General features: G+C 44.7%; 2 protein-coding genes across 2 annotated transcripts; one reads left to right on the top strand and one right to left on the bottom strand.

Moving 5' to 3' along the window:
- The first annotated feature begins 22,909 nt into the window (after positions 1-22,909).
- Positions 22,910-48,111, top strand: slc45a1 (solute carrier family 45 member 1). The gene is made up of 10 exons (XM_072244749.1): positions 22,910-23,011; positions 24,170-24,239; positions 25,879-26,310; positions 26,843-26,935; positions 32,050-32,274; positions 32,450-33,144; positions 36,852-37,005; positions 41,141-41,317; positions 43,431-43,636; positions 44,712-48,111. Exons 3-10 carry the CDS (start codon positions 25,917-25,919, stop codon positions 44,973-44,975), a joined length of 2,208 nt encoding a protein of 735 aa, XP_072100850.1. The 5' UTR covers positions 22,910-23,011; positions 24,170-24,239; positions 25,879-25,916; the 3' UTR covers positions 44,976-48,111.
- Positions 48,112-65,832: 17,721 nt separating this feature from the next.
- LOC140188610 (uncharacterized) lies at positions 65,833-69,719 on the bottom strand. Its single transcript, XM_072245043.1, has 5 exons — positions 69,531-69,719; positions 67,762-67,836; positions 67,296-67,374; positions 66,969-67,069; positions 65,833-66,648 (listed from the first exon to the last, which is right to left on the bottom strand). Exons 1-5 carry the CDS (start codon positions 69,573-69,575, stop codon positions 66,580-66,582), a joined length of 369 nt encoding a protein of 122 aa, XP_072101144.1. The 5' UTR covers positions 69,576-69,719; the 3' UTR covers positions 65,833-66,579.
- Positions 69,720-69,945: the final 226 nt, after the last annotated feature.

Here is a 69,945-nt window from a genome sequence, read left to right as displayed (position 1 = left end):
AGGGATAGTAACTGTTCCTGAACCTGGTGTGAGTCCCGAGGCTCCTGTACCTTCTCCCTGATGGCAGGAGTGAGGAGAGAGCATGTGCTGGGTGGTGTGGGTCCCTGATGGTGGATTCTGCTTTCCTGCAACAGCGTTTCATGTAGATGTGGTCAATGGTTGGGAGGGTTTTACCTGTGATGGACTGGGCCGCATCCACTACCTTTTATAGGATTTTCTGTTCAAGGGCGTTGGTGTTTCCATACCAGACTCTGATGCAGCCAGTCAATATCCTCTCCACCGCACATCTATAAAGGTTTGTCAAAGTTTTAGATGTCATGCTGAACCTCCTAAGGAAGTAGAGGTGCTGCCGTGCTTTCTTCATAATTGCACTTACATGTTGGGTCCAAGACAGGTCCTCTGAAATTATAACAACTAGGAATTTAAAGTTATTAACCCCCTCCACCTCTGATCCTCCAATGAGGACTGTCTCATGGACCTCTGGTTTCCTTCTCCTGAAGTCAATAATCAGCTCCTTGGTCTTGCTGACTTTGAGTAAGAGGTTCTTGTTATGAAGTAATTCAGCCAGATTTTCAATTTCCATCCTACATACTGATTTGTCACCACCTTTGATTTGGCCAACAACAGTGGTGTCATCAGCAAACTTGAATATGGCATTGCAGCTGTGCTTTAAGTGTAAAGCAAGTAGAGCAGGGGCTAAGCTCGCGGCCTTGTGGTGCAGCTGGGCTGTCGGAGATGGCGGAGGAGAGTTGTTGCCAATCTGATCTGGATACGCAAGTGAGGAAATCGAGGATCCGGTTGCACAAGGAGGTACTGAGGCCAAGGTCTTGGAGCTAGTAATCTAGCCAATATACGTCAGTGATGACTTGCACTTCATATCCTCCACATTGTCCCTTTTGTATAAGTTGTTCTCTACATTCCATGTGTTTGTATCAACAACACTTATTGGTTCACTCTTTTTCATTTCCTTTTTCTCACTTAATAATTTCATATCCTTTAGTTTTCCATCTATCTATAATCCCTAAAGCTGACTTTAAGAATTTTAGTCAACTCCTCTCCTTTAGAACAATGCTTAATCGTACCTTGGGTTTCTGCCATCTCCCCCTCCACTCAAGTTGTTATTTCAATATCCACCCTGAAGACTCTTTTGATTCCTTTCCCTCCAAAAGTTCGCCTCACTTTCCCTCTCCTCCTTCCATCCCTTTCCTTTCGACACTATACCATTCTCTGCCACCCTCACCATTCCCACTCCCCTCCCCCTTCCTTCACTCCTATCTGCTCCTCCCTTTGCTTCCTCTTGTCACGTTCCCCTCTTCTCTCCTCTCGCCTCCAACCGTTCTTCCTACATGCTTATCTGAGTATGGGATAGTTATGGACTTGGCACTCTGCAAAAATGAATCTACCCATTCAGTATCTCCAAGGGAAGAAAAAAATTAAGGACCCTACAACTGTTTCCATAGCTTTGAAGACCCGAAAGAGTTAATTCAGTTCTGCTGTACGCACTTGTCAGGCCCTTGAAGAAGGTGGCAAAAATTGGAAGCAGGAGAGGTGCCAGCAAAAGCATAAACCTTATCATGGAGTGGAGCAATAATTATTCTCCCTCAGGGCGGACTTTGAAATTTATGACCGAACTATCATGGTTAAAGAACTGCACAATGTCCTGATGACAGCTGGGAGGTCTGGTGTAGACACGTGCCAGGGTTACATTCCATTGACTGCACTCAGCCCTATAAGTGAGTCCAGAATATGTACTTCATTGAGGGATAGGTGCAGTTTAGCTCAAAGATGCAGGCAACAGATTAGGAAACACCACACCTAAAACTAAGAAATCGGAATATATTACATAATCAGCTTTGTAAACAGTAAAAACACAAGTATAATGATTAGAGTGAAAAGAGTAGTCATTTAGATTCAAAATAACCTGGGCTAGTAAGAAAGGAAACAAAACCACAGAGATTAGGAGTTGGTTCTCTGGGCATGAAATATCCCAGAATTTAGTGAAAAGACCTAGCAGTTTTGTAATCGATGCTGAGCAAGGTTCATGTGGGAGTCTTAAGTCTATGACGTGAATCATGAGACCACGAAAGCTATATCCATAGATCTCTTGATGCTTCGCGAAGCCTTTCTGGAAACCTGGTACATGTCTTGCCTCATTTCACTGTCTAATTACTTTTAACGAACTACCCAGCAGGCAGCTGTTGCAAAGGTCGATTAGTTAAGCGTATCAAAGCATTGAGCTTCACACAGGCGGAGGTCAAAGGTTATTTTTTAATAGCATGTCAGGTACAAGACACTAGTTGTCTCTTACACACCTATCTACAGGATATTATGAGGACATATGCCCGAATAACTCCTGCACGCAGTCGTAAAAATACCACTTAGCTCTCAGCAGATGCTCTGTGAATACTGACACAGCTGCAGACACCAGCACATCCCCTCACACAGTCCCAGGCATCCCCTATAATACTGGCATATTAACAGCCATCATCTGTAATGATTAACACACCCCTTATAAATAATGACAAAGCCCCCAGCCATTCCCTGCAAATACTGCCAGCATTCTGGTCACTTCCAGTTAACAGTGACACTCCTGTACCAGGGTGTTTAGCTAGGTGAGCTGAATCTTGAGAGGCCTGGCGACTTCGATGTTAAGGCTGGGTGAGAGGGAGGTTGGACAGCAGATGCAGTGTAATTGATATTGTTCTATAATTATTGAATGTCGAACTGGAACTAAAATGCAATGTAGGTGAGTGAGGGGCTCGCACAAATTTTGCAAGTTGAATTATTGGAAGGATGAGCTTCAGTCATCGATTCTTCCCCTTGTTTTTCTTTCCAAGTGTTTCTTTTTATCTGGAACTTTTGCCTGGGCCAATTATTGGATCATTCTTGACTGACAGTTGTGTCATGGTATCCACTTAGAGGTGACTACCGGATAACAGGATGTCTTTGATCTTAGATTATCAGTTACTGCTTTACAAACACTGCCCCTGCACATCTGTAATTGACATTTCCTGTCATGAACTTACCTGAAAGGCTCATTACGAAAGATTCATCGTACGGGTGAATGCTGCATGTTCTTTCATCTCGAACCTTCTTGAATGTTGGTTTTGCTTAGTCAGTGTAGTGTTTTCCTGTCACAAACAAGAGAAGATCTGCAGATGCCGGAAATCCAAGGCAACACACACAAAATGCTGGGGGAGCTCAGCAGGTCAGGCGGCTTCTGTGGAAAAGACTACAGTTGACGTTTCGAGCCGAGACCCTGCCTGGCCTGCTGGGTTCCTCTAGCCTTTAGCGTGTGTTTCTTGGTGTTTTCCTGATTGCTTCCCTGGTGCCCACTGCCTTACCAGGGCCTTGTCACTGGAATGTCATCAAACCTTTCCGCTGTAGAGAACATTGTATCTGCATCAGATCTTGTCCTCATGCACATTTTTCAGCGACAGTTCCCACACAGTAATCATCATGCTGAATACCCACCATCTTTTTGATGAGATACCAAACCAAATCTCCATTTGCTCCCTAAATACATGAGAATATATCACTTTCCTACATTGCAACAGTGACTGCATGCAGACCGTTAATTGTTTGATGCACTCTGAAGGTCTTGAAGTTATGAAGGCCTCCATAGAGACCCCAACCGTTTTCTTTCCCAGCGCACTGTATAAAATGAAGGTGACGTGGATAAACTCCTTTAAAGCAGCAGGCATTTAGGATGTAGAATACACTGCTGAAGATAGGCTGAAGTGCTCGTGGCAAATTATATTGTTGTGATCAAATGGGAGCTGTAAGAAAAATAGTTTTCAGAGCTACACTAAGAGGGTGATGGAACAGAATTAGCTGGGTAGGGTCCAGAAACTCAGACACATAAATAGCAACATTTCTGCACTGGGTGAGGAACAACAGTCAGGAGATGGCCAGCTTAAAGAACAAGATGGTGGAAACACTTTATTATGGAGGAATACCTTGGCGGAGCAACTCTGCCTTCACAAAATGAGATTTACCATCAAGAACGAGCTAACCCAGCACCCCGCTGATAGCTTCTGTGGAATGGAATTGGTGAACCCTTCAGCTTGGTTTGACACAGAACCATCATGCCATGGTCATCAGTATATATATATATATATATATATATATATATACAAAAAGCCCCAAAATTGAAATTTTGGATAAGGCCAAGGAGGACTTCTATTCCAGTCTTCAAAACATCCCAAAGGAAGACAACAGATCATCCTTGATGACTTCAGTGCCACCGTGGCCAAAGACCTAATCCTCTGGCATAGCATGGTTGGCAAGGAAGGAATAGGGATGTTCCTCTCCTCTCCCCACCTTCTTACTCTGACTTCTCATCTCCCTTTTCCAGTCCTGATGAAGGGTCCTGGCCCGAAATGTCGACTGTTCACTCTTCTCCATTAGTGCTGAGCTCCCGCAGCATTTTGTGTGTACTACATTATATGGAAGTCTAATCTCCGTAGGGCACCTCTCGTAGGAAAATGCTCGGAGTAAGCACGATGTTTCATCAGAGGATCAAACAGAAGATGTGATGGAAACATCCCTATTTCTAGTACAGTATTAGCATCTACTAGTTTACCTCACCGTTCAGGTGAGGATCAAGGTACTCACATCATGACAGGTATTAATGATTACTAGACTGACCACTGGAAGTTTAAGACACTTAAAAGACATTCAGGTGCATGAATGAAAAAGGTTTAGAGCAGGGGTTCGCAACCTGGGGTCCACAGAGACCCCTCGGCTACTGGTAGGCATCCATGGCATTAAAAGAGTTGGGGACCCCTGGCTCAGAGTGATATGGGCCAAACGCAGGCAACTGGTCAGTCAGGCAAATTGGTCTCCAAGGAGGAGATGCGCTGAAGGGGTTTTTTCCTTACTGATTAACTCTGTGACTCTATGAGCTCTATGACTCTTTAATGCACTATTATTTTACTGTAGTTGTCAAAATATCAACAATACAAACCTATGTAATGCGTAATACACTTTATAGAATTAACTGTATATAGAACAATTTATAATATTCACTATAAGGAATGAATAATCTACATAAAAATAAACATATTGCAATATATTGTATTATATAGAAAAACAATAATCACACTGCTTATATACATTTGTACATAAAAGCACTATGTATAGGAACAGTATATGTCATACATATACAGTATGTATATACAGCACAGTATGTGTGTGTGTGTATATATATATATGAAATCAGTAGGTGGATTTGTGTTTTGAAATCTGCACATCTCCCAGATTTTTATTAGATTATTTTATTTTTGGAGGTTCTGTGCTCCACATGGTTTTGATCTTGTTGGCTCCCAGTATTTTGGATCCCTGAATGTTTTTCTCCTTTACAGCATAACCAATGACCTTTAGTGTATTCAATATATCTGGAGGTGCTAAGAATGAGCTCAGTGTTAGTCACTGACTGAAAGGAAATGACTATTTCTCAAGTTCTCAACATGAAATGCATCACTTCCAGTTTTGTGAAGAGGGTAATGACTCGCAGTGTAAACTGCTACTATACTGGAGCCAGGGTGAGTCACTCAGTTACTGAGAGAGAAAAATACATTCCAATAGCTCCATCTAGTGCTTATATCCATGTAGACATTTCTATTCCAGACACAATGGGTCAAGAAATTCAGATACATAAAGCTGTTTTTAATAGTAACAAATGAACATTCAAAATTGTAGCAGGTGTAATCCACTCAACCCCTCAATCCTGCTCTGTGATTTAATAAAACCATGGTTAATCTGATAGTAAATACAGGGCTACAGTAGGAAACTTTGTCACATGGTGTGAGCAGAATTATCTGCAGCTTAATGTGAAAAAGACTAAGGAGCTGGTGGTAGACCTGAGGAGAGCTAAGGCACCGGTGACCCCTGTTTCCATCCAGGGGGTCAGTGTGGACATGGTGGAGGATTACAAGTACCTGGGGATACGAATTGACAATAAACTGGACTGGTCAAAGAACACTGAGGCTGTCTACAAGAAGGGTCAGAGCCGTCTCTATTTCCTGAGGAGACTGAGGTCCTTTAACATCTGCCGGATGATGCTGAGGATGTTCTACGAGTCTGTGGTGGCCAGTGCTATCACGTTTGCTGTTGTGTGCTGGGGCAGCAGGCTGAGGGTAGCAGACACCAACAGAATCATCATACTCATTTGTAAGGCCAGTGATGTTGTGGGGATGGAACTGGACTCTCTCACGGTGGTGTCTGAAAAGAGGATGCTGTCTAAGTTACATGCCATCTTGGTCAATGTCTCCCATCCACTACATAATGTACTGGGTGGGCACCAGAGTACATTCAGCCAGAGACTCATTCCACTGAGATGCAGCACAGAGCGTCATAGGAAGTCATTCCTGCCTGTGGCCATCAAACTTTACAACTCCTCCCTTGGTGGGTCAGACACCCTGAGCCAATAGGCTGGTCCTGGATTTATTTCATAATTTACTGGCATAATTTACATATTACTATTTAACTATTTATGGTTCTATGACTATTTATTATCTATGGTGCAACTGTAACGAAAACCAATTTCCCCGGGGATCAATAAAGTATGACTATGACTATGACTATTTCTACTTTCCTGCTTACTCCTGGTAACCTTTCATGTGCACTTTGTCAAATATCCATCTATCTCTTACTACCCAAGAATTTTACTAATTTGACTGAGTTTTTTGACAAGGTGATATATGAAGGTAGAGCTGTGTGGATGTTGTCTACATGGATTTTAATAAGATGTTTAACAAGGTCCCACGTGGGAGGCTTGGCCAGAAGATTAAGATGCATGGGATCCATGGTGAATTGGCCATTCGGATTCAGAACTGGCTCGTCCATAAAAGACAGAGTCATGGTCAAAGGGACTTATTCTAGCTGGAGGTCTATGATTAATGGTGTTCCACAGGGATCCGTACTGGGACTTTTGCCGTTTGTAATATAAATGACCTGGATGAAAATGTAGATGAGTGAGTTAGTAAGTATGCAGATCATACAAAGGTTGGTGGTATTGCCAACAGTACAGAAAGCTGGCAAAGAATACAGCGAGATGTAGATCAGTAGAAAAATGTGAAGTGCTGCACCTTGGTAGGGCAAATGTGAAGAGGGAATACACTGTTAAAGGCAAGACCCTTAATAGTGTGGATGAACAAAGGGATTTGGCGTCCACGTTCATAACTCCCTGAAAGTGGCTACTCAGGTTGATAGAATGGTTAAGAAGGCATATGGCATGAGTTCTCAGGAGTTCATCAGCTCTGGAGAACTCCCATCACTGCCACCAAAGACACCATTACTGACATCATCTCTTGGCACCATTTCTCTTCCCAGCTCTAATCTGGGCCATGTCTTCAACATTCCTTCTGGCCTTCCCCTCTCAGAGGCAGAACAAAGGGCCTTACCTTTGCTCTCCTTCCCGCACTTCATAGAGTTCCGTGCCCACTATGACTCCAAGCTCTTCTTCCGTTGTCTGTGTCTCCAAGCCAACTTCTCTGGCAAGAATTCCACACTCCGCACTGATGACCCCTTCTCCCGTCTCCAACCCTCCTCTTTTCTTGCACACCCCGCTCTGGTTCTCTGCCTACTCTGGATCTTTTCATCTCAAATTGTTAACGAGTCATCAACCATCTCGACTTCAGCATCCTCCTCTCTTTCTCGAACCTTACCTCTCTGAATACACTACCCTCCACTCTCTCCGCACCAATCCCAACTTTACTATCAAACCCGTAGACAAAGGGGGTGCTGTGGTAGTGTGGTGCACTGACCGCTACCTTACCGAGGCCAGGTGGCAACTGTCAGACACCTCCTCATACTTACCCCTTGAAGAGGGCACTAATCCGAACCATCAGAAAACTGTCTCTGACACCATGACTGACCTCATCAACTCTGGAGAACTCCTATCCACTGCCAACAAACTCATAGTTCCCTTGCCCTGCACTGCTCGCATCTACTCCTACCCAGGCTCCACAAACCTGACTGTCTGGGTATGTCCATTGTCTCTACTTGCTCCTGCCCCACTGAACTCATGTCCGCATATCTCAATTCCATTCTATCCCCTTGGTTCAGTCCCTTCCCACCTGCATCCACAACACTTCTCATGCTCTTGATCTCCTCAGTAACTTTCAATTCTCTGGCTCTGACCACAACAATTTTTCCTTTCTTAAGGGGTAGTCATGGGCCCCTGCCTCTTCACTGGCTACATAAAACAATTCATGCTCCAAGCCTTACCCAGTAAAGCTCCTCAACTTTTCCTCTACTACATCGACGACTGCATTGGTGCTGCTTCATGCTAAGCCAACAATTTCATCAACTTTGCCTTTAACTTCCACCTGGCCTTGAATTCACTTGGTCCATTTCTGACACCTCTCTCCCCTTTCTCGATCTCTCTGTCTCCATCTCTGGAGAAAGACTGTCAACCGACATCTTTTGTAAGCCTACCGATTCTCTTATTTATCTTGCCTATACCTCTTTCCACCCCATCTCCTGTAAAAATCTATTCTTTTTTCTCAATTCCTTCATCTCTGCTGCACCTGTTCCCAGGATGTGCCCTTCCTTTCCAGGACATCAGAGGAGGGGATGTCCTCTTTCTTCAAAGAACGGGGTTTCCCTTCCGCACTGCTGATCCTGCCTTCAGCCGCATCTCCTCCATTTCCCAAACATCCGCGCTCGCCCTATCTTCCCACCTCCTTAATAGTGTGTCCCATCTGGCTGATATACGCTGCTCTGCATTCACAGGGAACCCTGTAAACACCAGCTGACCTGAGTCCCAGATTATCTTTGACCCACGTAAGCTGTGATTTGAGCTTCCTTACAGGCCAGACGGTGCAAACCCACATCAAGGAGTGCAGGACGTGTATCTGTTTGGGTTCCCAGAGAAATTGGCAGTAGCAGAACATTGCATTCCCAATGGCCATGGGATTGACTTCAACAGCAAAAAGCTACTGTGCCAAGCCAATGGCTTTTGGGACCACCTGGTAAAGGAAGCCATTGAAATAAAACTAGAGGAAAAGAATTTTAACAAAGATGAAGAACTGGAATTTGATTATAAACAAGGTGGGAGAGCAGAAACCTGACTGGATGAGGACTAACCAATCAGGACGGACGGAGTGCAGGGGTCTAAATACCATCAGACTAGTCATTGCCAGGTATCATCCCTGATGAAGATGGCAGAGTTTGTCATCTAAACGTCATACATAATCGATACCCGTACCTGGCTGAAAGCTTGAGAAGAATATTTTCGTCATACATGCCGAGAAAGCACTAGATCAGATTTAATTTTAATTCTAATTCCCATTCCCATGCCAACATGTCAGTCCATGGCCTCCTCTTGAGCCAAGATGAGCCTACCCTCAGGGTGGAGGAACAACCTGGGTAGAATCCAACCAATGGCAAGAATATTGATTTCTCCTTCTGGTAAAAAAATTCTTTTCCTCCCCTCTCTTTTTTTACTCCCCATTCTGGCCTCTTGCGTCTTCTCACCTGCCTATCACCTCCCTGGATTCCCACTTCCTTCCCTTTATCTTATGGTCTCCTCTCCTCTCCTGTCAGATTCCTTCTTCTCCAGTCTTTTATCTTGCCAACCTACCTGGCTTCACCTTTCACCTTCTAGCTCTCCTCCCTCCCCTTCTCCTACCTTTTTATTCTCGCGTCTTCCCTCTTCCTTCTCAGTCTTGATGAAGGGTCTCAGCCTGAAACATCGGCTGTTTGTACAGCTCCATAGATGCTGCCTAACTTGCAGAGCTCCTCGAGCATTTTGTGTGTGTTGATGTGGCAATGCTTGCCTTTGTTAGTCAAGGCATTGAGATCAAACGTCAGGAAGGTACATTGCAGCTTTATAAAACTTTAGTTCGGCTGCATCTGGGCTATTGCGTACAGTTCTGGTCACTCCACTGTAGGAAAGATGTCGAAGCTCCAGAGAGGGTTCAGAAGAGGTTTACCAGCATGCTGCCTGGATTAGAGGGCATGTGCTACAATGAGAGGTTGGACAAACTTGAATTTCTTCTCTGGAGCGACAGGGGCTGAGGGGGGATCTGATGGAGGTTTATAAGTTTATGAGGGGCATAGATAGAGCAGACAGGGAGTATCTTTCTCCCAGGGTTGAAATGTCTAATACCAGAGGACATGCACTTAAGATGAGAAGGGGTTAATTTCGAAGGAGATGTAAGGGGCAAGTTTTTAAACCAGAGAGTGGTAGGTGCCTGGGGTGGTGGTAGAGGCAGATACATTAAGGGCTTTTAAAGGGTGTTTAGATAGGCACATGAATGTGAGGAAAATGGAAGGATACAGACATTTTGAAGGCCAAAGGGTTTAGTCTAGTTGGCCGTGTGATTACAAATTTGATGGGTTTGGCACAGCACTGTGGGACAAAGGGCCAGTTCCCTGTGCTGTACTGCTCTATGTTCAAGATCTGTCATAATCACACCTGAACCTTAGGAAGAGGGTAACAAGCCCATGTCTGCAGTTATGACCCTTTGAGTTAAATCACATCTACTGAGTTCACCAGGATTACTTAGAGGAGCTGCCAGACACAATTCCAGCCCACTGTTGGGTACCATTTCAATGTTGGCTCCATTCCTGTTCTGTACTTTAGCTGTGGTCCTTTACTCCGGCCTCCATCCCCAATATCCTGATGACCCCCCCCCCCACCCCAGTGAAAATGAGCACTGAACCTTCCCTGTTCCCAGCTGTCACCTTGTGATGCAGGCTTCAAATCCCAGACAAACACAAAATCTCTGGGAAGTACCCCACTCACCAGAGATCAATTGGTTCTCCAGCACATACCGCTCAGCCCCCAGTAGCCACGTCATGGACACAGGTCCAGCTTTGGCCTAGCTTTGGGCCTCTACTAATTCTGAATATTGAAACTGAAGGCATATAAACTAAACAGATTTATTCACGTTTATTAATCACATGTATATTGAAATATTAGATTATGAGGACACACAGTCCTTTTTTATTGTCATTTAGTAATGCATGCATTAAATGTTTTTCCAGAATGAAACACATGACAAACCGACTGAAAAACTGACAAAAATCACATAATTATAACATATAGCTACAACAGTGCAAAGCAATACTGTAATTTGATAAAGAACAGACCATGGGCACGGTAAAAAATCTCAAAGTCTCTCGAAAGTCCCATCATCTCACGCAGACGGTGAACCTCCAGCACCGCAAACTTGCCAATGCAGCATCCTGGAAGCATCCGACCACAGTCCGACTCCGAGTCCGTCCGAAAACTTCGAGCCTCCGACTAGCCCTCCAACACCGAGGACCGGGCACCATCTCTGCCGAACGCTTCGACCCCAACCCCGGCAACAGGCAATAGGCAAAGCCGAGGATTTGGGGCCTTCCCCTCCAGAGATTCTCGATTGCACAGTAGCAGCAGCAGCGAAGCGGGCATTTCAGAAGTTTCTCCAGGTGTTCCTTCATGCTTCTCACGGCTGTCTCCATCAAATCAGGATTGTGCATGACCCCCTAGTTAACACATACGATATCATTCGGAACGGCCGCATGCACTGCGTCGCGCCGGCATCTTCTTCTCCCTCCTGCACCATTCAAATATATAGTGAATGGGTCAGTTGCATTAACAACCAACACACCCAAGGATGTGTTGGGGGCAGCCTGCAAGTGTGCCCACACATTGCAGCGCCAACATACCATGCCCACTATGCTTGGCAGAAAAATACAGAAGAGAACAAAGCAGAATGTACCAAACAACCAAGCAACAAAAGAGGAATCAGCCCCTTTCCTCCCTTCCTTGTACACACCCATGCACATACTGTACACAATCCTCTAACCTCAGGACAGGCTAACTTCAGCTTCCACCCTCCGGAAGATTCGTGGACTCTTAGACACTGGGATCTGACTTCCTCAACAGACATTGCAGAGATTCATAGATTTGGCCATTGGGCCTCAACGTTTGGACCTGATCGACCTTTGGACTTTGATCAGGACCTCTGACCAAACTTCAACCTTCAGTACTGAGCCAGAACGTGCAGATGATGACGAATAAGGAACCCGGATGAAGTCCCAAACTCCAGGCCTCGAAGGCCGGACTTACCGAGGATGGGACCCTAAAAACTAGGCCTTGACCCCCAGTCCCGCCAATGATGGGACTCCGAACTCCCTTGCCGTTCTACTGGCTCAACATCTGACCGCACTCACACTACTGGATTTCGAACGCAAAGCAGAGGATTTGACTTAGACTTCGACCTAATTTGACCCTTAACTCCCCGCTCTGTTCCTGGGTACTGGTTTATCTTTCTTTGATTTTTCTGAGTAGTTTGATCAGGGCGATCAATGCAATCCAGGGTGCTTCAGCTTTGCGGCCAGCAGTGGGCCGACTGCGCGATGCAGAAATGAATTAAACTGAACACTGGACTCCTGGTATGATGTTTGCTATTCCACTGTATGCAGTGTCCGCTTGCTCTTTGCCATTTGCGCAATTTGTTCCTTCTTCCCGCATTGGGTGTTTGATGCTTCCTTAATCGGGTTCTTTGTTTCATGGCTGCTTGCCGGAGGACGAGTCTCAGAGTGGTATTGATAATAAACGTACTTTGAATCTTTATCCCCAAAACCATTCCCGTGAACCTAAAAAAAACCCCTAAAAACCAATCTGAGCCGCAACTTCAATGAAGACCACAGCTCGGCAACATCTTGATTGTTGGTGTTCCATGCAATAACTTTCTAAACACTATAGGCCAATTACAGGCAGACATAACACCTTTTTGGTGTTCTCCCTTAATACTTTTTTCTGTTTTCTTCCATTTTATCCTGAAGGTGCTAACTCACTAGTATTTGTATTTTCCCTACGGAAAAGTGGTTGGTCTGAAACCTGGTTATCAGATTGTGCTTATTCCATTGGGTATCATCAGGGAGGGTATGCCCTGCCAGAGATAGTGGCAGTGTGTGCAAAGAGCACTCAACTGAGACTCGAACTTCTTTCAATATTCAGCAGCGCCTCAGCTCCTTCTTTTTGGTTTGCGTACTCGGTTGAAGTTTACCTAACACTTGATCATTAAGGCTGATCAGATCCTTTGTGTACACGTGTTGACTTTGGAAATATTTAGCCTGATTCCTTTGTCCAGTTGCCATGAGCATTAGTGAGAAACTGCATGTTACTCTTACTGTGACATGGACATTTCTTCCAGTGTTTTCAAGGCCTGCAAATGGGGGTCAGACTCCCATTAGTAAGTAGCCTTAATCCTGAGATTTAAACCCTTCTTTGGTGTTAGCTGAAGACATTAACGTAGAACATAGAACATTGGACTGCACGACACAGGAGCAGGCTCAGCCCATAGGGTCTGTGCTGAAGCATGGTGCCAAATTAAACCAGAGCAAAAGCAAGAAGCACAAGAAACTCAGCCGGACAGGCAGCATCCATGGGGAATGTAAAGGGTGGAACAAGAGCTGGTGGGTGATAGGTGATTCCAGGTGAAGGGGCTGATGGAAAGGTAAGGGAGGGGAAGAATGAGAATGATTTAAGAAGCTGGGAGGTGATAGGTGGATGTGGCAAAGGGCTGACGAAGATGAGATCTCATTTGACACGATGCTGACCATGAAATAAAGGGAAGGAGGTGACGTGGGGAACTGGTGGGAGTAATGAATGGGTGATGGACAGATAGCAAGGGCAGGAGAAGGGAGAGTGGTGGGATGATGAAGCTGGTGAGATAAGGTTATAAAAATGGGGGCATGGGGATAGAGTCTAGAAGATAGCAAAGCTGATGTTCATACCATCAGGTTAGAGACTAGCAAGTGATGCCTCAACCTAGCAGCAGAGAAGGCCGTGGGCAGACATGTCAGTGTGGTTTTGGGGAGAGGAATTAAAATTGCTGGCTTCTTGGACATCCCGGTGGTACATCGGACAGTGTGAAGGCGCGCCGCGAAGTGATCCTCCAACCTACTTAAGTCCTTCTCTACATTAGTGAAAAGATTCCATTTTCTTCAGCTCCTTGTGACTGCCACCAATCACCTCTCAGCTTCTTACATCATTCCCAATTCCCTGGCCTTTCTATCAACCCCACCCCACCAAGATCCACCTATCACTTACCTGGAGGACAGCTCACTTAAACACCCATCCCCAAATTTTTCTGAGCAGTATTTTGCAGACAGGGCTCTTTTTGTTGTATCCGGTCTAACGCCTAATTTGATGCAGGATAATCTGTGATTGAGAATGAAATGACTGAGGCGGATTGGACATTAATTGGCCACACAGGATGTACCCTAACACAAACGAGAGAAAATCTGCAGATGCTGGAAATCCAAGTAACACACACACACACAAAGTGCTGGAGGAACTCAGCAGGCAATTTGTGGGAAAGAGCTGAGACTCTTCAGCAGGACTTTGTGTGCTACCAAGATGTACCTTGGTTTTATGGATTTTTCTCATGTTTCTTAGTTTGCTGCACACCATTGTATAAGCATAGTCAGTGATGTCAGGGGAAAGAGATTTACTTACATTTCATTGAGCAAAAGTAATCAGACTAAGAGGCAAACAACAGGAATTCTGCAGATGCTGGAAATTCAAGCAACACACATTAAAGTTGCTGGTGAACACAACAGGCCAGGCAGCATCTCTAGGAAGAGGTGCAGTCGACGTTTCAGGCCGAGACCCTTCATTAGGACTAAGAGGCATGTAGATTTGAGAGGATTGCAGGTGTCCATACATTTCAGGAAGTGACAGACTTCATTTACATGATGCTTTAGCCTTCTTTCAGAATGCAGAGCTCCACGTGAGTTGCAAGGATGATCACTCATTTAGCAAATAACTTCTGGTCAACTGTAAAAAGCAAGTGTCCAAAACCTAGACCTTCAGCAATGCCTGATAATATGGACAGCAAACTGTTGGGCATATAAAATGGTCTTTACAAATTTGGGAGAGCAATTACAAATAAAGACCCTTTATTACCTGGTAAAGGTCTGAAGTTAGAAAAAAACCCTTGAGGTTTCGAAGTTCAATACCATGTTAGCGTGGTTCTTTTCATCTTAGGCAATCTGGTTTGCCATTTTTTAGCTTCTTTTCTACACAGTCCTGCTTTGTGAAATTAAGGGATCTCCCTTATTCATAAATTCTGATTCCCCCCAGGACAGCTGGGTAGGAGATCAAACTCTGCACTAACCTCTGCCTCAAGTTACCAGTTGATCCCAATGGTTTGTCAGTAATGAAGGACACGGGAGAAATACAGGTTTCCCCTGCTATCCGAAAGTAGAGCCGTTCGTAAGCCGAAATGGCGTAAAGCGAAGAAGCAATTACCATTAATTTATATGGGAAAAATTTTTGAGCGTTCCCAGACCCAAAAAATAACCTACCAAATCATACCAAATAGCACATAAAACCTAAAATAACACTAACATATAGTAAAAGCAGGAATGGTATGATAAATACACAGCCTATATAAAGTAGAAATAACGTATGTACAGTGTAGTTGCACTTATCAGAATCAGGAAGATTTAGCCAAAACCGAATTGTAGAAAAAAATCGGCATGTACACACATGCTCACACACCTGCCCGCGCAAGGCTTCACGGTCAGGGTAGTCTTTCTCGGACTAAACACAAATTTAAAGCGGGCGCCTTTATTCGTAAAAGTGAAAATCCTCTTTGGATTTCTTTAGGTTAGCAAAAACATGTACTAATGTAGGTCTTTCATAAAAGTGAAGTGGCATAAAGCAAACTTTCAAAAAGCGGGGGACACCTGTAGCTTTACCATCTACAGATCTGTTCAAGGATTTCTCAGCGTAGAAAAAAATCACTCACACTAGTCTATTAGATTAATTAAAGACCCTTACCGAGAAGTTATATTATTAAAGTTTATACAATTGAGATGGAAATGACACACATACAGTTGTCAATGATAGAACAAGCTGAGCTTAAAAAACTTGAATGTGAGATTCTCGGTCATATAACTCAGACTCAGCTCTACTAGCACTGTCATGCGTAGGACAGGAGGTGGAATCTGAAGACACTGCTGTGGGTAGGATAGAAAGAATTTGACTGGAGCTGGAAGGTAGGTATATTTGCCAAAAAGTGAAAGGTTACCAGGGATAAATCCAAATATGGAGATGCAAGAGACTGCAGATGAGATCTGGAACAAAAAACAAACTGCTGGAGGTCAAGCAGCACCTGTGCAGGCAAAGGAATAGTCAGCATTTTGGATTGAGACCCTACTTCAGGATCGAAGGTCTGAAGGAAAGACAGCCAGTATAAAGGGGTGAGGCATGGTTTAATGAGCATTCGGAGCTGGGTGGAGGAGGGGCAGAGGCTGAGAGGTGATTGGTCAAGACAACAAAAGGCTGCAGAAAGCAAGATGATGTGTGGAACCAGATAAGGGAGGAATGCAGGGCAGCTGGAAACAGAGATTAAAGGAGAGGAGAGGTTGGAGACAAATTGGATTGAGTGTGAATGATAGACATATGGAACCAGGTAGGGCAGGAGAAAGAAACCAATTCACTTCCAATTCCCATTCCAACACATCAGACCATGGCCTCCTCTACTGCTGTGATGAGGCCACACTCAGGTTGGGGGAGCAACATCTTATATTCCGTCTGGGTAGCCTCCAATCTGATGGCATGAACATCGATTTCTCGAACTTCTGGTAATTGCACCCCCCACACCACCTTCACCATTCCCATTCCCGTTTCCCGCTCTCACTTTATTTCCTTATGTGCTCATCACCACCTTCTGGTGCTCCTCCCTCTTCCCTTTCTTCCATGGTCTTCTATCCTCTCCTATCAGATTCCCCCTTCTCCAGCCCTTTATCTCTTTCACCAAGCAACTTCCCAGCTCTTTACCTCATCCCTCCCTTCTCCTGGTTTCGCTTATCATCTACCACCTTGTACTTCTTCCCCTCCTCCCTCACCTTCTTGCTTTGACTTCTCTTCTTTTTTTCTAGTCCTGCTGAAGGATCTTGGCCCGAAACGTTGACTGTTTGCTCTTTTCCAGAGATGCTGCCTGACCTGCTGAGTTCCTCCAGCAATTTGTGTGTGTTGTGAAAAAACTGATCACTAGAGTGGGTGTGTGTGGTTGGAAATAAGGATATGAGTAAGAGGGCTTGCTAGAGAAAGGAACAGAGGTTACATGAAATGGAAAATTCAACGTACATGCTGTTGGGTTATAGATGACCTACACAGAATATGTTTATGTTTAGGTCTTGCCCTGGCAGTGAAAGAGTCTAAGGATGGACAAATTGGTGTAGGAGAGGAGTTGAAATGGCTTGCAACTGGGAGCTTAAGATGGCAAGAGTGGACAAGGCCCAGATGCCTGGCAAAGCAGTTTCCCAGATTGTACTTGGTCTTGCCAGTGCAGAGGAGGTCACGTCAAGAGCACCAAATGCAGTAAACAAGTGCGAATCTCTACCTCACCTCGGACAGTTTTTTGGATCCCTGGGTGATGGTGAAGGAGGAGGTGTGGGGCAAGTGTCCCACCTCCTACGGTTGCAAGCAAAAGTGCCTGGAAGTGATGGACAAGGGTGTGGATGAGCAAACTATGGAGTTATGGAGAGTATGAACCCTTGGGAAAGCAGGAGGTGGGTTGGGGGAAAGGAGATGAGACTGGTGGTGGGATTGCGATGCAGCTTATTGAAATAACAGAGCAGTGTGCTGGATTTGGGGGCTGGTAGGGTGAAAGGTACAGATCAAGGGAACTTTGGGTGAGAGCAGAAGTTCAAGGAATGGAGGAGATGTGAGTTAGGGCTCCATCAATGACTGTAGATTGAAAACCACATTTCCAGAAATGGGGGACACTTCACATATCATGGAATGGAACAATGGTGTCCTTACAGGAGACAGGGTGAGAGAAGGTGTAAGCTACGTAGCTCTGACCGTTGGTGGGTTTATTATGTGTCAGTGGACAGTTTGACTCCTGAGATGGAGGCAGAGAAAACCAGAAGGTGGAGAGAGGTGTCAGAAATGTACCAAGTGAATTTCAGGTCAGGATAGAAGTTGATAAAATTGACAACTTCTGCACATGCAAGAGGCAGCACCGACACAGTCATCAATTTAGCAGAGGATGGTAGATGGATATTGATGGAAGAAGAGTTAAGGAATAGTGCCAAAGTAGGTTTGGAACAAGGTCAGTCCCAGGTAGCCAATAAAAAGGCAGGCATATCCAGGGCACATGTGTGCTCATAGCTACATCTCTAATAGGTACAAAGTGAGGGGAATAAAAAAAAAGTTATTCAGGATGAGAACAAGTTCAGCAAGGTGGAGGAGAGTGTTAGTAGAGGAAAATAGGTTGGATGTGATCTAGAAAAGAACGGAGGGCCCTAAGTCCTTCCTAACAGAAAATAGGGGTACACAGGAACTGGACATCCAGGGTGAAGATGAGGTGGTGGGGCCAAGGAATTGGAAGTTGTTAAAATGGTGTAAAACATATGAAGTGTCCAGGATGTAGGTGGGATCAAAGTTGACAAGGGAGGACAAGTTAGAGTTGAGCTAAGAGGAGATGAATTCAGTGGGACAAGAGTAGACAGATGCAATGGGCCTACCAGAGCAGTCTTGTGTGTAGATCTTGAGAAGGAAGCACCACCATGTTGGAGGCTGTGAGGGAAGATGTGGTTAGATCTATGTTACAATGAGAGATAGTAGCCTGCAGTTCATTGGTGAAGCCATGATCCAAGTTTAAGTATGAAGAAGCGTCCAAGAGCATCTGCCTAGGCTCTGCAAGGTAGAGACGGGAATGTGATCCGATCTTTCCTGTTCTGAAGGAATAAAAGGCTTAAGGTGCTGAGTGGAATATTCCTATAAGGCCATAAGACATAGGAACTGAATTATGCTATTCAGCCTATCTAGTCTGCTCTGTCATTCAATATTAGCTGTCAACCCCGTTCTCCCACCTTCTCCTCATAACCTTTAATACCCTTACTAATCTAAAACTTCTGCTTTAGATATACCCAATGATTTGGCTTCCACGGCCATTTTTTGGCAGTGAGTTCCATAGATCACAATCCTCTGGCTAAGGAGATTCCTCTTCATCTCTGTTCTAAGGGGACATCTTTCTATTCTGAGGTCCAGGTATAATCTAAGAAGTCCAGAAAGCCATCTCACAGGTGAAGTGGCAATTCCAGTCCAAACCTGAATCAATGAAGGATGCTCGACAGTTGTGGCAGGGCTTCAATACGATCACCTCTTATAAAGTTAAATCAAGTGACATAGGCGACATGGGGTCTGCACTTCCATTTGAGCTCAGTGCCTTCTATGCTCACCTTGACCATCAAATCATGGAGGAACCATCGTGAACTCCCACATCCCCTGATGATCCTGTGTTTCAGTCCCTGAAGCCAATGTGCGAGCAGCCTTCAGAAGGTTGAACCCACTAAAACCGTCTGATCCAGATGGGGTATCTGGCTAAGTACCAAAGACTTGTGCTGATGAACTGACTGGTATGTTCACTGTGATCTTTAACCTCTCACTTTGGTGGATTGCTATTGTCAGTAGCAGTTACATCCACAGTGGTGAAGTACTTTGAGAAGTTGGTGATGAAACATTATCAACTCCTGCCTGAGAGGCGATTTAGATCCGCTCAGATTTGCCTACAGGAGCAACAGGTCCACAGCAGATGCCATCTTATTGACTGTTCACTCAACCTTGGAACATCAGGACAGCAAAGATACATACATCAGGATGCTCTTTATCAATTACATCTCAGTACTTCACACCATCATCCACTCAAAACTAATCAGTAAACTCAAAGATCTTGGCCTCGATACCTCCTTGTGCAATTGGATCCTAGATGTCATTACTTGCAGACCCCAGTCAGCTATGATTGACAACAACATCTCCTCTACGATCTCCATCAGCACAGGTGCACCACAAGGCTGTGAGCTTAGCCCCCTGCTCCACTCACTTTACACTTATAGCTGTGTGGCTAAGCATAGCTCCAATGCCATATTCAAGTTTGCTGATGATATCCCTGTCACAGGCTGATTCAAATTTGTGATGAATCAGTATAGAGGAGGGAGGTTGAAAATCTGGCTAAGTATTGTCATAACAACAATCTCTTACTGTCACGGTCCGGTCCGTTGACTCCTCATTTCAGTTAGTTTCCTTTTCCCCGTGTTCCATAGGCTCCTTGATTAGGGCACCCAATCCTCATTCAAACCAGCAGCATAAAGACTCCGGCTTACGTCTACTCGCTGCTGGTTCGTCACCTCAGCAGTGTGGGTATGCTCGTTTCGGGCCGCCAAGAACGAGTCAAGTTGAGAGCCTGTCATCCGCAGTTCCTGGGTCGAGTCAAGAGTCTGCCGTTCACTGTTCCTGGGTCAAATTGAGAGCCTTGTGTCTGGCTGAGTATTGCTGGCCGTTTGCCGCTGCTCCAAGCCGTGATACAAATTGTCTGTCGTTGTTTGTTTTTGTCATCTTGTGTCTGGCCGAGTATTGCTGGCCGTTTGCCGCTGCTCCAAGCCGCAATAGGTATTGTCTGTCATTGTTTGGCTTTGTTGCTCTGTGTCCAAGTTCGAGTCCAGGCTCGGTGTCCAAGTCAAGTCCAAGTCCTGGCTCCAAGTCCAAGTCAATGTTCAAGTCCAGGCTCCGAGTCCAAGTCAATGTTCAAGTCCAGGCTCCGAGTCCAAGTCAATGTTCAAGTCCGCGTAAGAATCCTAACCTGCTCTCCGTGCCTGTGTCCTGCACTTGGGTCCACTTCCCTACACTCCTTTGCAACACTTACTCAATGTCAGCAAGATCAAGGAGCTGATTACAGACTTCAGGAGAAGGAAACCAGAGGTCCATGAGCCAGTCCTCATTGGAGGATCAGAGGGGCAGAGGGTTAGCAACTTTACATTCTTATATGTTATTATTTCAGAAGACCTGCCCTGGGCCCAGCACATAAGTGCAATTATGGAGAAAGCACAACAGTACCTCTACTTCCTTGGGAGTTTGTGGAGATTTGGCATGACACCTAAAAGTTCAGCACACTTCTATAGATGTGTATTAGAGAGTATACTGACTGGCTGCATCACAGTTTGGTATGGAAACACCAATGCCTTTGAACGAAAATCCTATAAGAAGTAGTGGATATGACCCAGTCTATCATGGGTAAAGCCCTCCCAACCATTGAGTGTATCTACATGAAATGCTGCAGCATCCATCATCAGGGACACCACCACCCAGGACATGCTCTCTTCTCACTGCTGCCATCAGGAAGAAGGTACAGGAGTCTCAGGACTCACACCACCAGGTTCAGGAACAGTTACTATCCCTCAACCATCCTGCTCTTGAACCAAAGGGGATAACTTCACTCAATTTCATTTGCCCTATCATTGAAATATTCCCACTACCAATCGACTCACTTTCAAGGAGCCTTCAACTCATGTTTTCAATATTTATTGTGTATTTATTTATTTATCGTTATTATTTCTTCATTTTGTACTTGCACAGTTTGCACTCTGCACTCTGGTTGAATGTCCCAGCTGGGTGGTATTTTGTGGATTCTGTTATGATCATTATTCTGTTGATTTATGGAGTATGCCTACAAGAAAATAAATCTCAGGGTTGCATCTGGTGACATATACATATGTACTTTGATAATAAATTTACTTTCGACTTTGCCCTCTAATCCTAGACTCTCCCACTTTTGGAAACATCCTTCCTATATTCAGTGTGTTTTAATGAGATCTCCCCTAAACTCCCAACAAGTTCTGGTCCAGAGGCATCACTCTGGACTGTCTCCAATGTGTTAGATATGGGGCCCAAGACTGCTCACAACACGCCAGATGCGGTTTGACCAATGCCTGCTCCAGGTTCCTGATTTGCATGTTTTGCATACAGAGACAAAGAAAAAGAACCACACGGTCTCTCTATAAATGTTTTCATCTTGAAAATAATATAGTGAATTTAAAGGGTGTGAAGATTTGACAGAAGGGAAGGGAAAGATTTTCAGTGTTGGGTCATTCAGTTATACATCATGGAAACTGTTCTTTGACCCAACTCATTCATGTTGACCAAGATGGAGATGATGGGGTTAGTGAATGATGAGGAAGATGTTGATAAAGCTAGGGTTAAAAGGCTGGAAGGGGCTGTTAGAGGTGAAAGGTGTGGGAAACAAAGTGGTAATGGGAAAATGGTGCAAAAAGCAAAGGGAAATTAGGAAGTCGAGCTTATTGCCATGGCCTAATTCTGCTCCTATGTCTTATGGTCATATACACAAGTCTATGCATGCACAGACTCAACTGCGCATAGCATTAAAGATACAACATTTACAAAGACATATTATACAAATTTATGCCAAGAAAGAACACAATTAGAACCAAAAGAGTTCTATCCTAATGCAAAGTGGTCATAGAGTTGTTACGGTGGTAGTGATTAGGGTTGCGCCCGATGATTCAAGAACTGAATGGTTTAAAGGCGATAGGTGTAGTATAATACTTAAAACTTCTGTATCTCCCGCCCTATGATAGCTGTAAGAAGACGGCATGGTCCGGGAAAGGGAGATCTTTGATGACAAATGTTGCCTTTTTAAGGGAGTGTCTGAATTGAATACTTTCGACGGTGGGGAGGCAGATGCTGAGGGGGAAGATGACAGAGGTGGAGTGTGTGGTACAAAGAAGAGTTTTAAATAGGAAGCGGTGATATGCTCCTTAAATTCCTTTCTTTTTCCCCTTTCCTGTACCGCGTCTTCCCACGTTAACCTCGCCCACCGCACTGTGCTTTCTCGCCCTGGTCTGTTTTTTTCACCTGTTTCAATTCTGGGAGCTTTGAACGCGGCCGTTCCCTCTGCATCCTGTGATTGGTAACTATGGGATTTATTATCCACCCACAAACTTTGTAACATGGGAGCCATGGGGTCTGAGTCCTGCTTCCCCATTGGTTAGTGGTGCTGCACCTGCCGCTGTGTTGGATCTGCTCGCGTGTCCGAGACGGGTCTGCCTGCAGGAATACTCGCTGCACTGCCGTGGCATGATGCGTGAGGAAAGGGGACGGCGTGATTAAAGAAAGGAGGCACGGAGAATGAAGAGGGGTCAGGCCAAAGCTCCCCGCCCCGGGGACAGGATACTAGTAACGGCCTAGTCGGAGGTAATTACAATCTTTATCACGCTGAGCTTTTGTACGCAGGCTGCTGGAAAAGATGAACAGCCGGAGCCAGCGAGAGGATGGGCTGATGGAGGTGGTGGTACGGTACAGCGAGTCTCCCTGTCATATAGGAAAGCGATGAGGGAGCTTCACAGATGGGCTGGGCTTTTCGTTAATTTTTTTAGCAGCTTGCGGCCACTTTTGATTAAGAACAAGTAAAAAGCTTGAAATAAAGAGAGAGAGTGGGGGAAGCAGACGGGAGTAGTCAGAGATGGACAAATTCTAGGGGTAGTAGGAAAGACGGGAAGTAATTAGATCAGGATGTGAAATGCCGCTAAGGACACACGGTAAGAAATGGTATCAATTATCACAGGAAAGATTATTTCGCGCTGAAAGGGTCTCGGTGGCCGATTATGTTGTGAATTCTCAGCGGCGGTTGTATATTTCAAAGGCACTGTGTATTGTATGCAGCAGTGTCGCCGGGAAGATGAACTGGGATAGGATGCTACATCATAGGCCTGGTCGCTTCACTTGGCCGCTTCCAGTATCCTTCACATACACAATGTGTCAGCTCTTCCCAGGGCAGTCGGCTGTGGAAAGCTGTTAGCATTTCGGACCTGAACTGAAACAGCATGTTATTGGAACCCTGTATATAGCATTATAGGGGCATGTGCATTATAGACCGTACATGCAGTTAAAGATAGAAAATGTTGGAAACATTCAGCGGGCCATACAGCATCAGTCGAAAGAGAACCACACAGCTAAACCTTTAGGTCAAAGAACCTTAGTCGTTTAAAGTCTACTAACACATTGTCCTGAATATGATGTATTCAAATTCTTGCATGTGTGACTTTGTGTGAGTGTATACAAGTGTGAGGAAATTATTGTGAATTTCTGGATGGGTAATGTTGCAGGTATGAGGAAAATGAGTGCACGACTGGCTATGTGTGAATCTGTGAGGTGTGTGAGTGAGAAAATCGCCCAGAAATTGGACAATGGTATTTCGGTTGCGCTCAACGGGCGCTGCTTACGGCGTTATAACAAATCTGAAGCCACGGAAACGCGAAATTGGAAGATGTGATTATTGTGATTTACTCTCTGTTCCTCTGATTTTAAACTCCGGCCTATGCGTGCCACAGACGGCTCTTATTTTCCCAACAGCAGCAACCCGCGGCCTTCGTATTCTGGCCCAAGGGGAGAGGGCGAGCGCTTTTTACAGGATCTCTGGACGGTAAGGTGAAAAACGCGAGGAAGAGGGAGTTAACTGCGACTGGATCTCCAGGGAAGTCCCCTTTCCCCCCCCCAACAATAATTGCCCTTTCACCCCGAGTTCACTGAAGTCTGGGTTTTACGCAGGGCTGAACGCACCAATTCTTTATGTCTAAAAATAATTATGAAAGGAATTTTGAGGGAGCCATACATATTTTATTTTAAGTTATACATGAATATTGCAAGTCATAATTTGGTCATTAAACATTTAAAAAGAACTGTGCATGTTCATGATATTGATTACATGTAGGAAATGGGCTAGCTAAAATAAACGTGTTAGCCTGAATGATACTAGATTTTCTTTTCACATGGTAGGGGTGTGGATGGTATTCGGGGTGTCCCTGGCAAACATGTATTTCCCTAGGCATAACAGCCCTTGTAAAGATGGGGAGCCTCCCTGTAGTGAAGGTGAAATTCTAAGATTTCCATCCAGTGACTGGAAGGAACAGCAAACCATCTTGGAGGAGAACATACAAATGGTGATGTGCCAGTAGACCTGGTGATAGAGCCCATGAACTTCAGAGGCATTGTAGGAGTAACCTGGACAAATAACTGCAGTGCGCTTTTGTAGAAGGAGCAGGGTGGTCACTGTGCAAGTGGTAGGAGGACTGAATGTTTAAGAGGTGAATATGATGCCATATAAGCTGCTGCTTTGTTCTGGATGGTCTCAAACCTCTCTAGTGAGCTGCAGCCAAAATGGATAATATCCCATCCCGCTGCTGACATGTGTCTATGTAGGTGATGGGAAGTCCTCAAGCTTGCCACAGGGTAGTTAGCCTTTCACCTGACTTTTAAGCCTGAATTCATGTGGCTGTTGCAGTTAAGTTTCTGGTCAATAGTGATGTTGTTTCTAGGGGAACTTTGTGATGGTTATACCAATGAATATGAAAGGTGATTGGTTTTACTCTCACTTGTTGGAGACAAAATTGTCTGGCATTATAAACTGCGAATGTCGGCAACTGATGCTATCCAGGCCTTAGTTGGCTGAGGAGTTGTGAATAGAATTGAAGGTTCTGCTTCTCATCCGGCGAGCATCCCGACTTCTGACCTTGTGAATGAAGAAAGATCTTTGTGAAGCAGCTGGAGCTAGGATGTCTAATTGATTCTTGCAGAGGTATCCTGGTGCTCACCAACAACTCCAACTACATTCTGCTGTGCACAAGAAGGCTCCAAACATTGATACCCAGAGATTTCACTCAACTAGACCTAACCAGCTTTTCACTGAATCCATCCGCAACCTTTAGTTGTCAAAAGTTTTACACTTTAAAGACTTCTCTATCTGAAATATGACCAACCTACACCCTGGGCTGAGCTCTGCCTTTTGGAAACATCATCTCTATGTCTGTGTTAGGAAATCCTTCTTCATTTTAAAGATTTCTGTCAGGTCATTCATCTTTTCCTTCTCTAGAGGTTTGAGGCTCTATTGTTAAGTTCGTGGGGAGGAGGAGGAGGAGGAAGGAAAATTCTCTGTGAACACCCTAAATTGGCAGGATTTTTGAGAGAATGTGGAATCTGTGATGATGGTGAGGACTGGATTAGTAGCAGTTGTTTGTGATTGGATGGCCCTGTTGATAATTCAGTCTTTGGTCTTTCCTCCGCAGGAAGAAATCAATCAGAAGAAATCAACTGAGGTGATACCATGAGTTCCCCGAATCCGACTACGCCCAGCGATGCCCTCTTCCCAAATCCAACTACTCAGGAAAACTGGTGTCCCTCAACCTGCACCTTCCCCCATTCCACTGCCCAACATATCAGTCACCGAGCCAATAATTACAAGCGACATCCCAAGAGAAGGAAGTTGATCCGGCCTTCCCCTCCACCCCCTCCCAATACTCCAATTCCCATTGAGCTTCTTGACTTCAGTGATATCCCACTGCGACACTCCTTCTGGAAGCTACTTTTTAACGGATGCATCCTCTTTGGGATTGAGTTCAGCTATGCAATGGAGACAGCCTACGTCACCCCCATCCTCCTGCAGATGGGTCTACCAGATGAACTGTATGGCATGGTTTGGTTCATCAGTCCCATCTTAGGTACAGTACATTCCACTGTATATATTCCGGAGGGGCTAGATAAGTTATTGTGTTGGCCATAGAGCATGGGGTTCTTGCAGCTCTGAACCTGTATACAAAAGAAGTACTTGCAGCCTAAAAAACTTGCATTTTTTAACATCAAGAAGTCCCAAAACACTTTACATTTATTTTGAAATATTTTAAGTAACTGTAAATAAATACCAATTATTTGGAACAATCCAAACCCATCAGGTCGTCACAAGGAGCCACAGGTCCATTTATTCCCTTCCACACTTTGATTTCTTCATTTTCTTTCTTTTATTCTTTCCTGTGCATTCCCCCCCCCCCCCCCGCCACCCCAAGTTTTGGCTTTGTTCTGCACCACAAAACAGACACTTTGCCGAACGGTCCAATCCAGAAATGCATGCCTTGTATCAGTCCACTCGTACCTCTTCATCTCACCCTGTCAACTCAGTGTGGGAGGTTCTTGTGGGGGTGATTCACCTTTATCCCTTTGTGAGAAGGTCTCAAGTCTGGTTATTTGTGGTTGCAGGTTTCCTGGTTCAGCCAGTGCTGGGTGCCTGGAGTGATAGCTGCTCCTCTCGTTTTGGCCGGCGCAGACCCTTCATACTTGTGCTGGCTATTGGTGAGTTATAGGTTGATGACATCACTTAAGAAAATTTCAGTCCCAAGAGTAAGTTGGCAGAATTGAACTGGGCTTCTGAAGCTAAAATAGTGTATGACTGGTTCCCAGAGTTGCAAGGTTGAAGACCCAGGGACACGATAACAATTAGAGTGAGAGGATACTGGAAAACTTTTCCATTCATAAGAAAATTAGGTTGTGGAATGAATGATAGAGAGAATGAATTTTAGATCGAGAATAAATTGAGTCATGGTGGATTTGTGTGTGGGGAATGAACCCGAGCATATGGGAAGCAGATAGGAATGTTACTGGGGAGGAAATGGGTTGGTAACATAATAAAAGTGAATCACCCCCACAAGTACAGAAGGCAGCCTGTACCTACAAAGCTCCCCCCACACTTTCTAACACTGAACCATCTCCCGTAAATAAACATAACACAGCCTGTCCCTGAAAATATCTTCCATTGTGACTCATGTCCTAAATATCTCTGACAGTGTAGAGATGCTGCCATGTAGGAAGGTTAATCGGAGGATAGGGGGTGAAATGGGTAGATGAGGTGAACTGATATGGGAGAACACAGATTGATAGGCTCTCGGGATATGAAGATGAGATGCATAGATGGGGAATATGTGGAGGAGGTGAATGGATGAAATAGAGGGATTTGGGAGAAGGTGGGTTGGTAGAGTTACTCTTTGACAAAATTTCTGACGGATTTGTGGGCAGTGTTCCTTCTGGCTTAATTTTATTCACAATTGCCCAGTTTTGGTTTTGGTTGCAAGTTTAGATTTAGAAATTGGATCCAAGTTTGATTCAGAAGCTGAGTGTTTTCCCTGCGTTGATTCTTTTTCTGGATTTGAATCTGTTTCTAGGCTCAGTTTTGGCTGAATGTTACCTTCTTGGGTGAGAATTGTGTTCCAGCAGGCAAGGGAGCAAAAACTTTCTGTGGTGGGTGTGTCAGGCCTGCTATGAAAGCCATGGTAGTGACATAGACACAAGAGGTACTGCAGATGCTGGAAATCCAGAGCAATGCACACAATGTGCTGGAGGAGCTCAGCAGGTCAGGCAGCTTCTACGGACGGGAATAAACAGTCGATGTTTCGGGCTGAGACCCTTCATCAGGACTGCTTCCGGGTTTCCCAAGCAGTTGGGTTGAGGGAGTCTGATGATAATGCATGTGACTCAGTTTTACATTAACGGTTTAAAGTCTCATTGTACACATGGCATTTTTTTTTTGATTTATGACGTGAGGGCAGAATATGGACTCCAGATTTGTGAAGAAAATGAATGATGCCTCAGTGGATGTCACTGTCAGGGTTGCAAGGCATCACAGTGACGTTAGGTTTACAGGTGAATGGAGAAATTAGTCTTCTGGTATCTCCAAGGAAGCATGACAGGAGGTTGACATGAAAGTGAACAGCAGGAATATGGCACTTCCACTCAATGCAGTGTCTAGTGACTTGATCAGATCAAATAAGGTAAGAGTTCAGTTTGTACTGATCAATTTACGTATAATGCTAACCTTGTCAAAGTCATCGTACCAATGTGCCTTGGAGGTACATTCATCCTTTCCTTCTATGCCCATATTTATTCAGCTTGTATTGAAAATTACCCTGATCTTTATGCATGTCAATCTCTCTGCCTCGTTACCACCATCAATAGATATTTTTTAGACATCCATTCAATACATTCATCGTTTTTTTTCTCTCACAGTATATTTTGTTGCTTGTGGTAAAGGGAAGTACAGCATACCAAGGAGAGGCAGAGAAATGAGTGGAAAAAAGCCCTTCATTCATCTCACAACTTGCATTTGCTGAGGTGATCCTTGGCATAGCAACATGACATAACTCGTGTCCACCATCCACCAGTTTTGATGCTCACACTACAATAAATTGGGCAAAGAAAGGGGACTGAGGTTTTGTATGTTGACTTTCACACCATGAGTGAACAAGAACACGTAGCAGAGAGTGGGGCGCCGATGAGGAGTCCCTGCTTGAGGGCTCGGGACGCTCCAGGCTCCGTGCAAGTGGGTTCAGGTGCTGCACTTTGAATCCCGCCAGCAAGCGAGGTTGTGTCTGGAACTGCAGTAAAGATTGTGCACTCACTGAAAATGATGACAGGAAGAATGGAGAGGTTGGCCTTTACTGTGATGTTCCAGGCCCTTGCAAAGGTATTGTCGTTCATCAAACGTGTTCCACCAACTTTGAGCTTCAAATGTAGACCTTGAATGAGATGAATGGTACCCTGGCCTTGACCGTATCAAATGTTTAGAAATTCATTGCAAGTAGAGAAGTGGGTAAAGAATCAGAATCGGGTTTAATATCACTAGCATATGCCATGAAGTGTTTTTCTTTTGCAGCAGCACTACATTGCAATGCATCATAATTTAAACTGTAAGTATATGTAAAAAAATAAATGTAAGTAAGTAGTCTTTGTGGGTTCATTGTCCATTCAGAAATCTGATGGCGGAGGGGAATATGCTGTTCCTGGAACATTAAGTGCGTCTTCAGGCTCCTGTATGGCAGCAGTGAGAAGAGGGCATGTCCTGGGTGCTAGGGGTCTGTAATGATGGATGCCACCTTTTTGAGGCATCCCATTTTGAAGGTGCTACCCATGATAGAGCCAGCTGAGGATACAGCTTTACAAGCCACTAGAGAAGCACCGAGGAAGTGCAAGGTTAAGTGCTTCTTGCCCGCTCAACCTCACTCCGTCCCTACCCCACACCTTGCCCAGATTGCTACCTGCCCTGCATAATTGGAAAAGGCCGTTGCAAGATTCCAAAATATAGGACATGAGCCAAAAACAACAGACCTGTACAGCTTGCTGCCACTTCTGCAGAAGTGCTGTATCATGTAAAAACACCAACATAAGGGAAAATCAAGATTTATAGTTGCTTCTGGATTCTAACTTGGTGTTAAATTTCTGTTCTTGGCCTTGTGTAACGTTAGCTTCTGGTGTGAAACAGGCTGATTTTAACTTGTATGAAATGGTGAGAAGGATTTTTACTGAACATTAAGAGTGGGCGAGGGATTTGTGCCGGTTTTGTTGAAGGAAACTGGGGCAGGAATGAGTGGCTGCCATGTGGGCATCACATGGGAAAATTAATGGTCCTGGTGAAACCTGCAGTGATGTGGTTATCCTGCCATTCTGTACAGTGATCTGAAATCTCATCTCACTCTCTCACTCCCTCCTTCCAACCTGTGCGTCTAACCACACTGCAGTGCCATGTGGTTTCTTTTCGGAGCATAATGGGAACAACAACATCCCAGAAAATGTCTTCCTACTGAAGGCTGCTTCTATTTCTGTTAAAGTACCTGAAGCGTATTGTAACATGCCGATGACTTTGAGACACAGCCTCAAAATTGAGGGGTGACCTTTTAGAACAGAGTTAAGGAGAAATTTATTTTAGCCGGAGAGTAGTAAATCTGTGGGGTGCTCTGCCACAGACTGCGGTGGAGGCCAAGTCTGTGGGTATATTTAAGGCAGAAGTTGATCGTTTCCTGATCGGTCAGGGCATCAAAGGATATGACAAGAAGGCAGGTGTATGGGGTTGAGTGGTATCTGGGATCAGCCATGATGGACTGGCAGAGCAGGGTTGATGGGCTGAATGGCCTAATTCTGCTCCTATGTCTTATGGACTTAATGAATGTTCTTGGCCTGCACTGTTGGGCTGCTTTGATTGGGCTCCTCATGACGATCATCAGCCATGTTGAAACTGCTCCCCACCTTTTCAGCAACCAGCTGGTTTGTCTGTTTGAAGTTTAGGAATATTTCACACACCGGTGTGAATATCTTTTATTATAGGGTAGAGCAGAAACTATTCCAATGGATGAGCAGTAGTGGAATTCCAGAATGCTTGATTACTTGCTGTTAAGATCATCCTACACCTGTGGGACACCAGCTGGAGCTATGAACCCAAAGCCTGCACATTCTGACTGACCTCATTAAAAGTTGATATGATCAGCTGTCCTTAGAAGAAGACACAATTCCTGCCTCACTTATTTACGCACAGTTGGTAGTGAGAAGCCACTGAAGTCTCTGACAGAGCGTTTGAGAGCAACAGTAACTTGCAGCCATTGATGAGGTACGGCTACCAGATTCAGCAGGAAGCTAGTCTGAGACCTTCATGCTCCAAAGATCTGCTAACAACTGGTAGCATGAGCCACCTTGTAAACTCCCGCGAGCTGGATTTCTTTGCTGCCCTTTTGTCGTCTTTGCAGCTGTGGGTTTCAAAGAGCTAATGCTGCTGTCCCAGAGGCTCTTGCTGTGGCTATTGACCATTTCTAAACTCAGTTGTACCGCAGGGTAAAGGTGATGAGGCAGCTGAGCGCTTCAAGACCTACTTGCCTCCCTCCAGATCTCAAAAAAGTTACCATTTGTAAAGATAAGTAGAGAGATACTTTATTCATCCCAAAGCAAATTATGGTGTCACAGTAGCATTACAAGTGCACAGATATACAAACATTAGAGGAAAGCTAAGAATAAAAAAAAAGTTACCTCAAACAGTCTAACAGGAGGGGGTCATCACTTCCCCAGCTATAGCTTGACTCATTATAGAGCCTAGTGGCCGAGGGCAAGAATGACCTCATACAGCACTCTTTGGAGCAGCTCATTTGTCTTAGTCTATTACTAAAAGTGCTGCTCTGTTCAGCTAAGGTGGCATGCACAGGGTGAGAAACATTGTCCAGGATTGCCAGGATTTTCCGTAGGATCCTTTGTTCTATCATGGTTTCCAGTGTGTCCAGCGTGACTCCTATAACAAAGCCAGCCTTTCTAAACAGCTTTAAAGAGCTCCCTGTCCAGCTCCTGTGAAGCAAGTCTTTCATAGGGTCACTAAGAAAATAGGTTTACATTGACCACTGTCCAATGCTGTTGTATTCTCATCCTGACTTAACCAGGAAGCTCCTGGAAGCTCAGGAAACATGATATGCACCAAGCTGAAACCCCAAAGCCTGTAATTTTGGCCTTAATGAACTGTTGCCTTATTGAAATTGCTAAGTAGCTTCTCCTCAAAGGTTGCACATGTGGCTCCAATTTAAAATACATGTAGGGGGTCACGTTTCCAACATTATGTCAATTTTAGCAAAGGTAAACTTGCCCACCTTGCTGCTTTGTTTCAGGTGCACTGATCGGCCTCTCGCTGCTGCTGAACGGCAGGGACATGGGCCTTGCAATCGCTGACACAGTCACTAATCACAAATGGGGCATCATCCTGACCGTCTGCGGTGTCGTGCTGATGGACTTCAGTGCCGACTCGGCAGACAATCCAACCCATGCCTACATGATGGACGTCTGCTGCCCAGAGGATCAGGACCGGGGCCTGAACATCCACGCGCTCCTGGCAGGTTTGCTTCCTTCCAGCAACGTATCTGTCACTGTTCCGTGACTACAGGCGGGTTCTGGGTCTGGCTAGAAATAACCCTTGTGTGACGTTTCCTTTCCTGCACTCTATAGGAATAGAGTTACTGTAGATTTTCCAGTTTCCTTTGCTGATTACGCCTCTCTTTTGACTTGATGCAGGTCTGGGAGGCGGGTTCGGTTACATCATTGGTGGGATCAAGTGGGACCAGACAGATTTTGGCAAAGCTTTAGGAGGTCAGCTCCGGGTTGTCTACATCTTCACAGCAATAACCCTGACCGTCACTGCTGTCTTGACACTGACAAGTATTCCAGAGAAGCCACTGATTGCACAGGGCAAAAGGAAAAAAGTGATGAAAAGCCCCAGCCTTGCTCTACCTCCCTCGCCACCAATGGCTTTTGATGAGGACAGAGACCAGACCAATAACCACAATATCACCCAAGTCTACAATGGTATGACCAGCCCCATCTCCCCACAGAGCCCCCTCACCCCGAAGTATGGGAGCTTTATGAGCCGGGACAGCTCTCTGACTGGCATTAACGAATTTGCTTCATCATATGGAACTTCTTATATTGACACAGTGCTGATTGACTGTTACACAGGAGCCAACGATCAATACCTCAGCATGCCCAGACATGCCCTGAGCTCCAGCCTCCCCCGGATACCGGATGAGGCGGAAAATGAGGAAACGGGGTCTCCAATGGTCACTGAGAATCCTGAGAACCTACAGGGTGACGCTACACGAAATTCGACGTCGGGAATTCTCAAGAGGCCAGAGACCTTGAGTATTCCGAACAGTTACCTGGCAAATGGTGGCGACAGCAGTCGGAGGAGGACGGTGACTTTCAGTCAACAGGTACAGGGGAAAAAAATCAAAGAAACGGATAGCCTGGTGAGGCATGGGGTGGGGGACGGGAGGGTGGAGGTGCGGAGTGCTTGGCCCAGAGAGGTGGCAAATGTTAGGTTTGAGTAGTCAAGCACTCTAATGAGGTTTGTGGTACAGGGCTCATAAGTACAGATCATTGGTCCGTTTTGGAACATATGAAAACCCAACTGGTTTCTAATGATGTTAAAGATGTCACCTTTACTTGGTCTGGACATTGTAACTGGCCACTCAAGTGGGTCACTTAGACCTGAACCTTCCCACTCGGTAGCATTAGAACAATCCCTTCTGGTCTGCCTCGTTTCAGGCTTCCCCAGTTGAGGAATTCTATGAACACCCAGTGTCCATGCTTCTGGGAAATTAGGCTACACTCAGCTTGCATCCAGCATTGTCGAAGAATTTTGAAGAAGTCGGGTCTTCCCTCATGAGTTGTCAGTCCCACTACAAGTCCACCAGTTCTTGGCAATGTATTATCAGTGTGAAATACAACAGGCTGCGTCTGAAAAACTCAGTAACTGACAATGTTCATGGCACTTTGGAATACAGCATGTCCTACTTGAAAAGCAGGATGACACCTCTCTGGAATTTGGGAATTCCATGACCAGTCTTGGAGAGTGTCTTAGGTGGCAAACCCATCCCTCCCTGAGTTAGGGACAAAACTATCCCAGGGTCAGGGAAGCAATAATCACCCAGACTCGCTCATTATTTCAGACCCTGAGCTCAGAACCCTTCAAGTTAGCATGTTCCAGTGCTGTCATATTATGGAACAAATGCAGCTTTTGCAGCCCTGACCTTGAACTCTGTTCGGTCCCAAACTTCGCAATTCCGTTGCGGATTGTGGATGTCGCAGTTCAGCCGAGCTCAGCCGATACTTGCTGTTTACTACACATACAACCTTGAGGGTTCACCTATCCTCCTGGTATGGTTATGGGTTCGGAGTGAGATCCAAGCCCTAAAGAAATATTTTGAAGTTAGTCTTCATCTCTCCAGGTCACTGTCCATTGACTACTTGGTAGGATTATTTACATCTGGGCATCGAAGACAAACTGGACCTCTTGGTCCTATCTTTTGTCTCAGCTCCTGAATCAAGTAATATAGAATAAAATATTGAAAAGATTTAACATTCGCAGGATCAGGCTGATGCGTTTTAGAAACATATAGTACTCTAAATTTCTGATCCCCAGAGCTTCATAATGCATGTACACAATTCAAGAGCTGGATTAGGTAATAGCTTGGCTAATTATTGCTTTGTTGTTACTGTGCCAAGCCTGAAATCTGCTGCCGTGTAATCAGCCATCGCGTTATGGGAAAAGTCCCAACGTCGGCAATCTCAGACCTTTAGCAGAACAGCTGCAAATGTGGACATCTAATTTTTTTTTTGTTTTTTTTTGGCTGGTTTTGTGAAAGGAAAATCATGTCTGACAAACCTCACAGAATTTTTTGAGGATGTAACTAGTAGAGTGGTTAGGGGAGAACCAGTGGATGTGGTCTATTTGGATTTTCGAAAGGCTTTTGACAAGGTCCCATGCAGGAGATTAGTGTGCAAACTTAAAGCACACGGTATTGGGGGTAAGGTATTGATGTGGATAGAGAATTGGTTGGCAGACAGGAAGCAAAGAGTGGGAATAAACGGGACCTTTTCAGAATGGCAGGCAGTGACTAGTGGGGTACCGCAAGGCTCAGTGCTGGGACACCAGTTGTTTACAATATATATTAATGACTTAGATGAGGGAATTAAATGCAGCATCTCCAAGTTTGCGGATGACACGAAGCTGGGTGGCAGTGTTAGCTGTGAGGAGGATGCTAAGAGGATGCAGGGTGACTTGGATAGGTTAGGTGAGTGGGCAATTTCATGGCAGATGCAATTTAATGTGGATAAATGTGAGGTTATCCACTTTGGTGGCAGAAACAGGAAAACAGATTATTATTTGAATGGTGGCCGATTAGGAAAAGGGGAGGTACAACGAGACCTGGGTGTCATTATACACCAGTCATTGAAAGTGGGCATGCAGGTACAGCAGGCGGTGAAAAAGGCGAATGGTATACTGGCATTTATAGCAAGAGGATTCGAGTACAGGAGCAGGGAGGTACTACTGCAGTTGTACAAGGCCTTGGTGAGACCACACCTGGAGTATTGTGTGCAGTGTTTGTCCCCTAATCTGAGGAAAGACATCCTTGCCATAGAGGGAGTACAAAGAAGGTTCACCAGATAGATTCCTGGGATGGCAGGACTTTCATATGATGAAAGACTGGATCGACTAGGCTTATATTCGTTGGAATTTAGAAGATTGAGGGGGGATCTTATTGAAACGTATAAAATCCTAAAGGGATTGGACAGGCTAGATGCAGGAAGATTGTTCCCGATGTTGGGGAAGTCCAGAACAAGGGGTCACAGTTTGAGGATAAAGGGGAAGCCTTTTAGGACCGAGATTAGGAAAAACTTCTTCACACAGAGCGTGGTGAATCTGTGGAATTCTCTGCCACAGGAAACAGTTGAGGCCAGTTCATTGGCTACATTTAAGAGGGAGTTAGATATGGCCCTTGTGGCTAAAGGGATCGGGGGTATGGAGGGAAGGCTGGTACAGGGTTCTGAGTTGGATGATTGGCCATGATCGTACTGAATGGCAGTGCAGGCTCGAAGGGCCGAATGGCCTACTCCTGCACCTATTTTCTATGTTTTATGTTTCTATGGTTGCAGACTGCCAAGGTGCAGCCAAGCCAAGGCCCTTGCAGTATGTATGTACACAGCACCAGGTTGGTTCATGGTTCACCGTTAACTGCTGCAATAATATTCAGTTCCAGTGCCAAGGTCCCCAACTTAAGGAAGATGGATGAGAGGTACATGAGTAACTGGGACAAGAATCACTATTGAGACAGACCAGAGAGAGAATTACTCTGCTTCTACAGTATATGCTGTACATGGCCTGGGAAATATAAGTTGAAAAGCAAAAGGATACTACAGTTGCTGAAAGTCTGCAAATAATGCCGTAGGAATACAGATTATTCTTCCATTATGGGTTCAGCTTGAATGGGTCACCTCTGTGAGGACCACAGCCTTGTCATAGGGTTCGGAGGCTTGTGTGCCTCAATGACCTGGCGAGCTATGTTGGCTCGAGTCAGGGTCTTGTGCTTTGGCTCTTGGTAGGGTCACTCAGGCCATGTAGGTGAAAGGGTAGAGGTCAGACTAAGAGTGCTCCACAGTTCCTCCAGGTTCAGGGGTTCAGCTCAGGGCCAACAGCCCTGACTGGCCAAACAACAATTGTTACAAAAACAGAAATGAAGAATGCTTTTATACAGACGGAGATGGAGGACTGTCATTGCAGCCCTAAAAGCCAGCAGTGTAACAGGCAGTAAGTAAGTAATTTCAATGGGGCACGATTAAATTAGACATAAAAGAGAGTGTGATTTTTTTTAGCCAATTTGATATTGGAGCTGTGTGTGTAAATAGAATCGGAAATTATTACTTGTCTGGACGAAGAAGTTACCTGTATCCTGGGAGGTTCGCCAGAGGGGCTGATGGGTATACTGGGAACTCCAATGAATGTCAGAACCTTCTGGGGAAGAGGTGGGAGAGGAAGGAGGAAGCATAAAGATGCAGACATATAGAATAAGTGGATCTGCTGTACGGTGGAGAAGCTGATATATTCAGATTGCAGTGACTGGGTTTAATCTTGTTACAGGTTGCAAACATCTTGCTGAATGGCGTGAAATACGAGACTGACTTGAATAGCTCAGGAGAATTATCCGAGAGGACGCTCTCCACATCCGTCTTGTTCTCATCAATTTGTCAGATGCCTAAACCGCTGCGGAATCTGTGTGTCAATCACTTCCTAGGTATAACTCTCACTGTCTGATCAGCTTGTCAACAAGGGCTGTGCTCTAAATACTGATCTGTGGAAGGCCAGGGCAGGAAAGGGGATTGAGAACAGAAATTAAGAGGCAAGTTAAGTATGAAAAATGTGGCCATACTGCAGTTATGTGATATCTGGTCGTCTTACTAAAATGATAGAGAAAGTGCAATGAAAGTTCAACAGACTGATTCCTGGAACGCTGAGTGTGTCCCACAGGGAGAGACTATTCATTCTGTGCTACACTCCTAGGCTTTAAGGGAATGGCGATCCCATTGAATCATATAGATCTTTTATAAGACTTGACAGGGATTTTATTTACCCTGGTTAAGATGTCTAGAACCACCCAGGACAGAGATGAGAAGAAACTTCTTCATTCAATGGGTCATGAATCTTTGAAGTTCTGTTACCCCCTAGAGCTCTATTGACGCTCAGTCACCAAATATATTCCATTGAAATCAAGGATATGGAGTTAGCGCAGGAAGACAAGGTTGTGCTAAAAACTAAGCTATGATCTTGTCGAATGCTTGAGATGATAAGAGGAGCTGTATGAGTCCATTTCTTATGCTCTAAAACATGCTAGCGAGATAGCAAGGGAAGAAGATCTCTTCCCATAACACTGAGTCGGCCCTACCAAAAGTCACAATGGATATTCTTTCGGACATGAAGCATGGTGCTCAACTGGTACTTGATATGGTTCACTGTGCCTGCCTCTTTCAAAGCCTTTCCTCGCTTGTCCATCCCAGAACTACTGCACTTGACTGTGTGACTGGTTCTATTCTTGCAAATCCATTCAGACACAGCACTTGTAGCTGTGGTTTCACTTCCTGTGTGCACACACAAGCATATGCAAGAGTGTAATCACTTTTAGAATTTCATTTCAGGCAGGTGCGTATTTTACAAGTACAGTGCCAACCTCTTTAATGTGCAAAGTGATTGTTGGGATTGGGAAGGGGAGTGTCGTGACCCTGACCCTGACCCTGCATACTGCTCTGCCAACCTTTTGTCCCAGAATGGCTTCTTCAAGGCTGGGAGACAGCGCACAAGATTATAAATGTCTTTCTTGCACCTTCCAAATTGCACTGAGCATTGTTTCAGTCTAGGAGCCTGCAGACTTGCTACCAAGTATCATCTGACCATAGGAAACCTACCTCCCACTTCATTTGACCATTGACTTTATCCCCACAGCCCACTCCCAGGTTCCATATTGGAAATGTTGCACAACACGCTGGAGGAACTCAGCGGGTCGGGCAGCATCCGTGGAAAGGAACAGTCAACGTTTTGGGGCCAAGACCCTTCGTCAGGACTGAAGAGGGAGGGGGCAGGGGCTCTATAAAGAAGGTGGGGGGAGGGTAGGAAGGAGAAGGCTGGTAGGTGCCAGGTGAGAAACCAGTAAGGGGAAAAATCAAGGGGTGGGGGAGGGCAAAAGGGATGTGGGCTTTTTCCAGCTAAGCCAGCATTTTTTTGCACATCCTTAGTTGCCCTTGAGAAGGTGGTGACGAGCTGCCTTCTTGAACCGCTGCAGTCCCTGAGGTGCAGGTACACCCACAGCAGATCTAAATGCAACACAAACTAAATGCTGGAGGAGCTCAGCAGGTCGGGCAGCGTCCGTGGGAATGAACAGAGTTGGTGTTTCAGGCCGAGGCCCTCCTTCAGGACTGGAAAGGAAGTGAGGATGCGCCAGAATAAAGAAGTGGGGGGGGGGGAGGAAAAGAGGAATGCTGGGAGGTGATGGGTGAAGTCAGGTGGGTAGGAAAGGTAATGGGCTGGAGAAGAAGGAATCTGTTAGGAGAGGAGAGTGGACCACCGGAGAAAAGGAGGGAGGATGGTCACCGGGGGAGATGATAGGCAGGTGAGAAGTCAGAGTGGGGAATAGAAGAAGGGGGGAGGGGGAGAGCAGAAGGGACTTATCTCAGTTCCATTGCAAGTCCTAGCAGCAAAGAAGCTACTCTTACGTATCATGAAATGACATGGATAGTCAGATAAAGCAAGGCCTGAAGACTTTTGATGCAGAACTACCCATGCCTCTGGCCCAACTGTTTGAGCACAGTTACAATACTCACATCCATCTGGTATTGAGGAAAAATGCCCAGATATATCCTGTATTTATTAAAAAAAAGCAAGAACAAATCTAATATGGCTACATTTGATTCCATCAATCCTCTCTCAATCATAAGCAAGTGAATGGAGGAGCTTGTCAACAATGCGATCTGAAGGCACCTACTCACCGATAACCTGTTCTGAGTTTCAGTTTGATGGCTTCAGCTATAGATTTAAAATACAGGCAAAAGAGCTGAATTCCAGAGTGATAACCCTACACACAGACACAGTCACACCTGATAGTGGCTTTAAGGAGCCCAGGTAAAGCTGCAGCCAGTGAAGATCGGAGTACAGTGTTCTCATGGCTGTGGTTATTGAAGATCAATATGAGCCCCAGACTATGACAAGGAATTTCTCAGGCCATTGTCCTAGGCACAGTTATTCTCAGCTATTTTATCAATCACCTTCTATCCATCAGAAGATCACAAAGTAGAGTTGTTTGCAAATGATTGTGCGACATTTAATGCCATTTGCAATTGATCAAAACATGAAGCAGTCCGTATCTGCAACCAGCAAGCTCTGACATGAGCTGATCATTTAAAAGTAATAGTTGGGCCAGGTAATGATTGTTTCCATCCAGAGAGGGTCTAACAACCTGTCCTTGGTATTCAATTCCATCACCTTTGCTAGCTCTCCACTATAAACAGCATGGTAATTACTATTGATCAGTATAATAACACACAGATATTGTGGTTTCAAGAGCAAGTTGGAAGTTGGATGTTCTATTACATGTTGCTCATAATCTGATAGATCAAAGCCTTTCCACCATGAATGATCACAAATCAGGAGTGTGATGAAATATTGTCCATGATAAATGCCCCTTCAACATCACTAAGGAATCTTCTGCCTATTTAGCACAGAGCAGGCCTCGACTGACAACCCACTCCTCACCCTAAACATTTATTCTTCTCACTATGTCCCATCAACAAAATGCACTGTTGATATTCACAGGGGTTATTTTTTTAACATCAACCAAACAGTCAAACTTGTAAAAGGACAAGAACAACCCCTTCAAATGTTTGCCATTACTGCAGGTTCCCCTTCAAAGTACATTCCATCTTGGCTTGAAAACACACCCAAGAGGCCACTCTATTAGGTACCTCCTGTACCTCATAAATTGGCCACTGAGTGCATGTTCATGGTCTTCTGCTGCTGTAGCCCATCCACTTGCAAGGTTCAACGTGCTGTGCACTCAGAGATGATTTTCTGCACACCACTGTTGCAATGCGTGGTTATTTGAGTTACTGTCACCTTTCTGTCAGCTTGAACCAATCTCCTCTGAACTCTCTCATTAACAAGGCATTTTACCCCACAGAACTGCTGTTCACTGAATGTTTTTCTTTGTTTCTTGCACCATTCTCTATAAACCCTAGAGCAGAGCTTCCCAACCTGGGGTCCGTGGACCCTTTGCTTAATGGTCCATGGCATAAAAAACATAGAGAACCCCAATCTAGAGACTGTTATGCGTGAAAATCCCAGGAGATCAGCAGTTTCTGAAAATACTTAAACCACCCCGTCTGGCACTAACAATCATTCCACAGTCAAAATCACCGAGATCACATTTCTTCCCCATTCTGATGTTTGGTCTGAAAAATAACTGAACCTCTTGACCATGTCTGCAGGCTTTTAAGCATTGAATTGCAGCCAAATGATTGGCTGATTAGATATTTGTGTAACCACGCAGGTGTGCTTAGTAAAGTGGCCACTGGGTGTATATTGCCATTTCTGCCTCATTACTGAGTCCAAGTGTTAGATCAAACTTCTCAGGGGAGTGCTTTCATCCACTGGGCTGAAGGGGTCCAAGAGGTTGTCTCACTACCTCCTCTTGAGGAGTTAGGAGTGGTCAATACATATTAGCTTTGTCAGCAGTATCCACAGGCTGTAGATAACTTTTAAAGTGGCTTTCAAATGGTCTAACCTGTCCGTATGTCTCGTTCTGTATTGCATGTTTAAGTGAGATTCACTGAACCCTTTTCATGAGCTTCTCACTTATCACCCGTGTGCTCTGTCTGTCTCTGCAGGATGGCTGTCCTTTGAAGGCATGCTGCTGTTTTACACAGACTTCATGGGGGAGGTAGTGTACGGGGGGGACCCCAAGGCACCCCTCGACTCGGAGGCATTCCAGAAGTACAACACAGGAGTGAGCGTGGGCTGCTGGGGAATGTGTATCTATGCATTCAGCGCTGCTCTGTATTCAGGTAGAGTGCGTAACCTCCTGGTATATGGAACCTGGCTCAAGCACTGATGCTAACAACCCAATGACAAAATGCGTTACATGAACTAGAGTTAAAATATCCATTACCTAGTTACATCAGCAAAGCCGGAAGGTGTGTTATAAGCATGAGCAAGTTTACAGATGCTGGAAATCCAAAGCAACCCCCACAAAATGCTGGAGGAGTTCAGCAGGTCAGGCAGCATCTACTCAAGTGAATAAACAGTCGATGTTTCGGGCCGAGACGCCTCTTCAGGACTCAGTCGTTTGTTCAAAAGACCCATCCCTCCAAATCCACCGTGGGGCCGCTTTTCTGGTACCACCTATCATATAATTATGCATCCAGTTTCCTAATTGTCCCTGCCCATGGCTTGTCCAGCTCCCTGATGCTCTGACCTTCCCCTCATGTCCCTCTATCCCCTCACCTCCCTGATTCCCCTGTGTGATCCAGTCTGACACCACCCTCACAGTCCTAAACCTCTGGGCTATCTGACAGCCTCTGCTAACTCACCAGTAACAAACACAGCCAACCCAGCAATAGCATGGCTACCTTATTTTTAATTGTTATTGGAGGAAAGGCCTTTGGGCTCATTTACTGAGAGCCTCTGTTGTGCTGGGTCCCTGCTCTGTGCAATTATTAAGGCAGGGAGGATTTCCAGACAACTGATCCTATTTCAGACACAGTACAGTAATGAGTTCCCAGTAGCTTCAAGTCATGATGGATTTGTCCATCTGTTGTTAATGAGCAATCAATGGGGAAGATATTCAATTCCGGGATATTGTTCCTGAGATCCTGCTACATAAGGGAAGGTAATTGTAGCTTATTTGGAGTGGGAGAAACTGTTGATTTCAGAGTGATTTTTTTTTTAATTGAAGGAATTGGGTAAAGTAGTGAGGTCCTTTAATCCCACGCAAAAATAGTCTTCTTGTGGGCAAGAAGGAAATGCTCATGATGATAGAATGGTCACATTTGTGGTGGGTGCGATGGACATTTTTGCCCCAGGCAGGGTGACCATGGGGGCAAACTGATCCTGCTGTTTGTGGCTGGATCTGCCATTATGAAAGATGACCGTGTTTGCTGTGATGAGCAGGGTGGCCACAATTGTTTGTGTACTTGTTATGGAGTATTTCCTGTCACGGTGCTTTCAGTGACTAGGGTATCCATGTGGTCAGTTTTTTAAAAAAAAGTTACCCTGAGCTGTTTCTAACTTTGGCACTTCATAGAGGATTTCCCTGTAAAAAGAGGACAGGAATGGACAATAGGATGTATGAAGTCAATTCCGTTAAAATCTAGAACATTAAGCGCTTTCTTCAAGTATGACTCGTGTCTTACGATCTCAAAACATTTCTCTAGAATTTTCTGGTGAAAATTGGCATAATTTTCAGTGTATATTTCAGTTTCTTCTTGCTTTCACTATGATTTTGTACAAGCTATGGGTTGCCCCAGTGTGTAACTATCCCTCCGTTGGCCAATCACCACCGAAGAGCAGAGTTTCTGTGCAGAGATTGTGAAACCCATTTTACTATGAGAACAAGAGCCGAACTTCAGCAAAATTGAACCACAGCCTCTTTCAGAGGCTGCAGTCCTTATCAAAATGTGGAACCAAACCCGGGGAGTGAGCATTCTTTCAGAAAGTGTCTAAATCTGGAATCTTGGATCTGAAATTCTCTGCTCGGAGCATAATTCTTGTAATTAATTTGCCTGCAGAGTGTGTGAAAGCAAGGTACGATGCCCATTTAACAGCTGCCACCCATCGTGCCAGCACTCCACTTGACCACATCTACAGCAGTGGCCAAGTGGAGTATCATTCAGTGTGCCAGTACTGCACCACGCACCACCACCCATCACACCCGAAGACAGCAAGCCGTAATCCATTGCACAAGCATTTGCTCTGTTTCTTTCTCTTCAACTTCCCTGCTTTGGTTTTTGCAGATCTCTCATTATGTAGTATTTTGATTTTCTACAGCCAACTAATCCAGACCATCCAATACACACCACACTTAAAGCTGTTTCAAAGTATGACCACACAATAACCCTAACCATTTCCGCCAGCAGCCATGTATCTAGCATTCTATCACGTTTTCCTTTTTCTCCACAGCACTGTTGGAGAAGCTCGAAGAGTACTTCAGTATCCGAACTCTCTACTTCTTTGGCTACCTATGCTTTGGAATTGGCACTGGCATTGCCACTCTGTCCCGGAACAGTTATGTTCTTTTGTCTCTTTGCGTAACATATGGGGTCCTGTTTTCTTCGCTCTGCACTCTGCCCTACTCGCTGTTGTGCGAATACTACCAGAGCAAAAAGGTATAAACTCAGAGCAAAGGTGTGCACTCACATCATGCAAATGATACGGTTAGAAACTAAGCTGCGTCCAACCAGCCTCGGAGAGCAGTCTTTGAGTTATTTTTGTTTCTGCTTATTTTGCGGTAATCAGACACAGGAGTTTGAGCCAAGTGTTTAATGTTACTCACCAAGTATCTGATCACCAGAGAGAGGCAGAAATGGCGAATCAAAGAGAGAGAGAGAGATCGATCCTGGGTCATTCCAGTGTCAGAGCTAAACAATATCTTGAGGTTGTGAAATATTCTAATAAAAGTGGGATAACTTGGTAACCGATTTAGAAGTTTAACAATGTGAAGGATTTGTGCTGTAAGATGGTGAAGAAAATGGTAATGCCACTCCCCTTTGATTTACACTTGCCCTGAAAGTGTTTAATGGGACAGAGTTTGAATCTAACTTTTGTTGTACTTGGACTGTTTTATGAAGCAATATAAAGGGAACTTTATTCTGTGACTAACCCATCTTTAATCTGCATTAATATGACTGTGTAACTTTACCCTGTGCTGTATATATGTGGGATTGCTAGGGTATTTTCTCTGACTGGAATTACTTACTGCTCATTACGCTGCTGGTATTTAGGGCGACGATGAAGGTCCTCTATCTCTCTCACACAGATATAGAAGGAGTCTTCATTTCTGTTTCTGTAACAATTTTTGTAAAACTGGTCAGGGTTGTCAGCCCTGAGCTGAACCCCTCCACCCCGCCCCCGACCTGAAAGACCGGTGGACCACTCTCAGTCTGGCCTCTACTCTTTGACCTATATGGCATGTGGACCCTACCAAGATCCAAATCACAAGGTCCTGACTCCAGTCAATATAGCTCTCCAGATCACTGAGGCATGCAAGCCTCCAAACCCTATGACAAGGTTGTGGTCCTCTTGGAGATCTGACTGGAATGGATAATATTTATTTGGGTATCACTTTGATTCACTCTAGAATTTTTTTCGAAGGTTATCATTGGCTTTTGTTTGATTAGTTATTCCGTTGTTCTTCTACAAAGACTAATGCCTGTCTCTAACATGCAGTATATTTTTGTCTAGTTTGTAGGACCACATGCGAATGGGACTAAACGAGGGATGGGTGTGGACATTTCACTCCTCAGCTGTCAGTACTTCCTGGCGCAGATCATCGTTTCCATTGTAATGGGCCCACTAACGTCAGTGGTTGGCAGTGCCAGCGGGGTGATGTACTTTGCCAGTCTGACCTCTTTCATCGGGTGCTTGTACTCTTCTTTGTTTGTTATTTATGAGATCCCTTCTGATGATGAAGGCGAGGAGCACACTCCGCTCCTTGTGGACAACTGACAGTAGAAGTTCCACATATAAACCATTCAAGGAATTTACTGCTGAGATATCCAGCTGAAGGTTTGCATTTTTCCAAGATCTCCACAATCCAAGTCTTCATTGCACAAAAAGAATTAGAAATGATGGGCTAATTTCTTTTTTTTAATTGGTGCCAGTCCCTCTGGAATATAAATGCATAAATATATATGTAATACAGAAGCTATGAGAATTAATTAATTAGTGCCAGTCATATGCATGGGCATGGGATACAATTAATATGTCTCCACTTCGCTCAGACTTGAATGACAGCTAGTGTGGGTCCCTAGACACGGATTGTGGTTACATAAGATATATTACCAAGGGGTAGTCAACAAGAATTGAAGTAGCCGTGCATCCAAGTTTATTTCCAGCATTATCACCCGTTCAACCTCATAAGATGTTCCCTAAATCAACGCCCTATTCCGTGTGTTGACAAGGACTGGTAATAGGATAGAGTTGATAAACTGTGAGTGTGAAATACTTCCTCTTGAATAATTCGTCATCTTCATATGAGGCACTGCATTTTAATACTACATTCATAACCTCCCAGCCTACAGTTCTTGTGAACCTCAATCAGTATAGGAGATTCCTTATCCTATGTAAGATAGAGAAGGTAGGTTAATGAGGCAATGAATTCAGAATGAGGTGAGTGTGGCCAGTGACTTACTAAAGGAGATGACAGTTCCAGGTTCTATCTCTGATCTTGGCTTATAGGCAACAGTGAGTATTGTTCATTGCAATTTGAGTCAGGGAAAGAGAAGCTAAGCCATTGTCCCAATTTAAAGACCACAATCCATAGTGCTGGTGCTGGACAATGGTCATGCTTGGAATTCGAGTAAGGATAGGTTAAGGGTGCTTGTTCTCTGTGGCCAACCAGGTGGTTAACACTTTGCTTGTTTCACAAGGTGCTTGCTAATCCTGATGCCCACCATTGACCTTCTGGGTGGTGCCTCAAGGGATCATCAAACAATGTACCCAGGAGAGGGGTTCACAGGGCCCTGCTTGCCTCTTCTGCTGAAGAAATCTTACAGTTAAATAAATTGTGTTAATTCAATGCATGAACCCACCGACAGTTCACTAAGAGGCAAGTGATGTACAGACGTGCATGGGTTCATGCATTTGTGCTGTCTTTCTCAGGGCAGGTTTGCTACTGGTTTATTATTGTCACATGTACCAAGATACAGTGAAATGTCTTGCATGTTGTTCTTACAGATCAAATCATTACACAGTGCATTGAGGAAGAACAAAGTAAAACTATAACAATGCAGATAAAGTATAACAGCTGCAGAGAAGTAGCAAGATCATAATGAGGCAGATTGTGAGGTCAGAAGCCCACCTTATTGTACGAGAGGTCTGTTCGAGAGTCTGATAATAGTGGGATAGAAACCGCCCTTGAGCCTGGTGGTAGATAATTTCAGGCTTATTGTGTCTTCTGCCCTAAATGAAGTTCTTAATCACAGAGAAACTTCATCTAGTATTGCAGTGTATGGTTGTGTCCAACCCTGGCACTTGTTAATTAGATTCTGTTAAAATTTCCACCAATTAGTGTGGCACTATAGTTAGCTTTTTAACATTAACTTGTGCTCACTAACAAGTTGGGCAAACCTTTTTTGGGATCCTTGGAGCTGAGACCGAAAAGAGGCATCGGCATTCCTTAGATAGCAATATAATTTTTTAAAAAAACAGAATTAGGAGAAAGTCAGGCAGCCAGCTCTGTTACTCAGAAAGATCATGGCTGATCCAACACCACTCATGGCTTTTACACCACTTTCCTAATATTTCTCCTTATCACTTGAGTCCCTTGTAATTCAAAAATCTGTCAACCTTGATTAGCTCTGGGTTTAGAATAAATTCTAAAGAGCCAAAAGACGTAGGAGAAAAATTAGGCCATTCAGCCCATCGAGTCTGCTCCGCCATTCCATCATGGCTGATCCCGGATCCCACTCAACTCCGTACAGCTGTCTTCTCGCCATATCCTTTGATACCCTGACCAATCAGGAAACGATTAACTTCTGCCTTAAATATCTGCACGGACTTGGCCTCCACCACAGTCTGTGACAGAGCACTCCACAGATTTACTAGTCTCTGGCTAAAAAAAAAATTCCTCCTTACCTCTGTTCTAAAGGTTCACACCTCAATTTTGAGGCTGTGCCTTCTAGTTCTAGGTTCCCCCACCATAAGAAACATCCTCTCCACATCCACCCTATTTAGTCCTTTCAACATTCAATAAATTTCAGTGAGGTTTCCCCCCTCCTGCCACGTTTTTCTAAATTCCAGTGAAAACAGGCCCAAAGCTGCCAAATACACCTCGTGTTAACCCCTTCATTCCAGGAATCATGACCCTCACAGAAATGAACAGCATCACATTTTTCCACTTAATATTCCCTCTGTCAGCATCACGCTCACTTCACCTAACCTTTCTACATAACTCTTTATTCTTGAACAAATTGAAGCTCGAATCCTATAGAGCAAAAGTCACTGCTTCATAAAATACACAAGTCACTGCTTTTTCTGGAATGTCTTGATGTTGAGTGCTGTATAAATGCAAGTCTTTTACACTAACAAGCTTCCCAATTATGTGGAAGCAGGTAATTAAGTCTTGGATGCTTGGATTAGGTTAGCATGCCGATATTTAACATCTCCCCAGAAAACCGTCTTAGGGGAGGAGGAAGGACACATTTTTTATTACATGATGGGTAAATATGAAAATGTTCTCACTGAGGCAAAGAATAATACTCAGTAGGAGTCATCAGAAAGTTCCAAATGAATGCCACTGACTTGAACATTAACTCTGATTAACCTGCTGGGCATTTCCAATGTTTCATTTTTATTTCCGACTTCCAGAATCCACAATAATTTCTATTGCAGAGATCGAAGAGCCTTGGCAATTTACTGTGATGGTTAACTGATTGTGTTGATGGAGCGAAGTCATTGAAGGGAACAGGACAACAGGGGCATTAATTAGCTCAGCAAAACCATCTTTTAACCAAATCAATCCCACAATTGGAGTAGGGAAGGAAAAAAAATTTTATAACTATATTAATCTTTACTCCGACTGCTAGATAAGAATCCATTTCACTTGTAAATGTTTGTTAACTTGAATATGAATGACACAGTAAGGACCTTGGTTAAAATGAGATTAAATAGGTCCTTATATGTTGCTCCTCTGAGTCGCTTATTTAATTACACTGAAACACAAGAGATTCTACTGATGTAAACATGAGGAATTCTGCAGATGCTGGAAATTCAAGCAACACACATCAAAGTTGCTGGTGAACGCAGCAGGCCAGGCAGCATCTCTAGGAAGAGGTACAGTCGATGTTTCGGGCCGAGACCCTTTGTCAGGACTAACTGAAGGAAGAGATAGTAAGAGATTTGAAAGTGGGAGGGGGAGGGGGAGAACTGAAATGATAGGAGAATATCCACGGCTGCCTCTACTGTAAAGATGAAGCCACACTCAGGTTGGAGGAACAACACCTTATATTCCGTCTGGGTAGCCTCCAACCTGATGGCATGAACATTCACTTCTCTAGCTTCCGCTAATGCCCCACCTCCCCCTCGTACCCCATCCGTTAGTTATTTACATACATTCTTTCTCTCTCTCTCCTTTTTCTCCCTCTGTCCCTCTGACTATACCCCTTGTCCATCCTCTGGGTTTTTATCTCCTCCCCCTTTTCCTTCTCCCTGGGCCTCCTGTCACATGAGCCTCTCATATCCCTTTTGTCAATCACCTGTCCAGCTCTTGGCTCCATCCCTCCCCCTTCTGTCTTCTCCTATCATTTTGGATCTCCCCCTCCCACTTTCAAATCTCTTACTAGCTCTTCCTTCAGTTAGTTCTGACGAAAGGTCTCGGCCCGAAATGTCGACTGTACCTCTTCCTAGAGATACTGCCTGGCCTGCTGCGTTCACTAGCAACTTTGATGAGATTCTACTGATGCTGGAAATCTATTACATCAATCAGGAACAATCCACATTCAGTCAGCAAGACCATTGACCTCAACTAGTTCTCCAGCTATAAGTGACAATTTTTCTCAGCATCTTTGGGATAATGGTTCAGCCACTGAAGGTCTTTTCTCCAGGTTATCAGGTTGGACTGAAGAACTTGGGTTGAGAACGTGAGGAGGTTTGCAGTTAACCTATCCATAGAACTGGCTTGCCCTGCCTGGACTAATATAAATCTTTCTGAATCATGGTTTCTCCAACCTGGAGCAGGTTAAGGATCTCTGGTGTCTTTGGACAGAGATTGTATTTGCCGCTTACCATGTGGTTTCAGAACAGATTGCAGTTTAATCCATTTCCTCTTCAGTAATGTTAATGCTCAACACCAGAGGGAGCCACAGGTACATCACTCTGGCTACCATGTGTTCTGATCAGCTCATCCACTCGCTCTTCGGATTGACCAATCCCAAACAACTAACCGAGTTTAGCCTACAATTAACAAAATGCACCAGGTGATGGTGCCAGAAGATAACATTACTAACGTAGGAAAGAAAAGGGAGGTGGGGAATGGAGAAGACGGTGAAGTTTGACATAGTATTGGTTCCTACACATATAATTTCAATCTCATTTTCCCTAATCTCTTATTTATTGTTATAGAAATGATGTTGTCACCACTTCAAAATGCATTATAATACCCAGAGACCCAATAATCCACCTTCAGTATTGGATAGCCCTGGTTCTTGTCTTGTACTTGTTTGCAGTAATGAGTAATTAGAACAGTTTCCAACACAGTCTCCCTAATTTCTGCTGTGTTGGATCCAGTTTGCAAAGGGTAGAGAAAACTACCAGACTATGATGAAGGGCCAGTTACCTGAAATGACAAGACAAAGTGAGCAAATTTCTTAGAGTGAGGAAGATTTAGGAGAGAATTAATAGGTATATTCAGAATTATGAAAGGTGGAGGGGAAAGTGGTCCAACCAAGTCTCAGTGAGAGTCAGCACCTTCATTTGAGGGGTCTGAGCCCCAGTGAGAGTCAGCACCTTCAGGGGAGGGGTCTGAACCCCAGTGAGAGTCAGCACCTTCAGGGGAGGGGTCTGATCGCCAATGAGAATCAGCACCGAGGGGGGAGGAGACAGAAGAGAGAACAAGGCACTACTGAAGCTTCCTCAGTCAATTTGTGTATGGTTTTGATGGCTATGTGCAATCCCTGTTTGAATCTTTCACTGAATTTAACATCCGGGAACACTTTACAACTGATCAAATTGGTTGAAAATGGAATATTTTCACTCATTGAGAATCAATATTGATAATTGGCTATCTTCTCTGTTTGATGCGCCTCAGCCTAGGATAATCAGACACAGTTGCAATTGTAGCGCAGAGCAGAAAGTACATACATGCTCATGTTGCCAGACACTTCTGAAAACAGTCTACTGACTCCAGCAAAAATTGAGCATATCTGCACCCTTTGACTCCAGGTCCTGAGGGTTCCTCTAACTGGGATTCACAGTCATGACATCTTCCAGAAAGTTGCCAATGATTGAGAACAGATTGATTTGCTGGTTATCTAAGCCAGTTCGATTCAGCAGGCAAACCTGTGTAATTTCTACTTTGTCACATAGATGTCAGTGTTGTTTCCTTACATCAAAGTTGCTGGTGAACGCAGCAGGCCAGGCAGCATCTCTAGGAAGAGGTGCAGTTGACGTTTCAGGCTGAGACCCTTCGTCAGGACTAACTGAAGGAAGAGTGAGTAAGGGATTTGAAAGTTGGAGGGGGAGGGGAAGATCCAAAATGATAGGAGAAGACAGGAGGGGGTGGGATGGAGCCAAGAGCTGAACAGGTGATTGGCAAAAGGGGATACGAGAGGATCATGGGACAGGAGGTCCGGGAAGAAAGACGGGGGGGGGGACCCAGAGGATGGGCAAGAGGTATATTCAGAGGGACAGAGGGAGAAAAAGGAGAGTGAGAGAAAGAATGTGTGCATAAAAATAAGTAACAGATGGGGTACGGGGGGAAGGTGGGGCCTTAGCGGAAGTTAGAGAAGTCAATGTTCATGCCATCAGGTTGGAGGCTACCCAGACGGAATATAAGGTGTTGTTCCTCCAACCTGAGTGTGGTTTCATCTTTACAGTAGAGGAGGCCGTGGATAGACATGTCAGAATGGGAATGGGATGTGGAATTAAAATGTGTGGCCACTGGGAGATCCTGCTTTCTCTGGCGGACAGAGCGTAGATGTTCAGCAAAGCAGTCTCCCAGTCTGCGTCGGGTCTCGCCAATATATAAAAGGCCACACCGGGAGCACCGGACGCAGTATATCACCTCAGTCGACTCACAGGTGAAGTGTTGCCTCACCTGGAAGGACTGTTTGGGGCCCTGAATGGTGGTAAGGGAGGAAGTGTAAGGGCATGTGTAGCACTTGGTCCGCTTACACGGATAAGTGCCAGGAGGGAGATCAGTGGGGAGGGATGGGGGGGACGAATGGACAAGGGAGTTGTGTAGGGAGCGATCCCTGCGGAATGCAGGGGGGGGGGGGAGGGAAAGATGTGCTTAGTGGTGGGATCCCGTTGGAGGTGGCAGAAGTTGCGGAGAATAATATGTTGGACCCGGAGGCTGGTGGAGTGGTAGGTGAGGACCAGGGGAACCCTATTCCTAGTGGGGTGGCGGGAGGATGGAGTGAGAGCAGATGTACGTGAAATGGGGGAGATGTGTTCAAGAGCAGAGTTGATAGCTCCCGATATGGCCTTTTATATATTGGCGAGACCCGACGCAGACTGGGAGACTGCTTTGCTGAACATCTATGCTCTGTCCACCAGAGAAAGCAGGATCTCCCAGTGGCCACACATTTTAATTCCACATCCCATTCCCATTCTGACATGTCCATCCACGGCCTCCTCTACTGTAAAGATGAAGCCACACTCAGGTTGGAGGAACAACACCTTATATTCCGTCTGGGTAGCCTCCAACCTGATGGCATGAACATCGACTTCTCTAACTTCCGCTAAGGCCCCACTTCCCCCTCGTACCCCATCTGTTACTTATTTTTATGCACACATTCTTTCTCTCACTCTCCTTTTTCTCCCTCTGTCCCTCTGAATATACCTCTTGCCCAACCTCTGGGTCCCCCCCACCCCTCCTTGTCTTTCTTCCCGGACCTCCTGTCCCATGATCCTCTCGTATCCCCTTTTGCCTATCACCTGTCCAGCTCTTGGCTCTATCCCTCCCCCTCCTGTCTTCTCCTATCATTTTGGATCTCCCCCTCCCCCTCCAACTTTCAAATCCCTTACTCACTCTTCCTTCAGTTAGTCCTGACGAAGGGTCTCGGCCTGAAACATGGACTGTACCTCTTCCTAGAGATGCTGCCTGGCCTGCTGCGTTCACCAGCAACTTTGATGTGTGTTGCTTGAATTTCCAGCATCTGCAGAATTCCTGTTGTTAGTGTTGTTTCCTTCTTGGATTGTCATTTAGTGTCGAGGATAACTTGCTTCCAGCCTGAGTTGATCTGTGAGGATGTGCACACACAGTGACAGGTGAGGAAAATGGATGGGTTGTTGGGACTCTTTCCACTGCTTTCACTTGGCTTCCAATTGAAAGACTTGAAGTGCTTGGAGCAAACATTCTGCTGGAGAAACCCTGGGTTAGGCAGCAGCTGTGGGGTGGAAGGAATTGTCAATTTTTCAGTTTGAAACCTCTCATCAGGATTTGCCGTTCCCTTGTATCTCCACTGAAGTGCTTGGGGCCTTCCTGAATGCTTCTCTGTCATTTTAAGTGGTCTTGGGCCGGAGATTCCCAGGAGCCAGCTGACATGTTGCACTCTCTCAATTTTGAGAACATCTTGGAGTGTTCTTTTCCACCTGGGAATCTCGGAATAGAGTGTTTTTAGCGTCCAAGAGCAGGTGAGTGTATTCAATGGAGCTGGCTGAGTTTAATCTGGAGCCTAATAAGGTGGCGTGGTAGTGGTTACTGCAAGGCTTTACAGTCGTAGTGATCACGATCAGGGTTCAATTCCTGTCAGAGCCTGTAAGGATATTTTATGTGCTCCTCATGACCGAGTGGGTTTCCTCCCACATTCCAAAGATGTACAGTTGGGATTAGTGAGCTGTGGGCACGCTATGTTGGTGCCAGAAGCGGGGCGACACTTGCAGGCTGCCCTCAGCACAATCCTCGTCAATTTGCCTGGATGCAAAAGTGACATATTTCACTGTACGTTTTGATGTATATGTGACAAATAAAGCTAATCTTTTTTTAAAAATCTTTAAGGTTAGTGCTGGAGATGTTGGCCGAGGAGAGGGCACTGATGTTGGCCCAATTATCCTGCCAGTGTATTTGGAAGGTTTTGCAGACACAGTGGGATTGTGGTCACTGCTGACGCTGTCATGGGCAAGAGCATTCCCAGTAAGCAGGCTGATGGAGAACAGTAACTACTTGGTTTATCCTTGATACTAGTTCAACAACAGCTGCCACAGATTCAGAATGGCAGCTACGTCCTGCAAGACGGTGAGCTCATTAAGTGCTGATGCTCCAAAAGCCACACTTGGCATGGGCATTGAAGTCCCAACTCAGAGTGAATTCTGTTTCCTTATTCTTCTCAGTGCTGCTCACAAGCGCAGTTTGACACTTGGGAGTATCGATTCAGCAGCTGAGAGAAGATACTAGGTTCTAATCAGATCTTTACATACATCTGAAACTTCATGCGGTCTGATGTCAATGTAGAGGATCACACAGGGCCATTACCTGTACACCATTGAACGTACCCAGGGATTGTAATTCTGGCTGTAATGTATCATAATCATAATAATGTAAGAAATAGTTGCAGGATCAGGCCCCTTCCACCATTCTCAAGATCATGGCTCATCTACCTCACTGCCAACTTCCTGCTCTACTTATCTATCCCCTGATTCCCTTAGCATACCAAAATATATCACTCTCTGTTTTGAGTCGATCTCCAAAGCTCTCAGGAATAGAGGATTCCAAAGATTCAACACCTTCTGCATGAAGCAATGTCTCCTTATCTCTGCCAGGAGGAACATGCCCTCTGCAGGCAGCCTATCGAGCCCTTTCAGAATTTAGTAGGTTTCGATGATGAGGTTTCATTCTTCTAAACTCCAGAGAACGTAAGCTTAATCTACTCAGCCTCTCCCCAAACCTGGCATCCTTGGAACCAGTCTGGTGAATCTTTGCTGCACTTCTTCTATGGCAGGGATTCTCAACCTTTGTTATGCCATGGACCCCTACCATTAACCGAAGGGTCCGTGAACCATGTTCCCGCTAATTTGTAATGACCAGTGTGTGCAAAAATCTTGTGCTGTGCAATTTTTTTTTTGCCCAACATGACAACAACATGTGTACACGGAATAATTTCTTCAATAAAAACAGTATAAATAAGCCAGTTCTAAAATCTGCAGACAAATGGTTGCAAACTCCACATTGCCATCACTGTCCGCACCAAAAACCGGAAAAGGAAATGTGATTGTGTACGATCGTGAAATGCACTTAACATGCCAACGTGGTGGAGAGTGACAGCTGTTTGTGCGCTAGCAACAAAAGATACATGCACGCGCACGCCTTAGAGGGAATGTTGTCTGTGGACCTCAGGTCGGGGGTCCCTGCTCAATGGCAAGTATCTTTTTTAAGTAAATAAATCAAAACTGTACATACTATAAGTGTGGTCTCTCAGTGCTCCGATATAATTGCAAAAAGACATCTCTATTCCTGTACTCAAATCTTTACATAATAAGGGCCAACATATCATTTGTCTTCCTAATTGCACCCTACATCTGGATGTTAGCTTTCAATGACTGGGTATGAGGACATCTAAGTCCTTTTGGATATCAATATTACCTAATTCTCACATTTTAAAATGCTCTAAGTAGATAATGTCACATTTTTCCCACATTCTTTTCCATCTACAATGTTCTTGCCTATGCACTCAGCTTCATATTCCCTTAAAGCTTCAATACAATCTCCACCTATTCACACAGCCGCCTAATCTTGTGTTGTCAGCAAAATGAAATACAATATTTGGTCTCTTCATTTTATTCAATAAAACATGAATTGTCTCCTAAGGCAGTCCCACAGGGATATAGATAGTATCCACTCTGCTACCGAGGATTCTGAGATGGCTAATAAGATCATTGTGAGAACCACACACTCTTCTATAGATCGGGCAGCCAGTAGTTGATGGAGTGAGCGGGCAAGTTATTTTTGAATCACAAACATGAGAAGATCTGCAGATGCTGGAAATCCAAAGCAACACACACAAAATGATGGAGGAACTCAGCAGGTTGGGCAGCATCTATGGAAAACAGTAAACAGTCGATGTTTCAGGCCGAGACCCTTCTTCAGGACTGGGTGGGGGAAGAGGAAAGAAGCTAGCTGGAAGGCGATAGCTGAAGCCACAATCGGAGAAGTGGACAATCCTCCTATTGTCCACTCTCCTCTCCTATCAGATTGCTTCTTCTCCAGCGCTTGACCTTCCCCAAGGTCAAGAAGAAAGAATCTGATAGGAGAGGAGAGTGGACAATAGGAGAAAGGGAAGGGGATCATTGTTCCTTTACCTGAAATGCACCAGACATTTTTTCTTAACAATCTGATAATTTGGTAGTCACCATTACTGACTTTGGCTATTAAAAAGAATGTCCAGATTAATTAATCAACAAAAGGATAGGATTTGAATGCAAACCTTTGTATCATTCATCCATGCCTCAGGATTATTAGATTCTTATGTGAACCCTCTTTGCTAAAGTGGCTGACTCTGACTGGGATTCAGATCCCCGTTTATTGTAAAAGATTCAAGGCAAGTTACATCAGTAGATCCTCCTAAGTCCTCAGCACATTACTGACAATGCTTCATCAATTACTAATTCCCTGCTGTCAGATAAATTACTAATCTAAGGAAGTATAATTTAGCATTGTAGAATGCCAACCTTTGTAACTCTATGACTAAGCAGGACTTTCCACAAAAAAATTTTCTCCTAGAGTAAAATACAGTGTACAAGACAATTAAGTCTATGTATAGGAAACAAAGCTTGTGTGCTATTTTTAACCTGTCCAGATATTTTAAAATTCTCAGGATTTACTGTAAGTGTTACTGTCATTCTTAATTGTGCTAGGTTGTTTGGAATATTTAAGGGTCAGTGAAGGAGGTAGGACGATGGCTTTCCATTGGAGTTGTGGGGAAGGTGGTAGCAGAAAGTTTGAAGTCAAGGAGAAAGCCATCCTTATTCTGAGAGCGGGAGAGAAGAAGTGTGACAATGGAGGTAAAAGGGGTATAATTACACTCTGATTACGAGATTTCACTGTCCCATCACCAAAGGTGGCCTTATAGCACCGTGACGAGTCCCAAAGGTCATAGTGGTAAAAGAGAATGAGAGGTAGCTGAGATGAAACGACAAAGCAAGTTAAAGAAGGTGTTAATAGAAAACAAAAGGTCAGTCTTAAACCCAGTGATGTGCTATCCTACTTGACTTTGTCCTCATAAACCTACGTATGGCAGATACGTCTGTACGTTATAGTACTGGTAGATGTAACTAATGAACATATTGTGGAGACCAAGTCCAGTCTTCATGTTGAAGCTCCCCTCCGTCATATTGAGTGGCATAAACAAGAGAAAATCTGCAGATGCTGGAAATCCAAGCAACACACGCAAAATGCTGGAGGAACTCAGCAGGCCAGGCTGATATTGAGTAGTATAACAATTTTGCTAATTGGAGCAGATCTGGCAGCTGAAAACTGGGTGTTGATGAGGTTTTTCAGGAGATCAGCAGCAGAAATGTACATCAATGCAATCTGTAACTATGGGCTAATATATCACTGCCCATTATTACCATCAGCCCCGGTTCAATGAGGGAATGCGGAGATCAATAGTAGTTGTATGTAAAATGAGTGCCACTGTAGTTAGGCTTTAGTTCTGGATATATACATGCTAAGCAGCAGAAAGAGCATGTCACAGGATGAAATCAGCAATCTCATGGCCTGTAGATCAGAACCAAAGCTCAACAATCTTAATGCATCTCATTGTCCAAGACCGAAAGAAGCTGCAGAAGATCGTGAACACGGCGCAGCACATCACACAAACCAATCTTCCGTTCCTGGACTCACTTTACAATAGCTAATAGGAGGAGGAGAATTCAAGAACATCCCCATTCCCTATACTGTCGGAGCAGTGCTGCCAGGATAATCGAGGACACGACCCATCCAGCCAACACACTTTTCGTTCCTCTTCCCTCCGGGAGGAGGTTCAGGAGCTTGAAGACTCGCACGGCCTGATTTGGGAACAGCTTCTTTCCAACTGTGATAAGACTGCTGAACGGATCCTGACCCGGATCTGGGCCGTACCCTCCAAATATCCAGACCTGCCTCGGTTTTTCTGCACTACTTTACTTTCCATTTTTCTGTTTTCTATTTATGATTTATAATTTAAAGTGTTAATATTTACTAATTTTTACTATTTTTAATATTTAATATTTGTAATCAAGAGAGAGGAAAGCGCAGAATCAAATATCGCTGTGATGATTGTACATTCTAGTATCAATTGTTTGGCGACAATAAAGTATAAAGTAAATAGCTAATAGGAGGAGGAGAATTCAAGAACATCCCCATTCCCTATAATGTCTGGGCCCAAAGTTGGAAAGGCACGAGTGAAATATTCAAAACCCTGAGCAAAGTGATGGAGGATGTGGACAATGCTATCAAGAGGCCCACACTAATTTGCTCATCAATGCCCAATTTGGTTTTGCTAGGATCCCTTAGCACCAGACCACAATAGGTTTCAATAGATACATTTAATGTCAGAGAAGTGTATACAACATACATCCTGAAATTCCTTCAGACCTCGTCAGAGCCTTGAAACAAACATGGACCAAGGAACTGCAATCCAGAAGCGAGGTGACAGTTACTGCCCTTGACATCAGGGCAAAATTTGACAAAGTAAAGCATCAGGGCATCTCACAAAGCTTCAGTCAAAGAAAAAAGCATTTCAGTAATTGAAGTCATACTCTAATCAAAGATGGGGTTGTTGGAAGTTAACCACAATTGTCATTGCAACATATTGTGCTAAACCTAATTAGCTTCAGCTGTTTTTATTAATAATCATCCTACCATCATAAAACTAGAATTATCAGAAATTGTTCATTTCCATTTGTCACTTCTCAGGAATTGAAACAATCCTTATCTGCTTACAGAAAGACTTGGACAGCAGCATGGATTTATGACATTCCTGTCACAAAAGTGTTAGGGATTGGCCAAGTTCAACATGAGAGTCTAATCAATACACAAAGAAGCTGGAGGAACTTAGCGGGTTGGCTAACATCTATGGAGGGAAAGGTACAGTCTAATCATTAATCTGTCAGGTCAAGTCAAGTGTATTGTCATGTGCAGGTCGGTTCAAGAACCTGAGCTGTCAAGAGAGTAGCTGTTCCTGAACTTGATGGTGGGGGACATCAGGCTTCTGAGTCTCCTGATCAATGGTAACAGTGAGTTGGGATTACCATACCAGGCAAGATGCCATCAGTCAGGATATTTTCAACAGTGCATCCGTAGAAGTTTGTTGGAACATTTGGTGACATTAAGAATCCTCTTAAGCTTCTAAGAAACTGGCATGCTTTCTTTGTGGTTGTAAAATATGCAATGGGAATAGACAGGCCATCTAAGATGTAAATGTCCAATCATTTGAAGCTAGTTACTCTCTCCACCAATGAGAACTAGCACCTTACCTCACAACTTCCCTCTTCTGAAGTCAACATTTAGTTCTTTGCTTTTGTTAATGTTGAACACGATGTTGCTTACACAACACCACACAACCAGTTGTTCTACCTCCCTTTTGTATGCTGACTCACCACCACCCATAACTTGGCCAACAACAGTTGTGTTGTCAGTGAAGTTGTAGATGGTATTCAAGCTGTGCTTAGTCACACAGTCATGGGTATAAAGAGAGGAAGACAGGGAGCAAAGATGCAACTCGATTCACCTGTGCTGCTATCTCCAAATCAACATTCTAAGCATGGAGACAATTGCGGGGTGGGGGTGGGTTTAATCTTTCACCACAATCTCTACTAGATCAGTCATGTACAAACTACAACAAGTGAAAGAAAGGTTGAATATCTTCCTTGAGTGAGTCACTTCCTGATACTCAGGGTTTTGTACCACCTACAAAGCTCAACCCTCAATTTCAAAACCATTTGGGACAATGCAGCCATCTTGATCCACTATCTTAAACATTAATTGATGCTACTACCCTGTGGCTCTGACAACCACCATCACGGGTGCTTCAAAACGACTGGTAATGGCACACATTAACTTCAGCCTTCCAGATAACCTTAAACATTTGCATTTCACTCACTGCAGACACCATCTCCCTGACCCTACAGTTATCTGGACAGTAAAGACTATTATATTAGGCTATGGTTTATTGACTACAGCTCAACCTTCAATACTAAAATTCCAAGTAAAGTCTTCAACAGACTCTGAGAACTGGGAGTCAACACCACCCTTTGGATCCAAGATACTTGAAACATCAAAACATAGAGGGACCTTCACGAACTCCCGAAGCTCCTGGTGACCCTGTGACTTCAGCTTCTGAGGTCAACGTGAGAGTACCTTTCAGGAGAGTGAACCCACGGAAAGCATCCAGCCCAGACGGAGTACTTGGCCAGGTACTAAGGACCTGTGCTGATCAGCTGGCTGGAGTGTTCGCCGATATCTTTACGCTCTCGCTTTGACAGTCTGAGGCACACACCTGCTTCAAGCAGGCTTTAATTATACTCGTGCCAAAGAAGAACAGGGTAACCTGACTCAATGGCTATTGTCCAGTGACACTTATATCCACTGTAATGAAGTATTTTGAGAGGTTGATGATGAGAGTATCAACTCCTACTTGAGAAGTGACTTGGATCCGCTCCAATTTGACTATTCTCACAACAGGTGCCATTAATTGACTCTTCACTCAATCATGGAACAGCTGGATGGTGAAGATGCATACATCAAGATGCTCTTCAATACTATCATCCCACCAAAACTAATCAATAAACTTCAAGATCTTAGCCTCTGTAATTCCTTGTGCAACTGGGTTTCCCCACTTGCGTACCCAAGTCTGTTTGGATTGACAACTATACCTCCACAATCACCATCAGCACAGGTGCACCACTGTGTGCTTAACCCTCTGCTCTACTTGCCTTATGACCGTGAGGCTGAGCACAGCTCCAGTGCCATATTTAAGTTTGCTCACGACACCACTGTCGTTGGCCGAATCAAAGGTAGTGACGAATCAACATATAGGAGGGAAATTGCAAATCTGGCTGAGTGGCCACAATAATAACCTGTCACTCGATATCAGCAAGACCAAGGAACTGGCTATTGACTTCAGGAGGAAACCAGATGAATATGAGCAAGTCCTCATCAGGGAAATCAGAGGTAGAGAGGGTCAGCAACTTTAAACTCCTTGGTGTTATCTTTTCAGAGGACCTGTCCTGGGTCCAGCAAGTAAGTGCCATTGCAAAGAAAACATGGCAGCACCTCTACTTTCTTAGAAGTTTGTGAAGATTCAACATGTCGTTTAAAACTTTGAGAAACTTCTATAGATGTGCAGTGGATAATATGTAGACAGGAGCTGCGTGGGACTTGGTCATTGCGAGGACGAGGCCTCAAGCTACAGTGTCAGCTATTTGCAGCTGCCTTGGGTGGAGGCGTCAGATTAGATGTGCTCCACCAGAGTGCCTGAGGTGGTGTGGCGTGGCATACATGCTGGAGTTGGTGTTGCCCTCCAATGTTCGGACAGCAGAAGACAAGGTGTATTGTGTTCCACTGCAGAGTACTACAACATTCATGGATTCTTTTGTATTTTACTGTTGTCTTATATGTGCTATGTGTCTTGTGATGAGTATGACTGCATTTTGCACCTTGGCCCTGGAGTGATGCCGTTGCGTTTGGCTGTATTCATGTACAGTTAAATGACAAACTTCAACTAATGCCCTTGAATGGAAGAGCCTAGTGCATACAGCTCAGTCCATCATGGGCAAAGTCCTCCCCACCACTGAGCACATCTACATGAAATGCTATCGCATGAAAGCAGCATCCATCATCAAGGACCCCCACCATCCTGGCCATGCTCTCCTACAGCTGCTGCCATCAGGGAAGAGGTACAGGAGCCTCAGACCCCTCACCCACAGCAGAAGTTATTACCCCTTGGCCATCAAGTTCTTGAACCAGAGGAGATGACTTCACCTGCCCCATCACCAAACTGTCCCTGCAACCTGTAGACTCTCCAACTAATTTTCTCAGTATTTATTATTATTATTTTGCTTTTTTTTCTCTGATTTTATATTTGCACAGTTTGCTGTCTGTCTTATTAGGGGCGATCTTTGTGTTTCTTGTATTGACCTACAAGAAAAGGAATCTCAAGGTTGTAGATGGTGACATACCTGTATATATGTACTTCGATAATAAACTTACTTTGAACTTCCTGACCAACAGACAGCAATCAATAAGGATAGGCAGCAACACCTTCTGCCATGATTATGATCAACACTGGTCCTCAGCCCCCTGCTCCACTCCCTGAACACTCATGGCCATGTGGCCTGATTCTGCTCTAATTCCATCTCCAAGTTTGCAGAAGATCTCACCACAGTGGGCCATATCACATATAATGACGAGGATAGAGGAGGGAGATGGAGGTCATAGTTGCATAGCATCATAACAACCTTTCCTTCCTACAATGACAGCAAAATAAACGAGCTGGTGAGTGCCTCCAAGGCGGGGAAGTTCACATCCTCCCATCTACACACAGTGGCTGCTATAGTAGGTACCACCTATACCTAACAAAGTGGCCACTGAATGTACGTTTGTGTTATGCTGCTGCTCTAGCCCAGCCACTTCAAAGTTTGACAAGGTGTACATTCAGGGATGCTCTTCCTCGTACCATTTGTAACGTGTGGTTATTTCAGTTACTGTTGCCTTCCTGTCAGCTTGAACCAGTCAAGCCAGTCTCCTCTGACCTCTCTCATTAACAAGGTTTTCACTCACAGAACTGCTGCACGCGGGATTTTTTTTTGTTGTTCTTTCATACCATTTTCTGTAAACTCTGGAGACTGTTGTGCATGAAAATCCCAGGATATCAGAAGTTTCTGAGATACTCAAACCACCTTGTCTGGCACCAACAATCAAAGTCACTTAAATCGCATTTTTTTCCCATTCTATGTTTGGTCTGAACCTCTTGACCATGCCTGCATGCTTTTATGGATTGAGTTACTCCTACAGGATTGGCTGATTAGATATTTGCATATTAATGAGGTGTACCTTTTGAGTGGCCACATCAACTGTGCTGAAGTTGAGAGGATTGAGAGCTTCAATTTCCTAGGAATGAGCATCACTAATGGCCTATTGTGGTCCAAACATGGCTAAGCCCACGAATGCCTCTACTTCCTCGCAAGGCTAGATAATTGATGCACCATATAAAGCATTATATCTGGATGCATCACAGCTTGGCATGACAAGAAAGTGTAGAGTTCTGGACACACTTCACCACAACCAACCTCCCCTTGATATACTCTGTCAATATTTCTTGCAGTATCAGTGCCTCAGTAAAGCAGCCAATCATCAGAGACCCCACTCATCCCAGACATTCTGTCTTCTCCCCTCTCCCATTGGATTGGGCAGAAGATACAAGAAACGGAAACAAAATGCTGGCGGAACTCAGCAAACCAGGCAGCATCTGTGGAAAGGAGTAAACGGTCGATGTTTCAGGCAAAGACTCTTCATCAGGACTGGGAAAAAAGATGAGAAGTCAGAGCAAGAAGGTCTGGTGGAGGGGAAGGTGAAGTACAAGGGAGTAGATACAAGAGCCTGAAAGCACGTAACACATACCACCATTGTCCCTGTACCAAAAAAGACTGAGGTAACATGCCTGAACGACTGGCGTCCTGTCGCACTCACCTCAATAATAAGCAAACGCTTTGAGATGCTGGTCAAGGATTATATCTGCAGCTTGCTACCACCCAAACTGGACCCCCTACAATTCGCCTACCAACACAACCGATCGACAGGCGATGCAATAGCCACTGCTCTACATACTGTCCTTACACATCTGGAGAAGGATGCTTATGTGAGAATGCTGTTCTTGGACAACAGTTCAGCATTCAACAGCATAGTTCCATACAGGCTGGACAAGAAGCTCAGAGACCTCGGCCTTGTGCAGCTGGATCCTGGGACTTACTGTCAGATCGCTAGCAGGTGGTAAGAGTGGGCTTCCTCACCTCCACCCCTCTGACTCTCAATACAGGAGCCCCTCAGTGCTGTGTACTCAGTCCCCTCCTTTACTCCCTGTATACCCATGACTGTGTCGCCACCCTAATCAGCTAATTAAATTTGCCGACAACATGACATCGATTGGACATCTCAAACAATAACGAGGTAGCCTACAGGGAAGAAGTCATCTCTCTGACACAGAGGTGTCAAGAAAACGACCTCTCTGTCAATGTCACAAAATCAAAGGAGCCAGTTCAAGAGGAATGGAGATGGGCTAACCTCTATTGACATCAATGGATCTGGGGTTGAGAGGGTAAACAGCTTTAAGTTCCTTGGCATCCACATCACCGAGGACCTCACGTGGTCTGTACACAACAGCTGTGGTGAAAAAGACACAACAGCTCCTCTTTCACCTCAGACGGTTGAGGAAGTTTGGTAGTGGCCCCCAAATAACCATTAACAATTACAGCATGGAAACAGGCCATCTCAGCCTTCTAGTCCGTGCCAAACTCTTACCCTATCCTATTCCCACTGACCTGCACTCAGCCCATAACCCTCCATTCCTTTCCTATCCATATATCTATCCAATTTAACTTTAAATGACAACATAGAACCTGCCTCAACCACTTCTGCTGGAAGCTCATTCCACACAGCTACCACCCTCTGAGTAAAGAAGTTCCCCCTCATGTTACCCCTAAGCTTTTGTCCTCTAATTTTCAACCCATGCCCTCGTTTGAATCTTCCGCACTCTCAATGGAAAAAGTCTAACCACGTCAACTCTATCAATCCTCATAATTTTAAATACCTCTATGTTTTGCTGAACATCTACGCTCTGTCTACCAGAGAAAGCAGGATCTCCCAGTGGCCACACATTTTAATTCCACATCCCATTCCCATTCTGACATGTCCATCCACGGCCTCCTCTACTGTAAAGATGAAGCTACACTCAGGTTGGAGGAACAACACCTTATATTCCATCTGGGTAGCCTCCAACCTGATGGCATGAACATCGACTTCTCTAACTTCCGCTAATGCCCCACCTCCCCTTCGTACCCCATCCGTTATTTCTTTATATAAACACATTCTTTTTCTCTCTCTCCTTTTTCTCCCTCTGACTATACCCCTTGCCCATCCTCTGGGTTTCCCCCCCCTCCCCCTTTTCCTTCTCCCTGGGCCTCCTGTCCCATGATCCCCTCGTATCCCCTTTTGCCAATCACCTGTCCAGCTCTTGGCTCCATCCCTCCCCCTCCTATCTTCTCCTATCATTTTGGATCTCCCCCTCCCCCTTTCAAATCTCTTACTAGCTCTTCCTTCAGTTAGTCCTGACGAAGGGTCTCAGCCCGAAACGTCCACTGTACCTCTTTCTAGAGATGCTGCCTGGCCTGCTGTGTTCACCAGCAACTTTGATGTGTGTTGCTTGTCATGTAAGCACATCTTTTTACCAAATGCTGTATTTTATTTTACCTTCCTTTAATACTCAGCTGGTGGCTTGAGCCAAATGAAAAGCCCAGTGCTTTTGGGTAACTTCCAAACACCCTGCGGTCAATTATGTATTCAGCTGCCAGAACTACCACAGAGTAATATACAGACATTGCACCCACTATCCTTTCTTCAGCATTAAAGCTAGATGCTTTTATACTTGACTAGAAATACATAGCTAGTTGTTGGTCTGAGGGACAAAATCAGGTATCACTTACTTTGATTTGACAACCACTTGACATGCCAGGTCAGGCAATATTTTAAATATTTGAAGCCGAAGAATTCCATCTTTGACATTGCAATTTGAAGTTACTGCATTCAGGAGCTGAACCTGACCTCAATCTTATCAAAACAGCTTACAGCATCAAAAACCAAGATAGGTCCCTTGTATCAAGAGAGCAGGCTCCCCATATGGTGGAATTTCAATTGTGCTAATTTGAAGTGAAGTGCTAGACTGTATTTAGAGAAAGCCAAACTGATAATTGAGGCTAGTAAAAAGATCAATAAAGTACTTCAGAATCAGGATTCATGTTTCTAATCAGCCACCAGTATTTAAGATTATGTAACTTGTTTAACCTTACAGAAAGCTGAAACTGATACAATATGGTTGGAGTAGATATCCAATGCAAATCAAGCATAGAAAAATATGAATTGTACAATGCAGAACCAAGGAGGGCCAATTCCTGGATTTGAAAGAAAAATCATGAAAATTACATAGGTAAAGGAATTCCTTTACTTGACTTGTACCCCATTATTCTATAATTAAGATCAAATGGAAGACCATTTTTTAATCAGATATGATTAATCTCTTATCCAGGGTGTCCAAATATACTGTTTAATTTGTACAAATATTTTACCACCAATTGAAAAGCCAAATTTGAAACAACCACTTTTACCTCAAAAGCTGCCCAACATCTACTTCCAGAAACTTTATTAATGGTGTACTTGTTCTCCACCTGAAATCTATACAAAAGGTTGTTTGACTCGTGTTGAATCAAGAAGCAGTCTGCATTTCCTTTCTGAAATAGCTAAATTCTGTTCATTTTCAGCCACCTTCCAGATTCTAACACTGGTCTGCAGATAGCTATGCTGTTACTGTTCATGCTTCCTTATGAGAAGAGGTAAAGGTAGTGATAGAGAAAGCAAAGGAATGCTGCTGTGTGCACTGTAAACAATCTGTAATACCACTTTTTAAAAAAACCCAGATTTATTTATAGTACTTAACCAGAATATACAAAGTAGTGGTCAAGCATGAACTAATGAGGTATACAAATTTAAACCTTGTTCAATATGGAAAAATGATACTAATTTAATCAATTCTTTAAACCATGGGTTTTAAGCATACATCACAATGAGTTCAAAATTTACAAATTGACCCTGTCAATTTTCACTAGAAATGTACTGCACCACAAACATTAACAACAAAACTGTGGAGCTTGAAGAAAGCCTTTTTTTCTTGTTTTTTTTAATCTCATTTTTGTACAGAATAGAAGACCAATTTCCCTCCCCTACCCAAGTTAGCATGACCTATATCTTTGGTCTTCATTGCATATGAACCTCTACCCTAAGCACAATTTACAAAAAGAAAAAAGGGCAGTAATTATTTTCTTTTCTTGAAATAAGAAAATGGTCAGTAAACAGTAAAGTGTGTGCTTCTGAAATGTACAAATTCAAGTTCTAAACCCATTTTGAAACAGACCCAAAACTTATTACAGCATTCAAACCCATTACAAACATGGTTGTACAAAGACCATTAATAAATAACTTCATAAAAAACAAATATTCCCCAGAGCAATGCCTTGGACAGGTGTTTCAAGAACCAGTTGTACAATACAATATAAAAACCCACTCTGCAAATGTACATAAAAAAGCACACTCTCTACATTTTGAACTTGACCATAACATCAAGATATAAAAATTTAAACAAAGGAATGTTTAAGCTTCTGTCTTGGGTTTTGTTGACTCTCCATTTTCTGACTTTTGCCTCTTGCTTTCAACTTCATCCTAGAGGAACAAATTAGGAAATTAAGTGTTCAGAAAACTACCGCTTGGAGACTTGAAACAAAAAATCCACTCCCTCATATTTCTACAGAATCAGTTTCTCACATTGCATACCTTTTACATGCTTAAGTTTGTCCCTATTGTACTCCAACCCAAATCATACTCATGGCCAAAGGGGCTTGAGATCTCAAGAATCAGCAGTCGAAAGAACTGGCACATTTGACAATGGAACTTTGAACACATACCAGCTCATTATGACTTGGTGTATGACAAATTCTACATTTCAAATCGTAATTAAAAATCACTTAAATATCTTTACAAACCTGCTCCTCTGCAGGACGCTTCACCGCATTGCCTTCTGTTTCATCACCTTCCTCCTCAGCACCTTCTTCCTCATCACCATCCTCTTCACCTTCACCCTCAGCTAGAAAATAAAACAGGTTACTAACAGAATCTATATACAAAATGCACAAACCAGAACATGAATTTACAATACATCATGATAGCATTGCCAGTGGAATCATTGATCCCCTATTTCTAATGTTAATTGCATTGGTCATTTTAACAGACTGAATGAAATACTCATGCAAATGCTACACCCTTCTCCAATAGAACACAAAATTGACTACAACAGTATCATGAATACATACCATCTTCTTCATCATCCTCTTCCTCATCTACTTCTTCTGCATTTTCATCAGCATGATCAGCCCCATTCTCTTCCTCCTCCTGTAATAAGTAATCAAGGAATACCAAGGTTAAGTTCAAGACGTTCAGATGCAAGCTCTGGAAAATTTGTCAGAGACTCTAGAATGTCTGTCACATCAGTCACATGGATGTGATACAATGCCACTGCACTTAGTTGAGCAAAATGGTGTTTTTGACTATACAGGCTGGGCTCTCTGAAGCCTGCTTGGTCGGGGGTGGGGGAAGAGGAAGCACCGAAGCCTGGTAGTGACGATCCACCTGAAATGCAGTTGGTTTTATTGCAAAAAAAAAATCTAACCTGTGAACGAAGTTACCAGGTAAACGGTGAGAAGGTTTCGCTTCTTATAAAATGTGACCAGTTACACTCGCTTCGCCCCTTTACCCCGCCCCTTCCATTTTAATACCTACTGTTCCATTCGCTGGGGCATCTCCACTCCCATTTTCTTTCTTCTCTGCCTCCTCCACAGCCTTTTCTTTTAGGTCCTGCAAATCCAGAAAGCAAACCGTTCAGAAACGCAAATTCAAAAATTCTTCCGGCGGCAGGAGACTCCGTTTAGCTCCGTGAAACCTGTTCATTGTAACACAGACCCTTGTTTCCACCCTTGTGCGCAGACTTCCGTTTACTAATATCGCGGCAGACGAGGTTGGAAACTCGGCTCCGCTCCAAGTCCTTCCCGGACATACCAACAAACTTGTATCAACATCAACGCGCATTTAGTGGGCCATGCACCTTCCATAAGATAATAGGTTTCTGAAGGAGAAAGACGCTTGCATTCCACGAGTAATTATAAATGCTAAAAGACGATTTCCAAACTGTTCGTACCAAGTTTAAAGATCGTGCAATCCTTAACTATTCGCTGTGGCACAGGGAGTAAAAAGATGATCAACTGGTGCCTTGTGCTGGATTCTGCGGAGTTCCACTGGAAGCGGAGCGAACATGCTCGCCCGGCCGAGACCTCGCAAATGGCGGTGGACGCTGCGAGCTGCAATGGCGCAGCTGCAGGGCTGCATGTGGCCGCAACGATGCTCCTTCCGCTTTTATACCGCGCTCGCTCGGGCCCCAGCCGCGCACGCATGCGCGCTCTGCCCCGGTCTCTCCCCCACCCCCACTTCCCCGCGCCCTCCCCCCCCATGGGGGAGGGTAAACCGCGCCTCCTTCCGCGCGAGCGAGGCAGGCAGCGGGCGGGCGCGCGCCTCGCCAGCCCGTGCGCGCGCTCCTCTCCCGCCGTTCCCTCGACACACATCTCCCCCCCCCCATAGAAAACAAAACCGGCGGCAGTAAAGAGCGGGAAGCGGCGGCCGGGCGCCACACGCAAATTCCTCCCTCACCTTTATCACACGGAAGCAAATGGACACCGGGTGAGTCCGTCTACCACCGGGTACTAACAATCGGAAGCGTGGAGAGGGACCGCTCGAGGGGGACCGGCTGGAGGAGATGCGGGAGGCGACCCCCCCCCCCCCCCCCCCCCACACACACACACACACACACACACAAGGGAAGGGATGTCCCGGGATGGATGGAGGCGACAATTCCCCCCGGACAAGCCGAAAAGGGGACGGCGAGGCAGAACTCGCGAGGGCGGGAACAATGTGCAGCGAACGCTCCCCTCAGGAGCGGCGCGGTTCCCGGGGTCTGGGCGCCGCAGCCTGGCTCTGGCTGAGGACCACCGACCCGCGGCGTCGCCCTCCTCCACCACCACCACCCCCGCCGGTCTACCCTCCGGCACCCCTGCCAGCTGAGCGGTCTCTGGAGACTGGCCTCGCCGCGGCGGGACCCGGCTCGCTCCGAGTCCCGGTGGCCGGTCGGACTCGAGTCTCCGTGTAATCTCGCGGGAAAGTCGGCAACTTCAGAGAACCAGCGCTGAGCGGAGGCGCTCCGGTGAAGCCGGCAACTCTGGGACATCAGGTGGAGATCGCACGTACTGTTTACATTCTTCCTTAATTAAGTTTTCAACTTTATTAAAATAAAGTAAATCCACACGGAGCAAACTTCATCATCTCAACCCACAAATTACCCTGCCAAAATTATCCCTGCACTTTCACATAGTACCGGTTATTCGCACAATTCACACAAAGAGAAATTTGAGATAACAAAGGGAACACGAGGAAGGTTTAACATCAAGAATAATTTCGGATAATTTCACAATTACGTTTTTGGTAAAAATATATAAACTCACCTTGGGGCTAACCTCTTTGGTGGTGTCCACTACTGCATCAGCCATTCTAAGCAAATTTCAGATATATAAATTATGTAATTGGGAAAAAAAAGTGAAGTAGGCAGAGGCTGAATTATCCCGTGGTTATAAATATTTCCCTCAGCAGATCTCCTTTGTATAACACACGCTGTGAGGAGGAATGAGGCGCCGTTCGCCGCGCTCACACTCTTAATACCTTCGCTGGTGGACACGCAGCCACGCCCTCCCCGTCCCCCATTCGTTCCTCACACTGCCCATTAAACACGGCGTACTGCCTCCCCTCCTGTTGATTGGAGCTATGCAAATGTTTTTGGCTCCGATTGGTGCAGCGCCTTTTTTGAAGTACGGCCTTTTTCGCCCTGATTGGCTGTATGTTAATTATTATTTTCCTTTTCTC

Source organism: Mobula birostris, chromosome 27, assembly GCF_030028105.1.
Source record: "Mobula birostris isolate sMobBir1 chromosome 27, sMobBir1.hap1, whole genome shotgun sequence".
Taxonomy (NCBI): domain Eukaryota; kingdom Metazoa; phylum Chordata; class Chondrichthyes; order Myliobatiformes; family Myliobatidae; genus Mobula; species Mobula birostris.
The sequence above is the reverse complement of the archived record's forward strand: the minus strand, read 5'-3'. Positions and strand labels throughout refer to the sequence as shown.

What these genes read in the sequence shown, in the direction of transcription:
- slc45a1 (XM_072244749.1), top strand. Translation starts at nt 25,917, where the DNA reads ATGAGTTCCCCGAATCCGACTACGCCCAGCGATGCCCTCTTCCCAAAT. An exon ending in CATACTTGTGCTGGCTATTG is followed by an intron (nt 26,936 to 32,049) that starts GTGAGTTATAGG and finishes GCTTTGTTTCAG; the next exon opens with GTGCACTGATCGGCCTCTCG. An exon ending in CGGTGACTTTCAGTCAACAG is followed by an intron (nt 33,145 to 36,851) that starts GTACAGGGGAAA and finishes ATCTTGTTACAG; the next exon opens with GTTGCAAACATCTTGCTGAA.
- LOC140188610 (XM_072245043.1), bottom strand. Translation starts at nt 69,575, where the DNA reads ATGGCTGATGCAGTAGTGGACACCACCAAAGAGGTTAGCCCCAAG. An exon ending in CCAAAGAGGTTAGCCCCAAG is followed by an intron (nt 67,837 to 69,530) that starts GTGAGTTTATAT and finishes CTGGATTTGCAG; the next exon opens with GACCTAAAAGAAAAGGCTGT. An exon ending in ATGCCCCAGCGAATGGAACA is followed by an intron (nt 67,375 to 67,761) that starts GTAGGTATTAAA and finishes TACTTATTACAG; the next exon opens with GAGGAGGAAGAGAATGGGGC.